Source organism: Pituophis catenifer, unplaced genomic scaffold (genome assembly GCF_029215685.1).
Source record: "Pituophis catenifer annectens isolate HBS135680 unplaced genomic scaffold, rPitCat1.0.hap2 SCAF_4, whole genome shotgun sequence".
NCBI lineage: Eukaryota > Metazoa > Chordata > Lepidosauria > Squamata > Colubridae > Pituophis > Pituophis catenifer.
Genome location: NW_027256884.1, coordinates 108,518,238 through 108,590,326, shown reverse-complemented (window position 1 = coordinate 108,590,326; position 72,089 = coordinate 108,518,238). Strand labels below are relative to the sequence as shown.

Sequence of the window (72,089 nt, the reverse complement as noted above, 5' to 3'; positions counted from 1 at the left end):
TTTGTTTGTGGATGCTTTTATCTACATTGTATCAAGCACTTGCTGTAATGGGGCTGGGGAGGAACACATTTAGGACCCAATGGGTGGGAAGCAGGCCCAAGGCGGGGGTGGGAGGATGGGGGGGGCGAAGATAACCTGGAGTACCATAATGGAGTACCATTATGACTGTTGGTCATAAGGGTGGGCGGATTGCCAAGTACCTGAATTTTGTTCACGTGACTGTGAGGGAACTGTAATTGCCGTAACTTCGGGAAGGGGTTGTAAGTCTCTTCATTCAGCATCATTATAATTTCAAATAGTTATTGAATGAATGGTCATAAGTTGAGAATTACTTGTACTAAGAGCCATGGTGGCACAGTGGTTAGAATGCAGTATGCACTTCTGCTGACTGCCGGCTGCCTGCAATTTGGCAGTTTGAATCTCACCAGGCTTAAGGTTGACTCATCCTTCCATCCTTCCGAGGTGGGTAAAATGAGGACCCAGATTGTTGGGGAAAATATGCTGACTCTGTAAACCACTTAGAGACGGCTGTAAAGCACTGTAAAGCGGTATATATATCTAAGTGCTATTGCTATTGCTATTTCTATTACTTTGAAATGAACCATTAGCTAAAATGTCCACCCTTTACTTGAATGTCGCAGATTGTATACCACAAAAAGACAAATTCTCCTTATTCCCATTCTATGCGGAATGAAAAGAAGGAAAAGGCAACAGAAAACCAGTTCAGTCCTATAAAATTGCTTTCTTCATGATCCCAGAAGTCTCAACTGCACTAATAATGAAGATGCAGAAACCTCATGTGGAAGTGCCCAGTGCCCAGATAACAAGAGAACAGGACAGTTATGACATGAGGAAGACATAAGAGGATGAATCCTCAAGTTTTACTCAAATTCATCTTTTCCCAACAAGGGAGACCTATCCAAAGAGGCTGCCTTCCCATGTTTGTAGCTGATGACAAATTGCACATCTACAAAATTATCTGGCTGCAAATAGGGCTGCCTGCTCCTACCAAACAGAGAGAATGGAAAGAGATGGCTTATGACGGCTCCTTCCAATTCCATGCTTCTATTATTAGAATGGGGGGGAAATTGTATTGAAAACATCTCTTCAAATCTGTTTATGTATTTGCATGGAGGTAGCGTTTCCTTTTTCCTCTTGGGAAAAAAAAAATCCTTACAAAGTGCCACAACACAGAGAAATCTTTGAGAAAGAAGTGTTTACCACATCTTCACTGTTTATCAAAGCTTTTACAGATGCATCATTTACGCAAAGCCATGAGTCACCAGCAGTACAGTGTATAAAATCGCTGGCACAGTAAATGATTTTTTTTTTCTGCATGACAAGAAGGTCAGTAGTCTGCCCGTACTACATTAGATCACTGAATGCACTGCTTTTACAAATATAACTATAAAAATATCTACAATTAACTAGGAACAAAAAAGGGAAGGAGAGGAGAGGAGAGCCAAGGAGGATGAGATCAGCAGACAGTAACCTGAATCTATTTATTACAATTTCTATCACTACAATCACTACATTTTCCCCCCCCCTCCCCTTATATGGTTACACATCATCTCTCAGTTCAAAATGGGAAATACTATTCAGCTAACCGATAACCTCCATGCCAATCTGAAGTCAGGTTGCTCTGACCTAGAAGGAATGTCTATGAAATGTGCACACTAAGCCTGAGATGTGCATGTAAAAAAACAAAATAAATCATTATTTCCCAACACTGATGAATCATGAAGCTTGAATTGAAGGAGACATCAGCACCAGTGTGCTGTTACTCTCTTCCAACCCAACCCACCAGTCAGGTTTATAAGTGGGAAAAATAGAAGGAGGAAGGAGGATTACATAAATTTGCTGCCTCAAATTATTTATAAAGCAATAGAGGTGGGATAAAAATCTAATAAGTAATAAATAATAACCAGCTCTTCAAGGGCGGCGGCAGAAATTACTCTTAGTTTCATGTTACCCAGGAGGAGAGCCTTCTCTGTCGGAGCTCCTGCCCTTTGGAATGAATTGCCCCCGGATATTCGTAACATCTCTGACCTCCGGGTCTTTCGCTGTGCTCTCAAGACCCTACTGTTCCGACAGGTGGGGCTGTCTAACTGAATGATTTTAAATTGGGTTTTAATTTTGGGTTTTAAAATTCGGCCAAAACCATTTAATGATTTTAATTAATTTTAATTATGATATTGTATATTTATATTTTAATTCTGGCTGTACACCGCCCCGAGTCCTTCGGGAGAAGGGCGGTATATAAATAAAATGATGATGATGATGATGATGATGATGATGATGATGATGATGATGATGATGTTAGAGACCAAACCTGGCCAGTTTTTAAATAATACAACATCCACATTGGCTATATAATGTAACACAGACTATGGTACGTTGCATTGATTTCAATTTAATCTAGTTGGGCGGTTTCCATGGCCCAGTGCGAAGACACCTGAAAGGGGGCTTTTAGAATTATAGGGAATGGAAGGGAACTTGGAGGTCTTCTAGTCCAACTCCCTGTTCAAGCAGGAGACCCTATATCCATGATGGCGAACCTATGGCACCAGGGGTGGGTTCTAAATTTTTTTACTACCGGTTCTGTGGGCGTGGCTTATTTTGTGGGTGTGGCTTGATGGTCATGTGACAATTATTTAGGATTTAGCAGAGGTACTGGTCTACCAGGTTTTTAACTGCTTGCAGAGCTGTCCCGATCTACCCATTTATTTTTGCAGGCACCGGTCTACTCATGTATTTTTGCAGGCACTGACCTACTCATGTATTTTTGCAGGCAGTGGTCTACTCATTTGTTTTCTTTTAACACTGATCAGCTGTAGGGTGGCCTTTTGAAGCCCCGTGGCAAGAGTTTAAACAGTTTTTTTCCCTCTAGCCATCAGCTGGGACTCAGAAGGCAGCAATAGATTGGGAGTGGGGCCAAATAAAAGGTAAGAATAATGCGGGGGGTGGGAGGGGCAGGGGGTGGGAGGCACGGGGGGTGGGGGCGGGGGGCAGGGGGGCAGAACCAGTTTGGTGACATCATATCGTCACCGCTACTGGCTCGGGAGAACCGGGCCGAACCGGGAGGAACCCACCACTGTATGGCACACGTGCCACAGGTGGCATGCAGAGCCCTCTCTGCGGGCATGCGAGCCATCGCCCCAGCTCATCTCCACCATGCATGTGTGCCCCCTCCTGCTGGCCAGCTGATTTTTGGGTGTCTGCCATGCATGTGCAGGGAACGGGGCACATGCAGGACACATGTGTGCATGTGCGGGGGGCGGGAGGGGTCGCAAGTGCATGTATGGGACAGGGGATCATGAAGGAGTCACATGCGCATGCATTGGGTGGGGGAGTGTGGGAGTGTCCCGCGTGCATGTGCAGGGGTGGGGCGTGTCGGGGGTGTCCCATGTGCATTGCATTATGGGTGAAGGCGCGTGCATGGGCTGTCGTGCACACGCAAGAGCGCTTTCGACACGCGACAACAAAAAGGTTAACCATCACTGCCCTCTATCATTCTAGACAAAGGGCTGTCCAGTCTCTTCTTGAAAACCTACAGTGATGGAGCACCTACAACCTCTTGAGGTAAGCCGTTCCATTGATTAATTGTTCTCACTGTCAAGAAATTTCTCCTTAGTTATAGATTGGATCTCTGTTTATTTCTGTAGAGATTCTCAGTCATCCAGGTCATGGTTGTCCCAAAAGTGCTGTTCTGTCCCCTCCCACGAGTGGCCTTGCAGAGGCTCAAATACTGCCTGCAGAGGCAGTAACAAACGCAGGCTAGAGAGACTAAAGCTGGCCCTTTAATAAATAGTTCTCTTCCAAAGCGTATATCAGTCCAATAGTTACCAGGCAATGTTCCAAAGATCTTGGCAAATGGCCAGCAAGCTAATGCAGGAATGCAGACTCTTGTCAAAAAAACTCCAAACTAACAGTTGTAAATCCACTGCATCCAAAACGCCAACAAATTGTTCACCATGCCTTTCCAGCCCAGTCACATCCCTTTTATACTTTGTAGGGTGTGGCCCTACATCTCCTGACGACACTGTCAGATGTAAATGCCTTATTCTCTAATGTGTAAATAGTATATGAACGGGGTATCAGGGGTTAACTTATTCTTCACTTCTTAATGTATTCATAATTCACCACTCCCATATCTAGCTCCACCCATTGTATATATAAGGAGCTGTATGCACCCACTTCCTTGCTTCTATCTGTGAATATTCAGTGAATATAGAATGCCTAATGTAAATAAAAGAAGATATATTTAAATCTTTAACTCTTGCTAAATTTATTGAGTCTGATCCTGAAAATATTGCAACAAGCTGGTAGCAGAGGATGGTTAATTGACTCAATAAATACTTAAAAATGTCTAAGAAAGATAGGCCCAACACCAGGGCATACAGCAAAGAAATGGAAACAGAACAAGAAATAATCAACGAATCCACAAACGCGATTTCGAGAGAATCCGAAGAATACACCACTGAAGACGAAGAAATAATAGATGAAAATGATGATCAGGAGGAAATCGAAATAGAAAATAACGAACTCAGGTCAGAGATATTAAAACTATTGAAGAGTCAGAAGAATGATGAAAGCCTCATCGCGAAACTCCAAGACATGCTGAAGAACAGCGGAGCAGCGAGAGAGAAGCACATCACTAATGAAAAATCAAAAGACCCAAAAATAGTGAGTGATATGACTGCAGAAAAAATTATTGTGAAGAAGAAAAACGGTGATCCCGCGTGAAATTTTGAATGGCAGCCATCTTGGTTTCAACAGACCTCCAGGGTGAGCGAAGCAGAGCCAATCAGAAGACTCAATTCAAAATTTCTGGCGCGAAAAACATTATCAGACAACGAAAACGAAAAAGAAGATTCAAACACCTCAGAAGAATCAGAATCAGAAAATGAAGGTGATTCTACAAACGATCAAATAAAATCAGCAATGAAAACGCTTTTTGCTGCATTTGGGCCAAAACTAAGAATTACTAAAAAACTAACGAAGAAGCGAACGAGCAAGCCAATGACTCAAGACCTGCCCGCTCCCATTCTGATTACGAGAGCGCCGACGCCCGAACCCAGAGAGCCCTGCCGATACCTTCCCACGCCACAGACCGAAGCAAGCACCAACGCACTCAAAAGAAGAGGAAGAGCAGCCGCCATCGCCAGGACTCCCAAGATCGAGCCAGAGACCGATTCGTCTGAGGAGGAGCAGAGCGAGCGAGCCGCAACGAGGAGAACCTCTCACGACGATTCCAGGGAAGAAATGGACAACGCGCATGCGCAAGACTACGCAGACGCTCCGGGAAGACATGAACTGACGAGAAGACCATGCAGGCTCGTTGCGAGCATCCCCACGCCGTTTTGTGACTTTCTACATTTACGAGACCACGGACTGCCTCAGGTCGTAAGTAATGGACCTAATAATGTCGGAAATTTACCCAGTGACTTCCCAAAGCTAAGGATAGATGGCATTAATTTACAAGAATGGTATCAGCAGCTCCAGGTTGTCTTTATGAAGGAAAACTTACTATTTTTTATCACTAGTCCCCCAAAAAGACCTTGGACTCTAAAAATAGACTGTTTACATCATAGAGCATTTTTCTTATTAATATCTAGTGTATCTCCTGCAATGTATCACAGCATTAAGCAAAATTTGACTGTTTCAGAAATTATTCAATGCATGTTCAATTTGTTTCACAGTGACAGTGTAGCTACCACCACAAGGATGTCTAAAGATTTCTTTTCATCTAGGATAAAACCAGGGGTTTCCATAAGTGAGCACTTAATATCTTTAAACAAAATAAGAGCTGAACTGCATTTAAGAGGGGAGGTGATCTCAGACCAAACAATGAAAAGTGTTATTATCAACTCACTTGATCCATCATGGGACAATTATATGTCACATTTAGACACAATCAATCTAGGATACTTATCCATAGAAAGTCTATCCAATAAATTAATAGCAGAAGACAATTCAAGAAGGGATCGTTCTAACAAACATATAGAACACAAACCATATAGGAAAGTAGCTTTCCAAGAAAAATATAATGAAGCATTTAAATGTCATAACTGTGGATCCAGGGAACACAATAGAAGAGATTGCCCCAAAACTTCAAAAGAAAGACATAGGTCTGAATATAGAAACAAATACAATTATAGACAGTCTTCCATGGATAGACATAGATATAGAAGCCCACCAAATTACAAAGAGAATAGAGGGGGCAGAGATAATTCAAAGGATAGAAAATTTGGTTCACTCAATGGACTAAATAAACAAGACAACATTAACATACAGCAGAACGAGAACAATAATTGGCTTATTGATTCTGGAGCAACTAATCACACCACTAATAACATTGACTCAAATATGGAAGATTGTATTGAAGTAGATGATGGAAACATTAGCAACAGTGACAATGATGAATGTAAAATATCTCATGATCACAAAGATGCACACAATGAAAAAAAACCAAAAATAGGTAAGCCAATTCATGATGAGTGTGCTCACATCTTACATAGGAAGTTAGGACATGCCAGTTTTCCTGTAGTACAAAAAATGACTGAACACGCAGAAGGTGTTAAAATAAAAAATTGTGAAAACTATTTGGAATGCTCAGTATGTAAATCCACAAAACTAAAAACTAGCCCCAGGCCAAGAAAATCTACTAGATCAACCAACAAAATTTTTGATTTGGTACACATGGACTTAGTTGGTCCACTAACTCCATCAATCACTTATAGAAAACGTTACTTCTTGACCATAGTAGATGATTATAGCCGCTATGGATTTGTTTATACATTAAAACACAAAGATGAAACCTTTCAAAAATTTAAAGAATTTTATAAACGCATAGAAACACAACACAATATCAAAATAAAACAAATCATGACAGATAGGGGATGTGAATTCATGTCCAAGGAATTCTCCCAATGGTTAAAGGACAGAGGAATGTTACATTACACGTCTAGCCCTTTTTCTGCGTTCCAGAACGGGATTGCAGAGAGAAAGAACTCAACATTACAAACCATGATTAGATGCACATTGGAAGATGCTGGCTTAAGCAAACAATTCTGGTCAGAAGCCCTACATTATTCCAATTACACACAGAATAGAACCTGGTCCAGCATTGTAAATAAGACACCATATGAAGTGATGTATAATAGGAAACCAAAATTGGCACACATGCACATATTCGGAGTAACTGCAGACGTACATATACCTAAGCAATTAAGAAGAAAGGGAGAGAACGTGTCCAGGAGACTCAGATTTATGGGATATGAGACAGGCACTAAAGGGTACAGATTCATTGATAATAATAACAAATTTATAGTCTCCAGAACAGCTGTATTCCATGAACAGGCCAACTGGTCTAAAATACATCTTAATGAAATATTCCCAAGTAAAGACAAAGATACAAAATCTCCAGAGAAAGGGACTATAGAAAAGCAAGATATCAACAAATATAAAAACAAAACCAAAACATGGATAAATAGTCAACACAAAATAAGGACAGACACACTAACAAAAAAGGAAGCAAGATATTTGCATGATAACAATAGTAAACCTGAAAAAATAATTAGAAACACCAGAAATCAGATGCCTAGCAAATACAAGGATTATATAATGCATATGGATGGTGAGCCAACGACACCTAATACATATGAGGAAGTGTTAAAGCTTCCTCATAAAGAAAAAGAAAAATGGGAATTAGCAATGAAAAAAGAGATGGAAAGCTTACAAGGATTAAATGTATTTACACCTGCAGTTGCACCAAAAGATAAAACAATTATTGGTACCAGGTGGATATATAAAATTAAGAACTTAGAGGGAGGCAATACCCTATACAAAGCTAGACTAGTTGCACAAGGTTATGCACAGAAATATCCGGAGGACTATACTGACACGTATTCCCCCACAGTAAGAACTGAAAGTGTCAAAACAGCTCTAGTGGTAGCATCAGCACTTAATCTAGATGTATTCCAATATGACATACAGACTGCGTATTTACACGCAAAACTAGATAAGGAAATATATGTAAGAGCACCTCACAGTCAATACACAAACAAGAATGAGACTTGGTTGTTAAACAAGAGTTTATACGGGTTAAAACAATCTGGTAAACGATGGTATGATTGTTTAGTAAAAGTACTCAAAACCATGGACTTTAATGCCACCACTGCTGATAACTGTTTCTTTGTTAAAAAGGATGATAATTGCATAGAATTTGTATTGATCTATGTGGATGACATTTTATACATAGGAAAACATAAAGAGAGAAGAGAAGCTTTTGTAACTAAGCTAAGTGAACATTTCTCATTGAAATCTTTAGGCAAAGTAAACAAATATCTTGGTGTTCAAATTAATAAGACTAAAAGAGGATTCAAACTTACTCAGAGAGATAAGATCATAGACCTCTTGAACAAATGCAATCTAAGTGATGCCAAACCTTGTGATACTCCTATGCAAACTGATTTTCTAAGAAATGCTGATGAATCATCCCCTGAATTCAAAGATAATACATTTTATAGATCAGTCATAGGTTCACTTCTTTATATATCTAACTGGACAAGACCAGATATCGCTTTACCTCTCAATTTATTATCCAGACATGTCAGCAAGCCAACAATGTACCACTGGGAAGCTGTTAAAAGAATATTAAGATATCTGAAAAATACATTAGACTTTTGTTTAATGTTGGAACCCAAAGACAGTAAAGAACCAAAGCTCACATATTACGCAGATGCGGACTGGGCTGGAGACACCTCATGTAGAAAGAGTACATCTGGTTATATATTTCTCTTAAATGACTGTCCAGTTTACTGGTACACTGGTAAACAAGAATTAGTGGCCACTTCAACGACTGAAGCGGAATATGTTTGTTTATCTAAAGCTGCAAATAACCTGGTATGGTTTAATGATTTGATTTCAGATGTCTGGAAAAAACCTGCTTTGCCTTTTGTTATGCATGAAGACAATAAGGCAGCTATTGAAATATCTAGATCTGACGCCATTGGACAAAGGTCCAGACACATAGATATAAAATTTAAACATGTGAGACAATTATCTCAGGATGGATTTATAAAAGCAGTACATTGTGAAACTTCAGAACAATTAGCTGACATATTGACAAAACCTTTACCTTCTAAACAGCATAAATATTTAACTTCCAAGTTATATGTTTTGTACTGTCCTGAATCTGAATGTAATTGGTGTTGCATAACGAATCGGCATTTAGAGGGGGATTTGTCAGATGTAAATGCCTTATTCTCTAATGTGTAAATAGTATATGAACGGGGTATCAGGGGTTAACTTATTCTTCACTTCTTAATGTATTCATAATTCACCACTCCCATATCTAGCTCCACCCATTGTATATATAAGGAGCTGTATGCACCCACTTCCTTGCTTCTATCTGTGAATATTCAGTGAATATAGAATGCCTAATGTAAATAAAAGAAGATATATTTAAATCTTTAACTCTTGCTAAATTTATTGAGTCTGATCCTGAAAATATTGCAACAGACACATCTTGGGACGTGGCAACAGCTGTTCTCTACGTCTCCTACGTCTCTCTCTTGCATCCAATAGGGGCTCCGCCTCGTCATTACCGGCCTCTGTTTCCTCCTCAATTTGGCTGGGGTCCAGAGGCACGTCAGCAATTGTCAGTTCTTGCTGACTCACCAGTGAAGATGGCACACAGCTCATGACAGCTTCCTCCTCCTCCATATCATCCTCCGACTCAGCATGCAAAGATAAATCAGCCTCCGGGGCCGGGGTCACAACAGGTGCTTTTTCAGGAGGCAACTGGACTTCCTTGTTTTTTCTTTGAAGATGTTTTGCTTCTCATCCAAAAAGCTTCTTCAGCTCTGACAGATAGTGGGGAATGGAAGGATTTATATTTCTTGCAGACAGCTGGTCATTTGCATCCTTTTAGAGAGTCGTTGAAATGCTTCAATGTTCAGTTGCCAAGTCCAATTGAAAGTCCAGTTGCTTCCAGAAAAAGCACCTTTGGGACAATGTCTCTTTAATGATCTTCCACCCATTATTTTTGTCTTGCTCTCAGGTGATTTGGAGAATAGGTTGACCCTCTCTTCTCCATGACAGCCACTCAAACTGGAAGACTGCTATTATATCACTCCTAGTCCTTCTCTTTGTTAGACTAGACATACCTAGTTCTCTCAATTGTTCATTGTATGGTTTAACCTACAGCCCCCTTATCATCTTCGTTGGTCTTCTCTGCACATACAGTGTGAGATATAATATGACTAAAAATTTGGGCTATGCAAAATTCTTAAACCAGTGCTTCACAATAATGAACAAATCACCTCTTCAAAGGATTACATCATCTGCATTCTTTGCAAAAATGGCTTGAAAGTTATCCATCCATGGCCACTTCTGCATACAAATACCAGCACAGACACTTTGCTTCATCCGTGGTCCCAGTGAAAGTATTGTCTATGTAGGCATACACATACTTAAATGCCCAGCAACAGCTTTCAAAGCTGACTGACTTGGTGGAGCATTTCTTATAGACATTTTGCATAGTTCTAATAAGTGTAGCATTCTGTAATACAGCACTTGAAAAGAGGCATTACAGAAGAAGATTTTTGTGGCCTCATGCAAGAGCTTGTGGTATTTCAGCAGACTCGCAAAATTTTAATGAAGGAGACAGATGCCCAGACAATGAATGACATAACATTGCAAAATCATGTTCAGGGGCAGGAAGAAGTTGCTGACTATTGTCTTAATTCATGTTTTCCTTCACTTATTTCCTAAAAAATGTCTTTTCCTTTAAAAGGGGATTTTATTCAGGGGTGAAATCCAGCAGGTTCAAACAGGTTCTGGAGAACCGGTAGTTGAAATTTTGAGCAGTTCGGAGAAGCGATAATGGAAATTTTGAGTAGTTTGGAGAACCCGGCAAATACCACCTCTGGCTGGCCCCAGAGTGGGGTGGGAATGGAGATTTTGCAGTATCCTTCCCCTGGATTGGGTGGGAATGGAGATTTTGCAGTATCCTTCTCCTGCCATGCCCACCAAACCACACCACGCCTACCAAGCCACGCCGACAGAACCAGCAGTAAAAAAATTTGGATTTCACCACTGATTTTATTGTTGTTGTTTTGTCATTTACTCAGCATAGTTAAAATTTCAGTTTATGAATGCAAGATGGCAGAAAGTAGCGATTTTTGTCTTGCCTCTTATCTTTCTTTCCATCCTTCTAGAGCCTTCCGGATGGAACACATACACACACTCACACATTCATCAGAGACACATGCACACACTCATCTATCACTTCAGATCACATTTTCCTACTGCTTTAAAAATAACAAGGGAAATGGACAGGGAATGTTAAAATTTCTTCCTCTTTGGGAAAAAGAGAAAAGTAAGAATTTCCTATTCAGGGAGGCGAAGTGCCCAGTTCTAAAAGTTGCCAAGGTTGGACATTGCTGATTAGGGCCATATATATATTAAAGCAATAAAAGTATTTGTCAAACTTCTCTTTTTGCTGGTCGAAGTCAACCAGCTGCTTGATAAGACTTGGTGAAGAAATGTTTATTGCATACTGGAGTAAAAGCTATTGATTGTCCTCTGACAAAATGTAGGTGTAGCTCTCTCTCATATCCCCACAGTGCTTTTTTTACCATCTTTTCTATGCTTTAAAGTACAAAATATGCAGAACCCAGAATAATAGAGTTGAAAGGGACTTTGGAGGTCTTCTAGTCCAACCCCTGCTTGAGCAGGAGACCCTATATCAGTGATGGCTAACCTTTTTGCCATTGCGTGCCAAACGCAGGGGGAGCACGGGGGGGGGGTCGCACGTGCGCCTGCCCACACCCATAATTCAATGTGTTCCCGTGCATGCGTGCATGACCCCCCCCTGTGCTCCACCTTCTTTTGGCACGTGATGGCATGGTGGGCCCAGTAGGCCTGTTTTTCAGCCTCCCCAGGCTCCAGAGGCTTTCTAGGAGTCTGGGGAGGACGAAAACGGCCTTCCCCCACCTCCCACACACACACCCCGGAGGCCCTCCAGAGGTCAGAAACAGCCCATTTTCTGACTTCCGATGAAGGCCCGTTTTTCGCCTTCCCCAGGCTCCAGATGCTTTCTAGGAGCCTGGGGAGGGAGAAAACACCCCCTGGAGGCCCTGCAGAGGCTGGAAACAGCCAGTTTCCTGACTATTGGTGGCCTGGAAGGCCCGAAAATCAGATGAGCGCCCCGTGAATGTGCGCTGGGGCTGAGCTAGGGCAACGCTTGTGTGCCCATAGATATGGCTCCGTGTGCCACCTGTGGCACACATGCCATAGATTCACCATCACGGCCTTATACCATTTCAGGTAAATGGTTGTCCAGTCTCTTTTTGACAGTTTCCAGTGATGGAACACCCACAACGTATGAAGGCAAACTGTTCCACTGGTTAATTGTTCTCACTGTTAGGAAAGTTCTCCTTAGTTCTAGGTTGCTTCTCTCCTTGGTTAGTTTCCGTCCATTGTTTCCTGTCTTGCCTTTTGGTGCTTTGGAAAATAGTCTGACCTTCTTGTCTTTGTAGGAGCCCATCAAATATTGGAACACTGCTATCATGTCTCTCCTAGTCCTTCTTTTCATTAGACTAGACATACCCACTTCCTGTAACCATTCTTTCTCCTCCAGCCCCATAATCATTCTTGCTGCACTTCTCTGCACTCTTTCCAGAGTCTCAACATCTTTTTTTATATTGTGGTGACCAGAACTGGATGTGGTATTCCAAGTATGGTCAAACATCTTGTTTGGTCTCTCTGATGGTGTGGAGAGGCTATTGGTATTAACACGTTTGGCATTTCTGCCTTGAGAAACTTTAGCTCCCAACATAACTCCATCAATCCTGTTTCATGATAATGCCATAAGAATGACTGAAAAACTTCAAACCCTAAAATGGATTACAGGAATGCAATGTGTTATTTATAGACATATAGAAAGAAAAACTGATCATTCACTGTTTGTGCACAATAATTATAACATAAACATTCTCTAGCAACTTCCTTTTCTAAAGCACAATATATCACTACATATACATGTTCCCTGAGATCAACTTGAGGACAAGAATGAAAAAGCAGAGCAGAAATTTGTGAATTTATGAACAACTGTAGGAATAGAAGCCAGAAATGGATTTCAGCACAAAATCCCTTTGTGACAATCCCAAACCCCAGCAGGATTTTTTTTTCCTTGTGACAAATGAAGCAATAATATTTTTTTTTTAAAAAAAACATACAATGTGCCCATATTTCTTAAGAAATGTTCTCTTTTGCTTTTTTCACTTGCATAAATAAATAAAAATAGAGGCAATGAGAACAAAAGACACATGAGAACACAAGAGCACATGAGAACACAAGAGCACATTCCAATTTCACACAGAATAGGAACAAGCCTACTTCTGGGAAAACTCCTGGGTTTTATAAAAAAATATTTGATCTATTTGTTAAATTCAAACTGTGGCTAGAGACCAAAAATAATACTTTTCATATCATGTTCATCAGTGGTGGGTTTCAAAAATTTTCACTACCGGTTCTGTGGGTATGGCTTGGTGGGCGTAGCATGGCATGACTTGGTGGGCGTGGCAGGGGAAGGATACTGTAAAATCTCCATTCCCACCCCACTCCAGGGGAAGGATACTGCAAAATCCACATTTCCTCCTGATCAATTGGGACTCGAGAGGCAGAGAATAGATGGGGGCAGAGCCAGTCAGAATTTTTACTACCGGTTCTCCGAACTACTCAAAATTTCCGCTACCGGTTCTCCAGAACTGGTCAGAACCTGCTGAAACCCACCTCTGATGTTCATGCTTGGCATAGATTATTTTTAAAAAAAATAAATATGAGGAAATGGGAGCTCTAGTACGGAAGCAATGGACCATCTCAAGGATGTCCACAGGTATGGTTTAAAAGAAAAATCGGAATAAAGCCATGACACTTTGATTGACATTTTGTTTGTTTTTGTTTATACTGCACATAAAGATGAACAGAGCTTCAGTTCTACAGTCATGGTTACCATCTTGATTTTTTTTGATCATATCCTGCAGATATTTCTGGAGCCCTTTTTGTCTTTTTTTTTCTGGTTATGTTGCTTTCAGATTCTCCTTCTGCTTGCCTGTTTTTCTACTATGGAAGAAAGCTCCCACTTGGTTTCAGTATCAGTATTCCTCCCATTAAAAGTAGCAGGTACAGGATGGCTAATGATTTGTACTGTCAGGCAAAGTCTTCTCATTGCCAGCCAGCATAACCAATGACTTTACTGCTCATGGGCGATGCCAATTATATGATATCCTACCATACTCTGAAGGCGCTTGTGTTAAGGAAGATTGCTACAAAAAATGATTGCAGGAATGCTATTATCTAACAGTAATATCTGTACTCTATAAGGCAGGGCTGTCGAACTCCTGGCCCATGGGGCGGATGCATCACATGCTGGCCACGCTCATGCTCGATTTAGCAAAGGGGGGGAAAGTCCCAATAGTCACATGATGACGTGAGTTTGACACCTCTGCTATAAGGGCTCTGAAACTTCAGTAGGCATCTAAGAAATGATGAGAGATTGCTTTTGGCCTTGCTGTTTTGGCATAGGCCGTAGGCTTTTTAAAGCGGCTGTCTGTGTTCCAAAATCAAATGAAGATATATCGCCTTGAATTTGGTCCCAGTCTACAGGAGTTCTAAGTCCCTGCTATGGTATTTCCGTAGCATTTACTGTGAGAAAAAAAGTCGCTAATAGCCAAATTGAATTACTGGAACTGAAAAACAGAGGCCGATCTTTCAGAAAAAGATACCTAAGTAGAGCTGGCAAGTATCTTGTATTTTGCTTATGTCTCTTTTGGGTAATAAATCTTTTTAATTTTTTTTTATAAAGGTCACGTAAACAAAGAATGTGAGTCTGCACTGTCTCATTTTCCAGAAGGACTTATTCACACAGGTCAACTGAAAGCCATGCAAGTAAACTGAGTTCACTTTTCTTTTATCTCAGAAGAATGACGGTGTATACCTTTTACTGTAAGCATAATAATATTTCTGAGGTTTTGGCTGGGATGCCATTGCTTAATAATTAAAAAAAAAAAACAGACAAAAGGGAAATAGCAAGCATCTTTATGAATCTGAGTTCAATAAGAACATTGAAATGAGGAATGTGCCTAAAAATGACCACAGAAAGTGAACGGATTAATTCAAAATAAAGTGCGAAAAGAAATTGGAAATAATGTGACTGGAACAAATCTGAATTAAAATTTGGCTTCAATGTTATTCTCAAAGTGCTTAAGAATTTGGCTTTGGGGTTTTATTTTTTGAGCTTTCTTATTTATCAAAGATGATAGAGACTGCTGTTTTCTGTTACACATTACTTTGTGCTCTTCCAATTGCAAAAGCCCAACGGGAGAAGATGTCTCGGTGGTGCCTCTCCTTGGGATTTAATTGACGTGTGTGAGAAGCTGGGGAGGCGGCAGGATTATGCAAGGAAAGACATTCACACCCACAGACAGACGCATTTCTCTTGGTCATCTTGCTGTTAAATTAGTGTATGAATCCTACATTTCACCCATAAGTTTCCCTCCCCAAATCATCTTCTTTGAAGAAAATCCTGAAAGCAAATTTGCTTTCATCCCATAGAAACAGAACTGGCAGGAAAATGCAGATGTTCTCCTTTCTAACCTATCTAAAAGCTGAACAAGATGGGAGCAAATCAGGGGTGAAATCCAGCAGGTTCTGACAGGTTCTGGAGAAGCGGTAATGGAAATTTTGAGCAGTTCGGAGAACTGGCAAATACCACCTCTGGCTGGCCCCAGGGTGGGGTGGGAATGGAGATTTTGCAATATCCTTCCCCCAGGAGTGGGGAGGGAATGGGGATTTCCCCATATCCTTCCCCTGCCATGCCCACCAAGCCATGCCCACCAAGCCACACCACGCCCACCAAGCCACGCCCACAGAACTGGTAGTAAAAAAAATTGGATTTCACCACTGGAGCAAATGTTCTTTTTGGGGCAGGGGGCATGAACAGAATGATTTAGTTGGCACCTAGGCCAAATGGGGACTTAAGAGAAAAAAAATATCCCCAATTTCGCTCAGTGGATCCCTATGTACAGACAAATGGATAATGGCTTGGAATGTTGGAGATTCCTCCATTCTAAGCCCATCCCCATTCTTGTCATGTGATCTAATGCAGACCATATGCAGATGGCTTCTTCTTCTTCTACCCAGGGTAGAAGTATTCTCTGTGGTAATTCCCAATCTTTGGAATGTCTCTCCTGGAAGTGCATCTGCCCTAATCCTCTTTGTATTTCACAAGTAAATTAGCCCTACTTCATGGTGCCTTGGGTCAGAGTTTCACAGGAAACTGAGTGTACTACATGCTATCGTACTCTTCTCGGAAGTTTTGTTTCTATGGTTTTTATTTTTCTGTTGTTCACGATCCAGAGCAGGTTATACATGCTGATAATAAACAAGTTATGAAATAAACAAAGAAATTGGGAAGAATTCCAGAAGCCATGCAATCCTTGACTGCACTGCATTAGCTATAACCTGTCGTGACATGTTATTGCATGTTAGAATTCAAGTAGTGTTTCTCAAACTTGGCGACTTTAAGATGAACTTCAACTCCCAGAATTCCCTAGCCAGCATGGCTGGTTGGAGAGACACTGTTGAGGAACATTGTTTTAAAAGATGTTTGAAAATTGTGATTTAAAATATTTCAATGTGTATTTCAGAGAGAGAGAGAAAGAGAGAGAAATGGGAGGAGAGAGTGGGATGGGGATAGAGAGAAGGAAGGAGAGAGAGATGTTTATACTAAACCTGTTGTGGTCCGCCAGCAGCCTGCGGAGCTGGCAGCAGAGTCGGACAGTGAGGAGGCTGGAGAGGACCATGGGGTCTGGGGAAGACAATCCTGGGGTCTGGGGAAGGCTCGGACGAGGGCTCTGTGTCAGAGGCAGAGAAAGGGCCATCTGGGAGGTATGTGCTGCCTCCGGAGCCTCCAGAGTTGGATCTCAGCGAGGCAGAGGAACAGGGGGAGCCTGTTCCCAGTGCGCGCATGCGCAGAGCTGCCACAAGGCAAGAACAGCTAAAACAAAAGGGATGACTCGGGAATAGGGCTGGGAGATGATTGGCCCCTCCCATAAGACTTAAAAGAGGAGCAAAGGCACGTGGGCCTTTGCAGGAAGCAACGTTTGTTCATTCGGTTCAGCTTAAAGCCTGAAGCTCTGTTTGATTCTGGACTCCGTGTGGCTTTGCCAATTAGGTCTTTGACAGCGTGTCAAGGGAGATAAAGGTGGGTGATTATCCCAAAGGGCTTCTCACGAAGGACTCTTCCAATTAGTTATAAATTGGAACTCATCTGTGCATGAATAGAATTCACAGCTGTTTGAATAAAAGAGGTTTCTGGGATTACTCGTGTGTTTTAATGACTCAGGAAGCCTAGGTCAGAACACTGTCAGCCTGGAAAGAGAAAATATATTTTTATAGTTATTTCCCTCTGGCCTGATAGGAATCACTTTCATCCAAGGAATGCTTACTTGCAGAGCATCATGACTAATAATTCTATGGATTTATACTGTTCTCCTTTGATTTAGTCCTTTAAAAATGCTTGTAGTGAATACTGAATAACTGAGAAATGGGTGGTTAGAACTATTTTATATTAGCTCTGGTTCTTCCTGATTATGTAGTACTTGATATAATACTTAATTTACAGAGCTTCATTGGCTTCCACTGAGTTTGTAAGTGCAATGCAAAGTGTTACTTTTAACTCAGGATATCTACTCTGGTGTTTCTCCAGTCTGCTCGAGATGTTCTAGATTAGGGGGTGAATGGGCCAAATCCAATGCTTTTCCCTTGCTGTCCCACCCTCTGGCATAGCTGTTATTTCCCAGATTTGATAGAATATATTCCTTTGAGATCTCACTAGCTCTCCCTTGCCATCTTTGAAAAAGCAATGAAAACATCAAAAAGACTTTGGAGACTAAGCTTAGCGTTATTATAAAATTTATGGTTTTGATTGTTTTGGTTTGTAAACCGAGCAGAGATGTGTCATTATGAAATTGGAAATAAATATATATGTAATAAAACAGCCTACGAGTATTTTGCATGTTGTGTTTCAGAATGTTGGCTGACTACCACTGTGGGCCTTGTAGGGTATGAGATATGTAAACACTTCACAGCAGCTTCTTTGGGACAAAGATTAAAGCAATTTGTTTAAGAAAAATAGCATGTGCTATATTAAGAGAAGATGAGAATGAATTGCACTGAAATTAATTTCACTAAATTAGCCAGCATGTTTGAAGAAGCAAAGATAATTGCCTTTACTGCAATTGGATTGAAAGCAAAAAAACCCGACACTTCTTCCTCCCTCCCTCCCTCTTTCTCTCTCTCTCTCTCATGTTTGGCCAAATATTATGGTCAATTGCTAGTCTCTCAAGCTACATATGAACTGAAAGAACCAAATTTTTGGATGTGTTTTGTTTCAAAATGGAAACTTCTGATCAAAGGATAAATAGGTCAATATTCAAGATGGCTTGTTTACAAAATATTTGATTGTACTGTATTCTCTAAACAGTCCAGACTATTTGGTCATTTTTTATTCATTTCAAAAACTCTGTTAATTCAGTAATCTATAATGAGCCATTCCTTACTCACTGAATGACTTTGGAGTGTCTTTTTGCCTTCCTAAATAATTACTGTAATTCTATTACTTATGCACAGGAACCGAAATTTGTGAGACATGAATATATCATGAATATACAAATATACCCTTTTATATCCAGCTGCTCCAAACATTATTATAGAAGTTAGCCACTGAATTATAAGGCACAAATATCTGATGAGCCTACTCCCATTAGCCTGTGAAGTGTGCTATCTGTTGGGACCGAGATCAGGTCTGCGGCCAAATAAAATCCACTGACAATTATTCCTTTTATGCAGTGGTGGGATTCAAGTAATTTAACAACCGGTTCTCTGCCCTAATGATTTCTTTCAACAACCAATTTGCCAAGCTGCTCAGAAGTTAACAACCGGTTCTCCCGAAGTAGTGCGAACTGGCTGAATCCCACCACTGCTTTTATGGCTTAATTTAAGGTAAAGGTAAAGGTTCCCCTCGCATGTGCTAGTCGTTCCCGACTGTAGGGGGTGGTGCTCATCTATGTTTCAAAGCCGAAGAGCCAGCGCTGTCCAAAGACATCTCCATGGTCATGTGGCTGGCATGACTAAATGCCAAAGGCGCAAGGAACGCTGTTACCTTCCACCAAAGGTGGTCCCTATTTTTCTACTTGCATGTTTTAGGTGCTTTCGAACTGCTAGGTTGGCAGAAGCTGCAACAAGTAACGGGAGCTCACCCCATTACGCGACACTAGAGATTCGAACCCCTGAACTGCCAACCTTTCGATCGACAAGCTCAGCGTCTTAGCCACTGAGCCACTGCATCTCTATGTATGGCTTAATTTACACAGAGACAAATGTTACTGCTTAAAGTATTTATTTAAATATTTAATAAAGTAATATTAAAGTAAAGTTTAAGGACTTAAAGTAACTATAACTGTATCATCATGGCTGAAGATCTAGAAGTGAACTTAAAGACATAGGTAGTATTTTCTTCCATTCTTCTAGTCCACAGGTATCAAACTCATGGCATCACATTGCCGTTGCGTGACATTTTGCGATTTTTTTTCCCCCTTCACAGAGCTGGGGTGAGCATGGCCTGCGTGTGACACATCCGGCCCCTGGGCCACCAGTTTGACACCCCTGTGAATCTAGTCCATAAATGAGGACAAAAACATGAAAGGATTGCACTAGCACTTAAACTTATATATCACTTCATAGTGCTTTGCAGCCCTCTCTTAAGCTGTTTACAGAGTCAGCATATTGCCCCCAACGCTTTGGGTCCTCATTTTACCCACCACGGAAGGATGGAAGGTTGAATTAACTTTGAGCCAGTCAGGATCAAACTCCTGGCAGTGGAAAAGTAGGGTTAAGCTGCAATTCTGCATTCTAACCATTGTGTCACCACAGCTCATAGTGCAAGTGAAAGGCATATTTCAGAAATTATGCTGGGAAAGAGATTTGACCTTTGAAACCATCTGGGTGATGAACTGCTGGGATGAGCTGAGATTCACATCATAAGGACCGGTAAATATATATTTGGCAGAAGCATGATGAGCTCGATCAAGCTTTCATTTGAATACCATGAGAGTTGAAGAAGAAAACTTTGAATTAAGGACTATACTGTACTGTACACTGCAGGTCTGTGCAAACTAACTCTAATCTGATTCAAATGGCAGAATTGTGAAAAATGTTTGGGCATTTATTAAAATAATGCCTATTTTCTTGAGACTTTAGGCACACAAATTTTATACAAAGATTTTGGAGCAATAGTTGCTTCCGGTCACTGAAATCTACCATTCTGTTGACCCTCTGTTTCAGGGATATTACAACAACACATGTCCTCAAATATGCTCAATGTTGATATTGGGTTTCCTATTCCAAATATCCTGCCCCTTTTTCTTTCTGCCTGTCATGTAAATGCAGTAATATATGGGCCTGTGAACAGCCATTTGTGAGGCTTAATAAAATAGTACTAAATACAACTTGATTTCATTGTATAGTAATAGAACACCTTCATCATCATTGTCATCTTCATCATTATTGTTTTATTACAGAGTTGGAAGAGACCTTATAGGTCAGCGATGGCTAACCTTTTTGCCGTCGCGTGCCAAAAGTGGGAGGACCATGGGGGGTTTGTGCGCGTGTGTGCCCACACCCATAATTCAATGCGCTTTGTCCCCCCGCACATGTGTGACCCCCCCCACGCTCCCTATGCTTTTGGCACAGTGGGCCCGGTAGGCCCATTTTTCGCCCTCCCCAGGCTCCAGAGGCTTTGGAGGGTGAAAACTGCCTTCCCCATCCCCCCGAAGGCCCTCTGGAGGCTGGAAACAACCTGTTTCCTGATTTCCAGTGGGCCCGGAAGGGCCGAAAATCAGGTGGCCGGCGTGCGCATGAGTGCTGGAGCTGAGCTAGGGCAACACTTGCGTGCCCACAGATACAGCTCCGCGTGCCACCTGTGGCACCCGTGCCATAGGTTTACCATCACGGTTATAGGTCATCTAGTCCAACCCCCACCCCCACCCCCCACTCAAGCAGGAGACCCTACACTATTTCTGACAAATGGCAGTCCAATCTTTTCTTGAAAGTCTTGTGATGAAGCTCTCACAACTCCCAAACGCAACTTCTGTTCCATTGGTTGATTGTTCTCATTGTTTTAATTTTTATTTAAATCAAATATAAAGTTTTGCCAAGTTTGATCATTTTAAAATGGAGAGAAAATTGGCTGAGGGAGGGAGGGAGGGAGGGAGAGAGGAGGGAAGTTAAAAATTCAGCCCCATCCTCCTGCAATTAATTCTATTCATTTTGTCAACAATTGAAGATATATAGCATAGTCCCTTTGCGCCCTCTTGTGGCTTTTAAATAATTTCATTTACCAAATTTGATCCTGAACAAATGGAATACATTATATGACGCAAAAGTAGATTAGTGATTCTGTTAGCAAACCATATAAATTTGTCCTTGTAGAATCGCCATTTCAGACCATTTTTTCAGCCAGCACTAATTTCCAGTGCTCACATTCTAACTTGGATTATCTTGGATTCTATGTTGTTCTTCATTTTGTGCATTATACTGTGTTTCCCCGAAAATAAGAACCTGTCTTATATTTTTTTGAACCTTGAAATAAGCGCTTGGCCTTATTGCCATGCGCTCAAAAGCCTGATTAGGCTTAGTATCCGGGGCTGTCTTATTTTGGGGGAAACAGGGTAATCCTGTACAGGTAGTCACTGATTTACAACCACAATTGAGCTCAAAATTTATGTTGCTAAGTGAGACATTTTGTTAAGTGAGTTTTGCCCCATTTTACAACCTTTCTTGCCACCGTTGTTCAGTGAATCATTGCAGTTATTAAGTTAGTAAGTCAGCTGTTAAGGGACTCTGGCTTCCCCATTGAGTTTGCTTGTCAGAAGTTTGCAAAAGTTGATCACAAGATTCTGGGACACCACAAATGTCATAAATATGAACCGGTTGACAATCATGTGATTTTTGATCACATGACTATGGAGATGATGCAATGATCGTTAAGTGTGAAAAAGTCACTTTTTTCAGTGCAGTTGTAACTTTGAACAGTCACTATACAAATTGTTATAAATCAAGGACTAGTTGTGCTATATTGCTACTATCACCCTAATCTTAGGAACGGGTTTTCAAGAATGCAGAGAGTTTGCCAAGAGAAGATGGGGACCATCACTTGATAAACACAATCTCTTTCCCATTCACAGAAGAGAGGTTAAGATGCAAGTCATTATCTTTGGGGCCCTATAAACCAGGGTAGAAGTAACCATGGTAACACAATTAGGATCCTGCAGAAAATTCCTTCTATGTATATATATATTTTAAACAGATTTCATTCAATTTGATGTAATACAATTCCTTTTGAAAATGTATTTTGAAAAGGAGGACAATTTTGTGTAATTCTGATGAGTAGAATGGAGTACATTTGCAGTGAGTTGGTTATGAGATAGTCAAGGTGAATGTCCTCTTTTTATTAAATGGTTATTTTTCCAGAAGTCTGCAACTTCCTTCTTTTCTACATTTCAATTATATCGCAAGGGAGTTAATGAGGGAATTTCTTCCTGGTTTTTTTCCCCCCAGATTGAGATTATCATGTTAGCTAGAATTGATGGTAACTGAACCCACAATTGCAGAGACATAATAACGTTAACCAGTAGGTGTCGCTGTTATGCAATATATAAAACAAAATTGTTAACCGGCTACCTTAAATCTAAAACACACTTATTTCAAACATAGATAATTAATTACATCGAGAGTAAAGCCACAGTAGTGTGACTTTTTTTATGAATAACATTGTTTTGATGTCAATGAGCCAACTCTTCTTTTTTTGCCCATCACTGGGGTTCAGATGTGACGTCCAAAAATTTATTATCCACTGCAGACATAATGAATGAATTCTTGTTGCAATTACAGTGTTGGTACATAAATTCTCAGAAGTAACTTTCCACCATTGGTTGATAACTCTAATTTTAACCCATTTTGCAGGGAAAAGATGTAAGACAGCCAAAAATCAGCAGATATAAACTACTGGTGTGTGAAAATCTTTGGCAGCAAAAACTTTTTGGCAGGCAAAAAAGAGATAAGAACCAGGGGTGGGTTGCTGAGGGTTCGCAGGGGTTTGGGAGAACCTCTAACTAAGATTCTGTGCAGTTCGGAGAACCCCCAAAACCCACTCCTGGCTGGCCCCTCCCACCCCACCCCTCCCAGGAGTCCCCACGTAGCCCGTTTTGGATGCAGGTAAGTGCAGGATGCTCGCTTGGAGAGGGCAAAAGACGGCACTACTGGAAGTTCAGGAAGGCCAGAAACAGGCCCATTTCTGGCCTCCAGAGGGCCTCCAGAGCCTGGGAAGGCCGCTTTCACCTTCCCGAAGGCTCAAGGAAAGCCTCTGATGCTTGGGGATGGCAAAAACGCCCCCCCCATGGTGCAGGTGGCCGACTAGGGCACGCCCACTATGGCCATGCCCACCCAGCAACCGGGCAGAGAACTCCTTGCTAAAATTTTTGAAGCCCACCCCTAATAAGAGCCTTCTCTGTGGGGGCACTTGCCCTCTGGAATGAATTGCCCCTGGAGATACGGAGGGTCCCTGACCTACGCGCCTTTTGCCATGCCCTCAAGACGTTATTGTTCCAACAAGCTGGGCTGGCCTAAACATGAATTTTAATGGTTGTTTTAGTTTTTTTTTAATAATACTGGGGGCAAATTATTTAATATATTTTAAATTGTTTTTAAATTTTATGTATATGTGTGTTTTATTGTTGGCTGTGCATTGCCCTGAGTCCCTCGGGAGAAGGGCGGTATAAAAATTTAAATAATAAATAAATAAATAAGAACCAATTAGTTATTCACTATGACTTTCAGCACAGACCCAAAATGTTGCATTTTTATCTCTTTAATTAAAATGTGGCTTAAATCTTTGTGAAGTAAATTTAGGTAAATATTTTCAAAATGATATCAGCTATACGTGGCCAAAAAGGGAGGAAGGGTTATACCCATTCTGGTTTTAAAGGGAATTGCTTTTCCTTTTAGCACTTCAATGATACCAGCCTAAAAGACAAATCCCACGGTCAATGAATATTTCACCTTACATTTCACATATTTCTCTAAGTCTATGTTATAGTAATTATCATCAAAATTATTTTATTTTCTTTGGAAATGCATGAAATTTATGAATGCCCAAAGGTGCTGGATGGCTTTCATTGTTGCTCCATTGAGCCTCACAAAAATGTGTACATATAATAAACTAAATAATGTTTTACTTAATGAATTATAAATGCTTTACTTAATAAATACTAATAAATAGCCTGTAAGAGTTTGTGTATCATTGTGGTAGGAGATAAATATAATAGATAGGTGACATGATAGATAGAGCAATAGAGAGATAGATAAAGATGTGAGAAAAGAGAGAGAGAGAAGATAGATAGATAGATAGATAGATGGATGGATGGATGGATGGATGGATGGATGATAGACAATTGCTGGATTTGGACAGCATACTGAACTACATTACATTACATTGTTATATTTCCTGGGTTTGCACTACCTAGCCAACTTCATTTTAGTTTGTTTTAGATTGTTTAATCTCATTTGTTCTGCAGACGATATTGCCATTTAGAATAACAGAGTTGAAAGGTACCTTAGAGGTCTTCTAGTCCAACTCCCTGCATAGGCAGGAAATCCTATACCATTTCAGACAAATGGTTGTTCAATCTCTTCTTAAAAACTTCCAGTGTTGGAGCATTCACAACTTCTGGAGGCAAGTTGTTCCACTGATTAATTGCTCTAACTGTCAGGAAATAATTTATACAACTATGGATCAGGGGTGAAATCCAGCAGGTTCTGACAGGTTGTGGAGAACCGGTAGAGGAAATTTTGAGCAGTTTGGAGAACTGGGATGGGAATAGAGATTTTGCAATATCCTTCCCCCAGGAGTGGAGAGGGAATGGGGATTTTGCAGTATCCTTCCCCTGGAGTGGGGTGGGAATGGAGATTTTGCAGTATCCTTCCCCTGAAGTGGAGTGGGAATAGAGATTTTGCAATATCCTTCCCCCAGGAGTGGAGAGGGAATGGGGATTTTGCAGTATCCTTCCCCTGGAGTGGGGTGGGAATGGAGATTTTGCAGTATCCTTCCCCTGCCATGCCCACCAAGCCACACCATGCCCACCAAGCTATGCCCACGGAACCGGTAGTAAAAAAATTTGGATTTCACCACTGCTATGGATGCAATTAGGAAGTAGCATCATCCCATCCAAATTCAAATTAATCCATAGGATACTTATTGCAAGAAATTGTAGAAGTTGAAGCCAAATCACGTGCAGGATACTAAATTGGCAAAGGACATTGCCTACAATGGGAAAGAGAAGCATCTGTTCCAATCACTTTCTGTGGTGTGTCCAGAAGCATTTCTATGGTCTTTGCCCTAACATTTGAGTATCCCTGCATTAAAATGACAGCATAAATTCCTACTCTTAGCTATCTCAAAATACAAAAAAGAAAGAGGAAAAGAGATTGTTTGGATAGAAAGGTGGCAGCTATAGACAATAAAAGCAATGCCAACAACAACAGTAGCCACCGCCTTGGCTCAGAAGTGTTCAGTCTGATGTCTCAAGGCTGCATTTGTTCTCTGCAATTTCCAAAATGGTTAGGAAATTGTAATTTTTTGACATGGAAGGAGAAAAGATTTAATACATGCCTGGAAGGGTTAAGGTTTCAAGCTAAATTGCAAGTGAGAATGCGTGAAGAACTGGATGTTGATAGAATTATTAGAGTATAAATTGTGGGTAACATGCAACAGAAAATAAGAGAAACAGTTCTAGACTTAAGAAAGATAGCCGTAACCTAATATTCTCCCCAGGTATTAGACATTACAATTTCCAGATTTCCCCATCAACACGGTAAAAGGCTGGCTCTCATATTTTGCATTAGATGTGGTTGGCCAATATTGATGTAATTCATTCACTTTCTGGTCCTCAAGTCCAAATTCAGGCTAAATTCTGAGACTTAGATAATGGAAATACAGCCTTAGTTTCCAAAACTGCTGCTTTCAGATGTGATAGACCTCAGCTCCCATAATTCTTCAGTTGGTGTAAAGTCCACCATATCTAGCTTGTAGACTGTAAGGCGGCCAAATGTGTATTTTTTTTCTACCATGTCTGTTGCACACGAGCAAGTGCGAGTCTATATTATTCCACATACATCGGAGAGGAGACAGATAAAAGATAGCGATAGCAGATTCCTTCTTACCTCACTAGAAGTGTTACGTGTCTCAGATGTTGCCTGGCCAAAATATATACAGTATCTTGCACACATGAAATATTGCTATTTTCCTTGAAAAGAAAAGAAACTACCTTCAAAATCAATTGAAAGCTATTAAGCTTAATTATTAATGGCTGCAGGGCTGAGTAATCATGTTTGCACAGTCTTTCTGTAAACAGGTTGAACACAAAACACCGTGTAGTCCAGGCCCTGAGTGTCTAACATTGATTCTCCGTATCGACACACCTTTTGGCTCTTATCACTCAATGCAACAAGTTTAGAGAAGATAGCCAAGATTAGGCCGAGCTCCATTTATCAAGACAAAGAACCTTAATTCAGCTAAATGTAAGGACGTCACCATTTGAACACTGTTGACACTGAAAAATCACCATTAGTCAATTGCAAAAGGCAGCTTTGCTTGGAACAGCTTATATCCCGCAACAGTAACTTTATCCTAGGACTTTGGGAAGGATTTGATAGATGGATAAAAATGCCAAGTCCAATTTAAACATCTGGCTGACTATGCAACCAACCATAAAACAATTCTAGATTTCTGGTTGAAAATCCCTTTGACTTTTGCTGTTTTTGAAATGGCATTTTTGCGCTGTAAATGGATTTTTGCCATCCATAAATACAACACTGGGATCACAAAGACAGGTTATATTTCCAAGCCTAAATTACAACAGCATACAATCAATGATAATACTGCCCAAATGCTAGAAGTTAATAATAATAATTTTATTGTCATTGTACATGTATACACAGTATATCCATACAACGAAATTCACTTAACACCCAAAGACCAGGTCCAACACACATAACAATCCCCAAACACATGCCCACCCACCACAATTCCCCACCCCTGAACCACCCAAAGATCCACACAATAGACCAAATAATACTGTCCAACAGCTCACTGATGGTGGCCCTTTAGTTCATTGTTGAGTGCAATTATAGCTCTGGGATAAAAACTATTCAGAAAACGTGTGGTCCGAGTTTTAATAGTTCTGTATCTTCTGCCAGAAGGCAACAGTCCAAAAAAATTGTAAGCAGGATGGGAAGAGTCTCTGAGAATGTTATGCAACTTTCTCAAACAGCGAAATTCGAAGATGTCATCCAGGGCTGGTAGCTGGAGTTCAATGATATTCTGGACAGTTTTAATGATTCTCTGTAGAGCGTTTTTGTCCGCTACAGAGCTGCTCCCATACCATGCAGGAATGCCGTATGTCAGGACACTCTCAATGGTGCTGCGATAGTAGGACAGAAGTAGATGCTGAGATAGATTTATCTTCCTGAGCATTCTCAGGAAGTACAGCCTCTTCTGTGCCTTCTTCACAAGCATGTTAGCATTCATAGTAGATGAGATCTAGGAGCATCTTCACATCTGTAACTCTCAGAATTCAAAATCAATACAACCCAGTCTGGTTTTTGGACTAGATAAAGCATGATTAAAAATGCCCTTTTATTTTGTTGCTATTTAATTGTTTGCAATTTATGTTTTTATTTTGTCACATTTTCAGTTAATTTATAAGTGTCTGCCCATTGGAGCAGTAACTTATAAGATAGCAAATGAATAATGTGGAATTATATGTGAATCAGAAAATGGATATAAAGTACTTGAGAACTGGGATCTAAGAAAATATCTTTTCTTACGATGAGATATGAGTGTCCCTGTCTCATTTCTCATCTTCAAGTCATGCTAACGTCCCATTAATTGTGTTTTCTTTTCTCCGAACTGCAGCACTTGTAACAGTATTTGCTTGAATTAGAGACAAGTTTGCTCTGCAAATGACATTCACCTTTGCCAGATGGGAACAGCTATTCCCTCCACGTTCTCACAGGGCTTCTTGTTTGCATAGACTTTTGTCAGCAAATATCCCACCCTAAACAAGGCGGCTCAGCCCGCCTTGGTTTCCAGAGCTGATAGGAGAGTGGTGAGTGGTGTCAAAGGACACCTTCCACCTTGTCTTTTCCTTTCATTAACAGATGCCCCCTCCAAGACGGCGCCACCACATAGTTTACTTCCTTCATTAATCATTTGGGTAGGAGCCTGCTATAAACATAAGATAGAAAGCAACAGTTTTGACAGATTGCTTTGGAGAAACATCTCAATTTGCGAGCTGACACCTTTTTAGCCTGATTGGTGGCTGGCACTTTCTCACTTACCTGTTCTTAACACATCCACAAGACGAGGACAAGATCAAGATTCAAGGATAATTTCCAAAAAAACCTGACATGCCATATTACAGCTTTCCTTAATCAGATCCATTCAGATACAGTAGGCTTAGGTTTCTGGAAATTGAAGCTCAGCACATTAGGAGACACTAAGATCAGAGGTGGGTTCTAATTTTTTTACTACCGGTTCTGTGGGCGTGGCTTATTTTGTGGGCATGGCTTGATGGTCATGTGACAATTCTTTAGGATTTAGCAGAGGTACTGGTCTACCAGGCTTTTAACTGCTTGCAGAACTGTACCAGTCTACCCATTTATTTTTGCAGGCACTGGTCTACTCATGTATTTTTGCAGGCACTGGTCTACTCATTTGTTTTTGCAGGCACTGGTCTACTCATTTGTTTTTGGAGGCACCAGTCTACCATCAAACTGCCTTTTACCACTGATCAGCTGTAGGGAGACCCTTTGAAGCCCCACGGCAAGAGTTTAAACAGTTTTTTTCTTTATAGCCCATCAGCTGGGACTCAGGAGGCAACAATAGATTGGGGGTGGGACCAAATAAAAGGTAAGAATAACGTGGGGTGGGGTGGGGTGGGGGGCAGAACCGGTTCGGTGACGTCATATCATCACCACTACTGGCTTGACATAACTGGGCCGAACTGGGAGGAACCCACCACTGACTAAGATGATGAAAGCTGGTTATTGGTTACTTGAATTTGAAGCAAGAGTAAATCTGGCCTTTAATCACAATGCCAGTTTGGCCTAATGGTTAAGGCACTAGGCTAGAAAGCAGGAGTTCATCAGTTCAATTCCCCCTTTAGCCATGAAAGCTGGTTGCATGACCTTGGGCCAGTTGATTTCTTTTAGTCCAACCTACCTCACAGGGTTTTGTTGTGGTGGGAAAAAATAGGAGGAGGAAGGTGTGTTACATATGTTCACTGCATTAAGTTATTTGTAAAAAAATAATGATGGGAAATAAATAAATAAAATGTCAAAGTTATTAATTAAAATTTAGTCTGATTGTTCTTATAGGTTGTCCCAAGGTACATCAGAATAGAGTAGTATAACTGTTTCAAAAACACAACAGCGAGGATCAACTATATAAAGTAAAGCAAAAGTGGAGTAATGGGCTTGCAAAAAATAAAATTTATTATGAACACTGAAGGGGAAAACCAGCATAAAATGGGTTGAATTAGATCACTAAAGCTATAGAAAATATAGTTTAGCATCCTTCCTTACTACATATCCTGTGATTCAATTATTTTTTTTTTAATTTGATTTATATGCCGCCCTTCTCCGGAGACTCAGGGCGGCTTACAATGTGTTAAGCAATAGCCTTCATACTTTTGTATATTTTTATACAAAGTCAGCTTATTGCCCCCACAAACTGGGTCCTCATTTCACCTACCTTAGAAAGGATGGAAGGCTGAGTCAACCTTGAGCCTTGGAGAGATTCGAACCAGCAGTAATTGCAGGCAGCTGTGTTAATAACAGGGTGCTTAGACCACTGTACCATCAAGGCTCAATTAATCAACCACTATGTTGTGCTTAAGTATTGGGACTAATTCCAGGTAATCCTGGTCTTTTATGAAATATATGGTACACTCTCAAGCCAATCTTCTTTATTCACTGATTGTTTATCTTTTGTGCTATTGTAGTTTCTATGCACAGCAAAGGGTGCAAGATTTCAAATCTGCGCTGCTATGAAAACTGTGGCACGCACATAAGAAGAGAGTATCAAGTTGGGAATTAAACAGTGTCTGCACCATGAAATTGAGTTATTGGAGAAGACCCTGCTAGAAAAACAACAGACTGGAGAACAGCATTAGTGCATTGGATCTGTGGGAAGGAAAGGTGTATCTGATCTCTGCTTCAGCTAATGAACTGATACAGAAGAAAGAAGGAATGATTATTTAAACCTATGCAAATTCTTGAAGAAAACTGAACCAATGAAGCAAGAATCATATTGACAGCTGAAACAATGACATTTCTAGCAATTTCTGGTACCTCCTGATTCTTCCACAGTTATAAGTTATGGGCTTTATGCTCATGTTTGAAATGCAGATAATATCACATTGCCTAATTTATGACACACCTCTGAACAATTGCTGCATTTCAACAAACCGAAGTATGGGACAAAAAGTGTCTTTTGTTTGATTCTACTTTGGCGTGTTGGGCATGCAAGGGAGAAAAGGAGCTGTCCACTAAAGCAGAAAGCTGGAATAGAGACAAGCCAGGAAATCACTGTAAAATAGCAGCACTGGCCACATGGGAGCTGAACTTTACTTTAAATAGTATCCCTTACTTACTAGAGAATATGCACGAAACCATCAACTTCTTCAAAGGAGTAAAATTCACTAGGGAAGAAGAAAACAACAACAGCATGCTAACTTTCCTAGATATCCTCATCAGCAGAGGCGCCGATTGCAAATTAGAAACACAAGTCTATTGTAAAATTACCCACACAAGCCAAGTGTTCTACTATCCAACTTTCCGCCAGAGAATCTTGATAAGAATACTGTTTAGAGGAGCACAAACAGACTGCAGCAGCCCTAAACATCAGAAAAAGGAAACAAATCATCTATATAACATCTTCCAACAAAATAGGTATCCATGCAACTTCATCAAACAGTGCCTGACCACTGAACCCAATATAGCACAACCAACACAAGCTGTAAAAAGGATAATATTGCAATAGATCAAAAACTTCTTAGAAACCACCCATAGACTATTGCAACCACATGGCATCAGCATAGCACACAAACCAATTAAAGCCCTCCAAAACATCCTAAGTGAACCAAAAGACCGAGCAGTCCCAGAAGAAAAATAGGCAGCTGTAATGTTTGTAATAGCCACAATTTAGGACAAACAGAAGACTAGCAGAGCGCAACACAAACTAGCAGTCAGAAGACATGATGAAAACTTCTTAATATCACAATACATGGACAGATTTAACCATATTTTCAACTGGAAAACTGTGACATCCTAGACCAGGGGTCAGCAACCTGCGGCTCTGGAGCCGCATGTGGCTCTTTCACCCCTCTGCTGTGGCTCCCTATCACTCAAAATATGTGTCACAACCGCCAATGTGGGACACCCGCCGGCATGAGATTTATTTATTTATTTATTGGTTCAATTTATATGCTGCCCTTCTCTGGAGACTCAGGGCGGCTTACAATGTGTTAAGCAATAGCTTCATACTTTTGTATATACCTGCTTAGTAGGGCTTTCGGCCTCCCCTAAGCGGTGTTCTTTTTTATACAAAGTCAGTTTATTGCCCCCACAATCCGGGTCCTCAATTTACCTACCTTAGAAAGGATGGAAGGCTGAGTCAACCTTGAGCCTGATGAGATTTGAACTTGCCGTAATTGCAGGCAGCTGGTGCTACTTTAACAGCACTTAGTCAACTGTGCCACCAAGGCTCTTAATTTATTTATTTATTGAGCTTTTCAACCCCTGGTAGGCCAACCATGGATAAATCCAAGAAAAGAAAGTTTCAGAAGAAAAGAGAACATTTAATTCAACTACATATGCTAGTTTTGTGGCCGCTCAAGAAATAGTCAGGCATGGGAAGGGTTTTGTGGCTCCCGGTGTTTTCTTTTCTGTGGGAAATGGGTCCAAATGGCTCTTTGAGTGTTTAAGGTTGCAGACCCCTGTCCTAGACCAAGGGAAGTCCAAACATGCTAGAAGCCTGGCACTCTGACAAATCGGCACATAAGGTTAAGCAACATCTTCATACCATTCAAAAGAGACAATCAAAAATATCCAAACAGGCAGGGATTAACACCTAGATTAACATTAGACCAACAAACAAGAAGCAATTATTCCAATTAAGGAATAATTTAGACAAATAAGGTAAATAATAAACAACAGCCTAACCAAGGAACCACCAAGACCATGTCACCAACAGTGACAGGGAAAGCCATTAGTACAGTGTTGGTGAACCTTTTCAGCTTCCCGGCGTGGGCATGCATACCAGGGAACTGCTCTTCCAGTTTCCGGCGCTCCTGTGTGTGCATGCGGGGGAATGCTGGAAACTGGAAGAGCAGTTCCCTGGTGCTCATGCCCACACTGGGAAGCTGAGCTTCCGGTTTCTGGAGTGCGCATGTGCGCTGGTCACCTGGTCTTCTGGTTTCTGACATGCATGCATATGCAAAGATCAACTGGCCGGCATGCATGTGTGCACTGGAACCTGGAAGAGCAACGGGTGACGGCTGGTGGGCCCGGAGAGATGGCTCTGTGTGCCACATCCGGCACGCGTGCCATAGGTTCGCCATCACAGCACTAGTATATTAAATGAGATGAATCACCACTCCCTTCTATTACTAATGAAGTGACTTGTTTGATAATGAAAAATTTGTAAGGAAACAACTAAGCTGAGAGAGCCCCAAGCACCCTGTAAAAGATTTTATATATTTAAGTATTATCTGCTTTTGCTTTTAATTTATAATATGCATTTATCATTTTCAATCTATCATAAAATAGTTAAATACTATGGATGCATGTTACCCTAGGACTTGAGAATGTGTTCAAAGGTTTGACCAGCAAATCAAATTTATGGCCTATAGTCGTGATTCCCAGTTACTGATAATCCAATGATAAAATGCAGAATGTATTACTTACTCATCTACAAGGAAGTCCTCAAATGGCTCTCTTTCTGTGCATATTTATAAATGCGAATGTGTGCATGTGTTCCATATATGCTACCCACAGACACACTTATGGAAGCTGTTGTCCCAATAATTTAGAAAACATGGAAAACATGGTTTGCTTTAAAGTTAAACCTTCTTTAAAAAACACAGATTTTCTTTCCATTTTTGCAAGTTTGGGAGAATGGTACAGGTGATGCCAACCCTGGGAAAATTGGACCATTATAAACCACTATGTAATAGTAGCGTCTATCTTTGCTTCCCTTTTAACAAGATTAGTTTTGCTTTTCTCCTTTTCTTTATTGGGCTGTCTAGTGGCCACCTCTTTTTTCTTGTGCTAATGTGATTAGCTGGGCATGGGGACCATATTGGGAGATACTGTCACAAAGATCTCCTCTTACTTGAGTGCACCTCTTTCCTGAATGCAACATCTTGTGTTGGTCATCACAGGGGGCATTGTTAACCTGGGGATTCAAACCGAAAGGAGCATTTACAACTCCCTCCCTCCAATAAAATCTAATTGAGGGAGACATATAAGAAAGGAACTAGACAGAAGACAGATGCGCTTCCTATCCCAAAGGCTGATGGAGTGCTTGCTTGTGCTGTATATGGAAGGGCTCTTTAAGATGCTGGCCAAATGCTGTTATTGACGTTGTTATAAAAAGTGGCAAAGTCAAATACAGATCAATCAATGCTTATCATTAAAACCATCTTCTTTACTATGTTTTTAAGCATAGCTTCATATGAACAAAGCCTACTGATTTAGAGAACCTTACTTACTAGTAAAAGTGTCACAGAAAACATCTTACTTGGTTGTGGCCAATTTACCTGCGTAAACATGGAAACATTTAAGCTCATTTAAAAAAAGAAAAATGCTGGAATTATTTGTGCAAATTAATAGGAAGGATCCTCATTCCAAACTTCCTTAAAATGATTTAAAATCCACCATTTCCTTCCAACATAAAATGATTTGTTTAAAAAAAAAGAGGTCACCTTTAGACATGATAAATTATTAGATGAACTGAGGGGAAAGCTGCAAATAAAATCAAGGCAATATAAAAATAAACATGTTTTCTTTTTTTAAAAAAGGTGAAGTTTTTTCTTTCTCTTGATAGAAGTCCTATTGGCTTTCTTTTCTTAATCTTGAAAAGTTTCATTACAGTTCTATGTCTATGTAATTTAGAGCAAAAAATACCCAATAAAATGAAATCTCACTTCCAGTTACTACTGGATTTCAGAAGAAAAAATATTTTATGCTAGTTTGTTTTCTTATTTTGTCATATACAATCAGTTATGACTAGTTAGGGACTACAGATAATGTAACTTCTATTACATAATGAACTTCAGAAACAGAGCTTTAAAACAGTGGCTCAGAATTGATGACTGACTTTGGTATTTTCTCTGGCTCTACTGCTAATTATTTTGTATTTAATTTAAATAGGGCTGTTGACGGTTTATTAGAGACTCAACAATCATTATTGCTTTGATCACGGGAATTAAACATTTCCCAGTGCATTATTCTAATTGCTAGAATGATGTGTCATTGTTCTTTTTTACAGTGCACTGTGATAGCTATGGGAAAGTTGCCTTGATAAGCCTATTGGTACTAAACAGATATTAAAAACTAAGCATACATCCTACCAAACTGCCTTTAATGTTTTAGACTATAGTACTAGTCAGCTTCCTCAGAGTGCTGACACAGAACCATTTGATCAGGAATTTTATAGTTCTGTCTACTCAGATAGGCTTTTTTAGTTCCCATGAGATGTTGCCAGCCTTGCTCTTAGGTAAAGAATGCGTCATTCATTTTATGTGTAAAGCAGACAAAGCACCTGCTTATTTCATATATTGATTATTTCCTTGGGGAAAGAAAACATCAAGATTGAAGGATGGTGTTTTCTGTTTAGACAGGAAGAGATAGAACTAAAGAACAGGCAGTCCCTTGTGACATGGGAACAAAGCAGTAGCTTTTGCTTCTTCCACTATGTTAAGACAATGCAGAAAGCCTGCAGTTTGCATTATATTTCTATTAAATCTTCCAGAAAGCACTAGCTAACAGTATTTTAAGGCCCTGAAAACCTCATCATACAGCCTGGTATGGTTGAGCCTGTATCATGATTGTGCTAATTAGTTGATTTTTCTTAACTGCTGCCAGGTTTCCCTGAAAATAAGCCCTGTCCAAAAAAATAAGCACTAGCATGTTTTTACGTTTGTGTCTAATAGAAGCCCTACTCCCAAAATAAGCCCTACTTAAGAGCCTGAACAGCTGGGTGGCCACCTATTCCGTCTGGTTGTTTGCGGTGCCGCAGCCACAAGGCGAGGCGGGGTGGTGGTGGAGCTGCCTCATGTGCCCCGCACCGGCTTACTTCAGGGCCCCTGCAGCCAGGCCATCCATGCCCCAACAGCTGCCTCATGGTGGCAGCACCAGCACTCATGTACAGTAGGAGCCCACATGATCGCTGGCTCACTTCTGTTTGCTTGAGGCCTCAACGGAACAGGAGGCCAAGTGGTGTGTTGGTGCCGTGGCCGCAAGATGAGGCAGATGTCGGGGAATGGACGGCCTGGTTGCAAGGCTCTGAGGTAAGCTAGTAAGGGGTGTGTGGGGCAGCTCCACCCACCCCCGCCTCATGGTTGCAAAACTGGCACGTAACTCTGCCTCCTGCTCCATTGTGGCTGTGAGCAAGCAGAAGTGGACCAGTGGCCATGCGGGGTCCCGCCGTACGGGGCTGGTGGAGTTGTTGCTGTGAGGCAAGGCACATGTTGGAGCATGGGTGGCCTGGCTGTGGGGCCCTGAGGTAAGCTGGTGCTCTACCTCCCTGCATCGCGGTGGTGGCACTGGCGTGCCACGTGTCCTCCTGCCCTGCCGTGAGCAAGCAGAAGAGGGCCTCCCTTACATGGGGAAAAAAATAAGATGCCTCCTGAAAATAAGCCCTGGTGCTTATTTTGGGCCCAAAAGAAATATTTTCTTATTTTCGGGGAAACACGGTATGTCATTTGTAATGTTGTGTGGTATTTTTAAATATTGTTAGCAGTGCTGAATAAAGAATTAGCAGCCATACATATTGAACAAATAGAAATACATAAGCATGATAGTTCAAATCCCTATCTAATTAGAGATGGGTCACCAATGTTTCCAGCAAAGATCTGAGATGCTGACTTCTGTTTTCCAGAATATCTGGTACAATGCTATATCAGTGGCATTCTTAGAAATATAAATGACATTCAGGTGTAACTGCTTATGCAAAACAACTTTGTGTTTCAGGGTCCACTATTTATTGGTTAATAAGAGCATGGTTATTAAGTGGCATAACCAGAAATTTAAGACACCATTTTTGTTCTTTATTTTTCCCAAAATAAAATATAAAGCACCTCCCATCACTGTCTGTTGAGAGTTAATAGCCTCTTTGAATACCCTACAAGCAATCCAACTATCCACTCTGGGGTGAAAATAGCTTTCTGTCATCAGATATATATATATATATATATCTATATCTCTCTCTATATATATATATATCTATATATATAATGTTTTCTAAATATTTTGAGAACAAATACAGGTTCTCACTGCTACTACTCCAAAATAATATTAGAGATCTTAAACTGAAGTTATCTCATCAGCTCTCTTCAGTTCCTTAATTTAAACCATTTTAAGATGTGTGGACTTCAACTCCCATAATTGGGCAAAGCAGTTAAGAATGTTGCTTCTTCTATTTTCTGAAAAATCTGGCTCTACAATGCCTATATAGAAATGTTTAAAATGCAGACAGGTTCCCAATCTGATATTAACATTGGAACCTGTCCTTTAGTTAATAAACGAATTTCAAGGGAATTTTTTTTGCATGGAATGGTAGAATTTTAATCTTCAGGAAATTAGACTTTATTATAGTTATTAAGAGGTGAAGTTTCCTAATGTATCAGAATTTTGCTGGAGTCCAAAAATGCAATAAGCCTCAATAAATAAATAATAAATTTTGCATAGTCCTTGAAGGCCAAGATGGGCAAGTTTTATTCCAAGACCCACTGACTAATTCCTACCTTGGCTGCACATTATTTCAATCTGCTTAGTACTATTGCAGGAACAATTTGCCCTCTTTGTTCCTGCGGGTGGACTTGAAACAGAATGGAAGAAATATCCACGTTATATTAACGTATCTCTTAAAACCGTAAATATTTTGTATCGGGGACAACTCCTCTTTCAAAAGCATTTCAAGCGCAGTCTAAGCAGGTTAGAATCCGAGCGGCACTTAAATATTTGAAAGCAAAAAAAGCTTCGTAAGGCTGGTGGTAATTCTTTTACAAGGAACAAGAGTTCCTCAATTGACCGTTAAATTAGAGCAAGGGGTCTCCAATCTTGGCAACTTTAAGACTTGTGGACTCCAATTCCCAGAAGTCCTCAGCCAGCTTTGCTAGCTGAGGAATTCTGGGAGTTGAAGTCCACAAGTCAGTTGCCAAGTTTGGAGACCCCTGAAATAGTTTTAAAAACCCACAGGGAAAAAAAAAAAGAAGCGAAAGCGAACGTTCCACGTAACGGTCCAAAACTTGAGCAAAGCCCCCTTAGAAGGAAAAAACCGCAGCAGCGCGCATGCGCCAGAACTAGTTTCCTTCTCACGCAGCCTCTGTAAGCATTCTGCGCCTGGGGTGGCGGGGGAGGGGGCGCGTTTTCTGAGGGCGGAGGTTCGTAACGGTTAAACTTCACAAAGCCGGGAGGGCGAATAAAGGAGAGGCGGAGTTACGACACTATCACATGATTTATGGTCCAAACATGGCCGGAGAGGACTTTGTTGTCGGGGAGGCGGCCGCCGCCGATGCTACGACCACCACCACGATTCAGTCTCCGAAGCACAAACATTCTCATCCTGGGGAGGGCCGTTACCGTTCTCCGGCTCAGGAGCAGATATTCATCTGCTCGTTCCCATTTTGCGATGCCACCTTCAACCGGGGCTGGAAACTGGACGCGCACCTGTGTCGGCACACGGGAGAGGTATGGGAGGATTGAAGTGGCGGGTCTATAGAGGGTACCTGGCGGACCAGAGCTAGAGCGGTGATTGGGTTAGTGGTCGGAAAACATTTTCCGGCACGACCAACCGTTGTTCTCCAGGGCGGAAATAGAGCTTTGCGGAAGGGAGCGCGGCAATTTCCATTGGAACGTGGGCAGTGGGCGGATGACCAATCAGTAAGAAGTAGGTTGTGATAGGACGGTGTTGAGGAAGGAGCGCATGCGCGGAGGTTACTATGGCAATTGAGGCGCTTGATTGTCCCTTCGGCGTCTGTTTCTCTGGGTTACGTACTGCAAATAGGAATCCGTGGAAAGGAATGAAACTGGGATTTAAACATATATACCATGAATTAAATTGCTCCTGTTTCTTTTATTAAATTCCTTGGGCTCCCTTACAGAAGTGGGGAGCTCCAAATTTCCAAGTACTTAACCTAATGTATTAGTTTTCATGTCACGTATTAGTATTAATTGCGGTCTTAGCTAATAGATAATAAATGTGGGATAAAAATATAATGAAAACTTGTATACAAATTTTACTGTAGAATGGTGACGGAGTACATGCAACTCATTTAGTTTTTTTCACTGACATGACAGTTCTAACTGCTGCTTCTTGGTCCCCAGAATCATTTGAAGAAGCAAATTATCCTACTGTTTACTCCTCTGGTAAACAAAGGTTAGCAGAGAAGATAAAATACTAATACTAGTTGTTCTCTACTGGAGCATTCTGGGTTTAACCTGGACACCAAGGAAAAGTAGTCCCCTCATCAGCATCCAGTACGAAACAAAATAGCCCAACTCAGGATTTTAATCACTGTCAAGTATCCTTAATATATGTTACCTTGTTATACTACTGTTTTAAAAACAGATCGTTTTTTCCACCTAAATTTTGATGGTCAAAAATGAATGATGGGGGTGTTTGAGTAACTGGAAGGTTTTGCTGCTTGTTCATTGTGGATCAGGTCTCTGAATTGTCAGCCTTTAACTTGGTGGCTATAGACAGTAATAGGTTGTTAAGACGGTAGAAGAGTGGATTGGCAAAATGAAAAATATCTAATGTAACTCTGAGAAAATAATAGTTGCTCATCACCAACAAAAAGGAAGTAGAGAAAAATGGGATATGACTGGGAGCTGAGAGATCAAGAAGTAGACATTTAAAAAGAGGATTAAAACAACATTTTAAAAAATATTTTTTTTTAAATTTACCAGCGACCCTTTGTTTGCATTTTTGAAGGCTGTGGAAAAGGCTTCACTAGAGGTTTCCATCTTAAGCGTCATTTTCTTACACACACTGGAGAAAAACAATTTGTGTAAGTATATTATCATTTGGGCAACAAAGTCCTAATTAATTATGACACCAGTTTGTGTAGCTTACAACATAACTAGATTGCAGTGTTTCGTTGCTTGGTTATATTGTAAGTTTTCATTGACTGAAAGTATATCAATATGTTTAGAAGAAAGGAAATTAATCTAGTACTGCTGACAACATAAATTATTTTTTATTTAGGTAGATGTTACTAAATGTAGTTTATGTATTTAGATGTTAAACCTGTATTGTCTGAAACCATTGCATTTGTATTGTATTGTATTGATACTTAAAATCAGGCATTTGTTCTAGTTATATTACAATGTATTCATTTTTATTATACTTTAATATTTCTATAGATGCACAGTAGATGATTGCAATAAAACATTTACAACAAAATCAAACTTGAACAAGCATGTTATACGGAGACATCATCAGAGGAAATATGTAGTAAGTGCCTCTATTTTTTTGCTACTTCATTTCAAACATTAGGAAGTAGTTCTTGAAATTTGTATAATTTAGTGAACTCTTCTCAATTCTGGCATCCTTAACGTGAACATGTTAGACTTTTTGCCATAATCCTCAATCAGATTGGTTAAGGGCCAAGTTGATGGTGTATTGAAGTCTCCAACATCTGTTGGAAGTCTCCAGTATCTGGAAAGCATAATGCTTTAATACTGTAGGCTATTCCATGCATACTAACCATGGTTGAAGTTACACATCATAAGCCTTAATCTTTTGGTTTAGAACATGGGTGTCAAACTTGATCACATCACGGGCTGGGTCTTGATGTATTGCGACGTTTTTTGCCTTTGTGGAGCCAGGGTGGGCGTGGCCTGCATGTGACATATCTGGCCTGCGGGCCGCCAGTTTGACAGGCCTGGTTTAGAATATTTTATGAACTTAGTTTATCTTGCATACCTAGGTTGTAGATCAACAAACCTATCCATGGCTTCCTCTTTTCCTTGCAGTAACAGGAGATGGTGTACATCCCTGTAGGTCACAATTTGTTAGATATGATAAGAGGCAAGGGATATTTTTCTTGTCATAGTGGACAGGTTACATTCTGAAAAAGGTTTGTTTGTGCAGATTAATTGCATTGATGCATTCTCTAAACTACATTGGATTCATTACTGATGATTTGGGGTCTTTTTTGCTAATTTGTACAATTACATACCTTAGTAAGCCTTTTGATAAAAGATAAAAGTATATCATAAATTGTGAGTTTATTGTGGATTTTCTCTGACTCTAACCAAATTGATTTTCCAAATAGTGTGACTTTGAAAATTGTGGGCAATCTTTTAAAAAGCACCAGCAATTAAAAATACATCAGTCTCAACACACTGGTGAACCATTTTTCAAGTAAGCGAAACATTTTGATACTTTACCTATTTAGTTAAAGCCTGAGAATGAATTTTATTAATAACTTTAAGAATACTTGCAAGTAGGAATTAGAAGTTGGAGGAAGATGTTATTAGAGGTCTCCAAATAGGGCTGGCCTAGCTTAAATTCACATGTGACAGGAAATATTAAAAAGTTCAATGCTCATTCCTTTCCCTGATCTGGAGAACATTATTCTTCTAATATTTTAGTGTGAAAATTGGTACCTCATGTAAAAACAATACACATTCATATTCCAAAGTACTAAAATACATGTTCAGTTACAAGGTACCAATTTTCACACTTGTTATTTTCTATCCCCTCTTCTTCAATTGTTTAAATTGACCTGAGTTTTGTACTTTCCAACCATAGTATCTGACTACTGGTATGCACCTCAGAAATTTTCAGTTTTAATGTTGGTTTGTGTTTATTATTTAATAGACAATGACTGCTAAATTTATTTAATGTAGTTATACATCAGAATACATAAAACTAAACATAATCTGTGAATGTAAGGGGATATGTATGTAGCATTCTCTCACTGTCACATTTTTGCCTTCCTGATCTGAATGCAGAGATTTTTCTCTCAATGTTTTCATTGAAAGGTGATTTTACAGAATGAAGAACTGAAGGAAAAAAGTTTATTTTCAGTTGCAAGAGAGTTTATACCTCACATTTCATAAGCAGTGATCTTTATTTTCATTTTGAGTGACTGTGTTTGTTGTCCCACAGATGTGGTCATGAAGAATGTGGAAAGCGCTTTTCTTCACCCAGCCATTTAAAACGTCATGAGAAAATTCACCAAGGTAATTAATTATTCCTTTTGTTTTGATAATGCTAAAAGAGTACAAATTGGGGTCATGTAGTTATTTTAACCATGATTACTTGAATAAACTACACTAAAGGAATTCACACAAGAGTCAGAAACAAATGGAACGTATAGCCATAAAGGCCAGCTGCATCACTTTGGGCTACTCATCCTCTCAGCCCAAACCAGCTCCAGGGTGGTGGTTGTGAGGAAAGTAGGAAGACTTGTTTGATATGTTCACCGCCTTGAATTATTTGTAAAAATAATAAAGGTGGGGTACAAATAAAAATATGCATTTATTTTTTTGAAGCCAGTTAACATCAGTTTTTCTTATAGGTTATGCATGCAAAAAAGAGAGCTGTTTGTTTGTTGGAAAAACCTGGTCAGAGTACCTGAAACACATGAGACTCAGTCATGTGGGTAAGTATTAAAGTTGCTGTAGAGTTACTTTGATAATTGAGGCAGCATACATTAATTGATAAACACATCTTAAAAGTTATGCAGTTATTCTGTTACTTAAAAAGAAGCTAATTCATGTTAGAGCTCCATTGACTAGTTCTTCAGCTACAGGTAAAGCTGGACTTATGACCAAAATTTATGTTGCTAAGCAAGATAGTTAAGTGAGTTTTGCCTCATTTTGCAACCGTTCTTGCCAAAGTTGTGAAATGAATCACTGAAGATGTTTTTTAAAAAATCCTGAAGATGTTAAATTAGTAATATGGTTTTTAAGTGAATCTGGCTTCCCCATTGACTTTACTTGTCAGAAGGTCGCAAAAGGTGATCACATGACCTGGAACACTGCAACCATGATAAATACATGCCAGTTGCCAAGTATCAAAATTTTGATCACACGTGCTGCATGGGTTGTAAGTGTGAAAAATGGTCATAAGTCACCTTTTTCAATGTTGTTGTAATTTCAAATGGTCACTAAATGAATGGCTGTAAGTCAACAACTACCTGTACTCTATTTCCACCTTCATGAATAAAAAAAACATTTTCATAAATAGAATACATCAACTTTTGATTCACAGATAGATTCTTCTCATGCATATTAAATGGGATGAATATGTAGATATAATATAGTACATGTGCAAGTATAAAAAATGTTCATAGGATCACACAGAAAGTTCACTGAGTCCACTATCCTGTTTTCCAGCTGTGACTGACTAGATATGTTTGAAAAGTCCACAAGAAGCATGTAATGTAATCAGACTCATCTGTTTCTATGGATTGGTTTTCAGAAGTGTGCCTGATCCTCAAGTAATATATAAATATCGTAGCTATAGTCTGATTCAGATGCTCTATAAATGTTTTGATTTGCTCTTAAATTTGAAGTGTTGTCTTGTCATTTGTACATGTAATATTTGTTCTTTAGAATTGGGCAACTAATAAATTCAAATAAAATAACCACTTAAACCAGGTATGTCCAACCTTTTGGCTTGGCACTTGGACCGCACATAAAATATATAGTTAATGTAGATAAATGCACATAATATTAAAAGTTTACGATCTTGTGGGGCTGCATTACCAGCTCTCCAGGGCCAATGTAACCTGTTTGGCTGTTGGTTGGACATGCCTGACTTAAATAGAACTGTCTTCTCCTGAAATTGCACTGCAGCTATGCAATCCAGATTTTTTAAAAAATAGTTGCTTAAAGAGCATCTACCATACTTCAAAATATCTTTCCTTTCTGAACCTGAAATGCTGCACAACAATTTTTTAATATGGTGGTCAAGGTAATATAATGATAGTAATATTGTTCTTTGGGAAGATATTTGAAGAATTATGCTTAGGAATTGTTAACAGAAGCTTTGCTCCTGCCTCTTGCTTTTCTTTTTCCACTAGAACCAGTTACCTGTGAAGTGTGTTCCAAAACATTGACTCGCAAAGATTATCTGAAATGCCATATGAAAACTCATGCTGTTGACAGAGAAGTTTTTAAATGTCCAAAGGAGGGCTGCAAAAGAACATACACAACAGTGTTCAACCTTCAAAGTCATATTCACTCATTTCATGAAGCAAAAAAACCTTTTACGTGTGACCACCCTGGCTGTGGGAAGATTTTTGCAATGAAAGTAGGCATTTTAAATACTATTATTTGATAAATATTGTTCATCTTCTATTTCAGGTCGTAAAAAAATAATTTTTGTTCTTTACAGCAAAGCCTCATAAGGCACATGGTACTACATGATCCTGATAAGAAAAAGTCAGTCACAAAAGTAAGTCACATTCTTGAATTTTCCCCTAGTAGGAGCTTAAAAAAATGGAACAAATGTATAATTTTGAACATGAAACACACTGCATTCCAGAAGTTCTCCTGAATTTCTCTGAATAATGGTTTTGGTCAACGCAAAAATCCAGAACATTTTTGTGCTTCTGGGTTCGGCTAAAACAAAATACAGATTTTCTTGTTCTCAGTCAGAACAAAGCTGAAGTTATTTTATGTAGTAAGTAGGGCAAGACTTCAGCCATTGGTCCTCTCTCCCTTTTTCCCAATATGATATGTTCTAATAGCCTAAATACTTCCATGACCTTCCTCTCTTCCTTCGCCAATGTCTTTGGCTTCTTCCCATCATTATTTCACCAAAATATTTCTGCATGGAACAGCTCTGTTTCAATCCATATCTGGAATTATTCAACTTTGGTCCAGACCCAAAGTATTAGTTCTGATTGGACCAATCTATCTGAAATTATCTGCTCTGATGCAAATCTTTTGCAATATGTATAATAACTAATGAGATTCTCTAGGGAATGGATATACAGGCAATCATTATTCATGGTAGTCATGTTCTCTAAAATTGCCCTGACTACTGAATTTAGTGAATGCTAAAACCTCCGCTAGGAGGTGCGTGTTGGGTGATTCCAATGTTTTGACACTCTGCATGTCCAAAAATAAGTGGAAGGGCGCCATGCGTTGGTTTTGTGTTACAAAAGCATTTTTCCAAACAGGTGAATTTATATATGCAGAATTTGCAAATAAAGAGAATTGCCTGTGTGTAAAACTTCAGTAGAGTTCATCCAAAGTGGTTTGGTTTAATCGTGACGATTCAAATCATCCAAAAAAAACAAAAAAAAAAGTCTGGTCTCATTTAAGCTTTTGTGAAGATTTTCTTAAAGCTTATGCAGTCTTGCCCTTTCAATTGTAGATAAGTAGTAGGTTATTATCTGCTATGGACAAGGGGGTTTGTGTAGCGGGGGAGGTTAAGGGGCAAAATGGGAGTTTTAAGCATTGCAGAGGCTTAAAGTATTTGACCTGTTTTCCAGTGGGGAAAATAGGGTTGTGTTTGCAAGGTTTTCAGTGTTTTTAGGAATACATTAAATACCTAAATCCTCTGTAAGATTTAAAGGTCCCATCTTGTTTTCACCTACACCAAGAAAAACACTGAAACCCTCTCCAGGTAGTCAGGAAGCAGTTAATAGTGTCTTGGATGGATGAGATTGGGGGAAGGGGGCGGAGGCTAATTTGATATAGCAATAGCATTTAGACTTATATACTGCTCCACAGTGCTTTATAGCATTCTCTGAGCCGTTTATAGAACCAGCATATTGCCCCAACAGTCTGGGTCCTCATTTTACTGACTTCGGAAGGATAGAAGGCCAAGTTTGTTGTTAAAATACTTACAGGCATCAGCCTTCCCAGATTTTGAGAACAGTGCCATTCTGCTATCAATATAGCCACACTGGGAGTTTTCACCATTGTTATTCCAGGATAGCCTAAGGGCATTAAATGTAGGGTCTTTTGTACCCCACCCTCTCAATCTCTACCTGAGATTAAGTAGAGAAAGATAGAGTCTTATACGCTGCTCAGCTTTGGTGCTTTTCCTGGGCTGCTGCTTCTTGCTTTAGCTAGCCTTTCCTTCTCCCTCCTTCCAAATTGATCTAAGATTCCTTTAACTCTGCTGTGATATTCCAAAACCCAGTTGACCAGACTGCTAATAACAGTTTTATTGTTAACTGTTCTCAGTTTTTAATGACAAAAAAGGGATATTCCATTACAGTTCTTTCTTTTGGATCTTGCTTCCTAAGAAACCCCAGCAAAAGCGGAGCCTGGCGTCTCACCTCAGTGGATATATCCCTCCAAAAGTACAGCGAAGAAAATTATCTTCAATGGAAGAATCTCTGCCTGAATCTGCAGCAAGCAGCATAGAGCAGGTTGCTGATGGCTGAAATGTCAATCCTTGAACAACAGTTTTAGATGTGCCTAACAGTCATCATGAGATATGCTCACAAGAAGTGGCTTTGAGAGGGTGGTCATTGCCAAGTTTATACAATTGGTACAGAAGGCTGAAGGTCGGTGCGCCAAAATCACTTGTATTCTTTTTCCATTCCATTTTTAGGAGAAAAAGCTGTCACTGCTTGGTTACATCCGAGTCCGTAATGTTGCTTCCATTCTCCTTCTGAATATCTTTATTTTTCCCCTCAGGATTTAATTTCTGGATCTCTCTCTTTGATAAATGTCTTAATATACAGGTACTCCTTCTTTCTGCAGCAATAGAGGGCATGGAGTGATACGTGGCTTTCTCACGCATTGTATCCAAAATCTTATCAAAAAATGTTAACTGAAAATAAAATGAATTGGCTTAATGAACAGTTTGAATATTTTTTGCATCAGTTAAGGAATGTTGTTAAATACAACCAGTCATTTTATTTTATAAAAATAAAATAACCTAACAGACACTGAAACTGGCAAACTAAAATTCAACCAGTTTAAAGTTGGCTTGCAGATCTTCATGAGCATGAGTCAAAGTTATATTCCTATCTTTCTGCAAATTTACAGCTGTTACTGTACTCTCTGTGAAGCTCACTGCATCTTCCAATTCCTAAGTCAAGAACCCAGGAGTATTGATTTCAAGCTAATATATACTCTCTCTGGTTTTAATGATGCTTCCTTCAAGTAACAGTATTTCCAATTGCGTAGCAATAAGTGGGACAAGATATTATTTCACTGACGTGTAACAGTAGGCAGTACAAACACAAGAAGTCAGCTTTTACTGTCTTGACCCAGATGAAACCACTTCCTGGCAATCTTTCCCTTCAGATTGAGAACCTAAAGCTCCCTTTGGTGATGCTGAATTACAAGCAGCCCAGCCCCCATTGCAATAGTGAAATATGCTGGGAAGTGGAACACTAAATTGCCCTTTTCCATTCGACATGAAAAAGTGATTTTAGAAACCAACTTACAATACTATGATCTCTGCCAAAAGATCATACCTCAAAATGTTTCAATAAGCTTACCATCTCTTCTGGTCCATCTGAAATAGTTTTTTGATGCAGCATAATTTTCACATGGTATTTCTTGTCAATCCATTCCTGAATTTGTTTTACTTTTGTACTGAAATCGTGTTGCTCTGTAACTGTGGACATTTTAATAATCTTTTGTTGAACAGGCCCTGTTAAAATAAGTTCATGAGTCAAACCAATTCCTTTCAGTTTGTTTAGAGGATATAGTTCCCATCAGTTAAAAAGTAAAAACAAACACACACATCAATCTTGTCCCATTTGATGAGGACATGCCCATGTCCTATGTGGAAATCAAATAAAATGAAATATGGCCCTACTGACAAAACTCTGCCCACCCCTGGCTTAATGTATTATGTGAGCCAGGCTACCATGGCTTAATTAGCCATAGCCTATAACAAACTGGGACTTAGCATAATTGTCAGTATCTTTCACAGAAGCCATGCATACCTGCTTTGGGGCTGGCTTTCTCATCTCTAATTTTGAGACGCTCTTCATAAATTTGTTTTCCTGTCATTAGTCCATACTTGGGTGGATCTGTTTTTTCAGACAGCAGGACAAGAGTCATCCCTCTTTCATCCATGATACGAAGTACGTTTGCCCTATGCATTTCTCCCATGTCTTCACCATTCTCATCAATTAGTTGTATCCTGTTGTATGGGATTCTCCTCCCAACACTTTCAAGTGTTTCTTTGGCATTTTTCTTTTTTCTTTTCTCTTCAGTGACTTTTGTACAGAATGCTCGATTGCTAGAGTCTTTCTTATCATGTACTGTTTTTAGACAAATCTGAGCTATTGCTGTGTTTTTCTCTGGCTGCATCCTGAAGCTGGCAACATACCGAGTTATGGAATTCACTTCTTTCCTTCCAGCCAGATCCAGTAATTTCTTCAGGTATAATGACGTCATTCTAGGATGGGGACAAAAATAAACATACGACCATGCAATCAAAATTTATTATTTTTAGGTTCATTGTCAAGCTATCTGTTTAATTTAAAAATACCATAATGCAAATTCATATTGTTTGAAATTTAATTTAAAAAGTTTCAAACTTTTAAAAACATGTTTTTAAGACACCTTGATAAAGAAAATATTAAACTGTTAAATACTAAAAAACAAACTGTGATTAGTTCATTTTTATTGAATAGACAAAACTGCAGAGATTTTTTTTAAAGTTGTGTGAATGTGTTATTTGTTCAATAAAATGAATCCATACCCAAAATATTATCAATGCAACACAGAGATATAAGAAATAATGTGTATAAAATACTTACAACTCATATGACAATAAGGCTATGTATATATACTGACATTTTAAATCTAAACAGCATGTTAAACTTAATACTGGATTATTGAATAATCTGTTAATCTAAATCTTAAATTTAGAAGCCATGGTTTAATAAATGAGATCAAAAAATGAGGAAATGAAATTTAAGGTTAGTGTGATCTAACTCAGGGTCTCCAAACCCTGGGCTGTAAATGGGCCAATAGTGGCTGTATCCAAAAAATACAGCCTTGTAAGAAATGTACATTATGTAAGTTTTTTTGCATGTATCATCTGTGAGGTCAAAGCAGTCTATTTTTTAATCAGATGTCCTCCAATACGTCAAATTACAACTCCTATAATTTCTTTAAGATACGTTTAAAGGAATACTACTGTAGGAAATTTCTGTTCAACACTTCAGGAACACCTCAGTGAGGTTATTTTCTTTTCAAAATCCATTTTCAGTAATGGTTAGAGCAGGCCATAGAACATGTTAAAAGCAATTCACAGACCTCTGAGGAAGAGGCAAAACTCTAGTGATAGAAAATTGCCTGGATTAGAATAAACATTTAAAAAGCTTTATTTGTTTTATTGTGTCATAGAACTCCTTGCAGAATCCTTGGGATGCTGGATGCATGACCTAGAGTCATTTTTATTCTTAAATTTAAACTAAAAGAGCAGGAATCCCTGTGTTTTATCACCTCATTAGTATTGGGGCAGTGGCTTTCAAATGTACCTTCTCCACAAGTGAAGCAGTGAGAGAAGAATCCCTGAGGATAAAGGTATTCGCACCACCACCTTTATGCAAAAAAAAAAAAAAAAAAAAAAATTCCACTACAGGATTGGAAAGCTTTCAGGTTTTGAAACAGGCAGCCAAACAAAAAGGGACAGGCAACAGAGTTGGTGCAGCAGAAAATGTGGATTTAGTAGACACAAGCTGCCAGCCTGCAAGTGGATAGTTGTTTTTGAGGAACCTGGGATGAGATGCCTCCTCCAACCTCATACTACGGTTTTTAGGTGCGGTCATAGCTCCTGCACCTTGCGCTTCGATCATGAACAATCCTGGTGGCAAAATCCATTCTCTCTCTGCAGAAGATCCCCGGGTTCAAGCCTTAGCTTGCCTGGGAAGGGCTAAAGCAAGCCATTTGTCAAGTCAAGAGGACTGTGAGCTGCTCAGGGAGAGGTTTAGCACACTGTTTTTCCTCAACCATGCCAACTTTACAAGATAGGTGGACTTCAGCTCTTAGACATACGCCCTCTTTAAAAGACTTGAGAAACGGGGTTAGGGTGCAGTGGGCAAAGGCAGGCACGAAGGTCAGCTGCTGAACCATTAAGCCAGACGCCTTCAAACTTGGCCGCTTTAAGACTTGTGGACTTCAACTCCCAGAATTCTCCAGCCAGCTATGCTGGCTGGAGAATTCTGGGAGTTGAAGTCCACAAGTCCACAAGTCTTAAAGCGGCCAAGTTTGAAGACCTCTGCGTAAAGCTAAGACGACCAGGGTGTTTATCCCAAAGCCAGGACGGCCGTTTCCTAACCGTTTTCATAGAAATAACTCCATTTGGGGCTTCTTTAAAAAGGAAAAAAACAAAACAAAACCACATTGCAAATGCAGCTGCCAATCACAGGAACGTCCTTTCAGGGGGGGTCCCTGCCTCGCCCGGGGAACCAGCGCAAGGTAGAGATACTCACTCGCCCTTTCACCTGATCCGGAAGCTCCACTGCAGGAACGTCGGTGGGGGCGGGGGGAGGGAGGAAGGGGCGGAGATACCAGAGAGGAAGAGGAGGAGCTCGCGAGCTAAGGGGGCGGGGTTAAAACCTCCCTAGGCGCTGTCCGAGGAGAGTCTCCATTATTCAAGGTCGCGGTTGTCCCGAAGGTGTTATGTTTTTTTTTTCTTCTTCAAAAGGCAACTGGATCTTCTTTTGTTTGGTTGTTTTTTTGTTTTTTTTTTTTGCTTGAAAACGTTTCGCTTCTCACCCGAGAAGTTTTCCTCAGTTCTGGATGAGAAGCGAAACGTTTTCAAGCAAAAAAAGAAAAACAAAAAAAAGGTCCAGCTGCCTTTTGAAAAAGCACCTGAGGGACTCCGGAGATCCCACACCAATCCAAGGAACCGGCTTCCTTGCGCATGCGCGCCTCTCTTTCGCCGATGCCTTAGGGCTGGGCTGCTTGTTTTCCCTCCAAACGGCCGGTGCGAGCGAGTTTGCGTGTGGCTCCGACTCCTTATCATTGGGGGGGGGGGGAGATGTGGGGGTTTTGGGTGTCCTCGTTTCTTAATCCGGCAGCCAGTAGAGGTGGAAGGTCGTGTTCCACATTTGAGGAGGAAAGGCAGAGTGTTGTGGGAGTAAGCAGCCGCCCTGCTCTGTCGCCAGCCCCCTTGCTTTGGCATGGCGGATGGGTGGGACCCGCACGGAGGAAGGGCAATACCTTTGCTTTGGCAGAGGGGTCCGTTCTCCGAGCTTGCTGAATAGGGTAGGGTAGGGTAGGGTAGGAAAGGAAAGGAAAGGAAAGGAAAGGAAAGGAAAGGAAAGGAAAGGAAAGGAAAGGAAAGGAAAGGAAAGGAAAGGAAAGGAAAGGAAAGGAAAGGAAAGGAAAGGAAAGGAAAGAAGGAAAGGAAAGGATGGAATTAGGATAGGATAGAATAAGGATAGGATAAGATAGAATAAGGAAAGGATAGGATAGGATAGGATAGAATAAGGATAGGATAAGCTAGAATAAAGATAGGGTAGGATAAGATAGAATAAGGATAGGATAGGAAAATATAGAATTAGGATAGGATAGAATAAGGATAGGATAAGGAAAGGATAGGATAGATAGGATAGAATTAGAATACAATAGGATAGGATAGAATAAGGATAGGATAAACTAGAATAAGGATAGGGTAGGATAGAATAAGGATAGGATAAGATAGAATAAGGAAAGGATAGGATAGGATAGGATAGAATAAGGATAGGATAAGCTAGAATAAAGATAGGGTAGGATAAGATAGAATAAGGATAGGATAGGAAAATATAGAATTAGGATAGGATAGAATAAGGATAGGATAAGGAAAGGATAGGATAGATAGGATAGAATTAGAATACAATAGGATAGGATAGAATAAGGATAGGATAAACTAGAATAAGGATAGGGTAGGATAGAATAAGGATAGGATAAGATAGAATAAGGAAAGGATAGGATAGAATAAGGATAGGATAAGCTAGAATAAAGATAGGGTAGGATAAGATAGAATAAGGATAGGATAGGAAAATATAGAATTAGGATAGTATAGAATAAGGATAGGATAAGGAAAGGATAGGATAGATAGGATAGAATTAGAATACAATAGGATAGGATAGAATAAGGATAGGATAAACTAGAATAAGGATAGGGTAGGGTAGGATAGAATTGGGATAGGATAGAATAAGGATAGGATAAGCTAGAATAAAGATAGGGTAGGATAAGATAGAATAAGGATAGGATAAGGAAAGGATAGGATAGATAGGATAGAATTAATACAATAGGATAGGATAGAATAAGGATAGGATAAACTAGAATAAGGATAGGGTAGGATAGACTAAGGATAGGATAAGATAGAATAAGGAAAGGATAGGATAGGATAGAATAAGGATAGGATAAACTAGAATAAGGATAGGGTAGGATAGAATAAGGATAGGATAAGCTAGAATAAAGATAGGGTAGGATAAGATAGAATAAGGATAGGATAGGAAAATATAGAATTAGGATAGTATAGAATAAGGATAGGATAAGGAAAGGATAGGATAGATAGGATAGAATTAGAATACAATAGGATAGGATAGAATAAGGATAGGATAAACTAGAATAAGGATAGGGTAGGGTAGGATAGAATTGGGATAGGATAGAATAAGGATAGGATAAGATAGAATAAGGAAAGGATAGGATAGGATAGAATAAGGGTAGGATAAGCTAGAATAAAGATAGGGTAGGATAAGATAGAATAAGGATAGGATAGGAAAATATAGAATTAGGATAGGATAGAATAAGGATAGGATAAGGAAAGGATAGGATAGATAGGATAGAATTAGAATACAATAGGATAGGATAGAATAGAATAGAATAGAATAGAATAGAATAGAATAGAATAGAATAGAATAGAATAGAATAGAATAGAATAGAATAGAATAGAATAGAATAGAATAGAATAGATCCTTGCCCAAAAATTACAATCCAAATTGTCTCGGAACTACAAATAGTCTAAACACTCTCTTAATACCTTTGTTTTCTCCTGCTGGCAGTTTCATCAGAGCAAGGAAGTAAGAAAAGTAGATGAGGTTGGCTAGATGACCTCCAAGATCCCTTCCAACTCTTACTGCTTGCTACCTTAGCTAGCGAGCAGTTAGGACTGGCGCTTGTTCCTCACAACCATTGCTTGCCTTGCCCCACAAACGAGCCAGTGATCGCTGCCTAGACTTCCTTCAGCTTCGTGGCTTTGTTGCCTACCTGTCTTCTTTGAGAGAAGTTCACCCGATCCCTCTTAGTATTCCAGTGTTTGAGAGGCTACCACAAAGAAGAGGAAGACAAATTATTTTACAAAGCACCGGAGGGCAGGACAAGAAACAAGAGATGGAAACTATTCAAGGAGATAAGCAACCTGGAATTAAGGAGAAACTTCCTAACAGGACAGTTAACCAGTGGAACAGCTTGCCTTCAGATATTGTGGGTGCTCCATCAATGGAAGTTTTTAAGGAGAGTCTGATAGTCACTTGTCTGAAATGGTAAAGGTTCTCCTGCTTGAGCAGAGGGCTGGACTAGAAGACCTCCAAGGTCCCTTCCAGATTATTCTATTCCTATTCTATATTCCTATTCTATTCCTATTCTATTCCTATTCTATTCTACTCTACTCAACTCTATTCTATTTATCCTATCCTATCCTATCCTATCCCATCCCATCCCATCCTTTTCTACTTCAGGAAGCAGGCAATGGCAAAAATCACTTCCAAAGTCTTGCCAAGAAAACCACAGGGACTTTTCCAGGCAATCGCCAAGAATCAGGACTGACTTGACTCTCCTCCCCACCCCAAATAATAAACCATGGATTAAAAGCCACTGGCTCATGAAACCCACTAAAGTAAATTACATTATAGGCTAGAATGATATGCAGGAAATGTGGCTTGCTTGTTTGAGGCTTAGCACATTCTGTGATTCCAGCCTTTCTCCTTTTAAGACCTGTGGACATCAACTTTGCTAAGAATGACATACTAAAAAATACAACCCAAAAAGTGGACAATTAAATTTAATGTTAACTAAAAATACTGTTAATGTGTTACATGTATTTAACATTTCGCTTGTCTATCACATTACAAATTATATGGTGGCAGTTTCATTTAGAAAAAGAATTGAGCCTGCCTGCTGGAGATAAACCTTTTCCAAGTCAGATATGCTAGAATATAACTTCTGTCATCCCCAGCCAACATACAAATATGAAGCTTCATATGGCATTTCTCACGATCTTGAAGACCATCCTACACAACTAGTACAAAACACCTCTTTGTTTTGTGAGTGCTGCAGAGGGCACTGCTACCTTTGTCTTGAGAGGAAACTGCTGTTAGAAGCTTCAGCTAGGACTTTCAGACTGTGTTTATGGGAATATGCCATGTGAATGGAGATGTTGTGAGAGCTGTACTATTTCATAGGATTCTCTCATGGTTCATTTTATCTTCTTAATTATTTGCTGCCTTATATATTGTGCAGAAAGCAGGATGTAGATTGCAAAATCCAGCCCTTTGAATTGGATTGGAAAAGTTATAGTGATAGTGTGTCAGAATTGTATGTTTCAAAGAACTGGCTATACCATATCTGGCTGCAGAAAAATGAACTACCAGTACATGCAATCTTTGCTGGCATTTACTGGTCATTAGGAATGTTGTAGCTTAGTTATTGTTTGCCTATCTTTTAAAATGTTAATGATAGAATCATAGATTTGATTCTTAGAGGTCATCTAGTCCAAGTTCCTATACGCTCCAGGATCTGCTAAAGCGCTTTGGACAGATGGCTGTCCATCTTCTGAAGACGATCTGTGAAAGGGATTGCATCATTTCAAGAAGCAACCTTTGCTGTTGGTTAGCAGGTTTTTACTGTTAGAAAATTCATCCTAATACTGTAGCCAAATTTATTTCCCTGTAGTTTCAACCTATTGGTTCTGACTTCTAGTACAACAGAGAACAAGTTCCCTCTCCCTCTTATTTGACAACCTTTTAAATATCTGAAGACTGCTCTGTCTTCTAAATCTTGTCTTTTTCAGGCTAAACATATTCAGTTCCTTTAGCCATTCCTCATAGCACTTCTAGAACTATTGCTATATTCTGGATCAGTTGTAGCTTCTGAGTGGCTTTCAAGGGCAATCCTATGTAGAATTCATTGCCATCGTCTAAAACAAAAGGTGACTAAGACATAGGTGACTGTGAGATTGGTCTCTCCATCCAGGGAAGGGCACAGTGGGCACACAAATCTGTTTAAAAAACTTGCCATTTTACAGCTCCCATTGTTTTTATTTTTTTGTTTACTTAAAGTTGCAAGTCTAGGATGATACCCAAACTATGTACCTGTCCTGTTTATGCCAGTTCAGGACAGGTACACCTAGAACTACTGATAATGCTAGAAAATTACCCAAAGGGGATACTTGAATAATAGCTGATAGGAGCCAGTGATGCTGGAAAAAATTACTGGCCCCAGATAAATGTTGAAGGTGCCAAGTTTATACATGGCTGCTATATTTGGTCATAATTGTCCAAACAAAAGATGACTGAGGCATAGGTTAAAACTCAGGCACCCCACAATGTAAAAAGGTTGTAGTCAGGAAACTTTTTTTAAAAAAACCTAGAAAATTGATAGGGTCTTTCTGCAGTTCTGGCTCAAGATGGTTTTTATATCTTCCATAATCACAAAATTAACTACAGTAGTTCTAAAGAAGTCTTTTACAGATTAGATGAGGTACTGAAAAAGTGAGCAAGTTTTGGAATGTGGCAGAAAATCGATAGTTTAATACTTTCAGTAATATAGGAAATGTATTTTCAGCATCAAAGTTGAAAGATTTATTTAATGATTCATAATCATAACTGTTTATAGGGAATGGATTGTGACAAACGTGTTGGGAAGTTTGTATTGCAGCTCCAAACTGTCCTCTGATTTGCATATTGGTGATAGAGGAGAGTCCTTCTGTGTTTGTGTGTGTCTGTGTGTCTCTGTATATTCCCTGGCCTTTTCCCAGGTAAATATGTCCATCAAGAGAAGTGAAAGGATATTTTCATTTTTATGTGAAAATATATTGCTCAAAAAAATAAAGGGAACACAAGCAGAAGACATCCGAGATCTGAATGAATGAAATAGCCTTATTAAATACTTTGTTCTTTACATACAGTAGTTTATACACTGCTCAAACAACTAAAGGGAACACAAAACTACTGTATGTAACGAACAAAGTATTTAATAAGGCTATTTCATTCATTCAGATCTCGGATGTCTTCTGCTTGTGTTCCCTTTATTTTTTTGAGCAGTGTATAAATAGTTTATAATTGGCATCATCATGATCAATCAGAATAGAGCTGGAAGGGATCGTGGCGGTCTTATGGTCCAACCCACTGCTCAAGTAATTTGAGACAAGTGGCTGTCCAGTCTCCTCTTAAAAACCTTCAGTGATGAAATACCCACAACTTCTGAAGGCAAGCTGTTCCATTGGTTAATTGTTCTCACTGTTAGGAAGTTTCTCCTTAATTCCACATTGCTTTTCTCCTTGATTAGTTTCCATCCATTATTTTTTGTTTTGCCTTCTGGGTGCTTTGGAAAATAAGTGGACCTTCTCTTCTTTGTGGCAGCCCCTCAAATACTGGAATACTGCTATCATGTCACCCCTAGTTCTTCTTTTCTCTAAATTAGCCATACCCAGTTCCTGCAACCGTTCTTCATATGTTTTAGTCTCCAGACCTTTAATCATCTTAGTTGCTCTTCTCTGCACTTTTTCCAAAGGTGAAGAAGATCATCATCATCTATTTTTCAAAGATGATAAGAAATAAGACCAGAGCCATTATTTATTTCCAGTTGAACCGGAGGCTTATGGCAACATTCAAATGCTGACAAAAACGAAGTTTACAAAAATCCCAGCCACCTTTTATAGACTGGGTTTTGAGGCGGGGAGGCGTACGGGGAATTTAAACCACACTACCATTGTAGAAAAACATGCGGTTCTAACACTGCCCAGATTTTAAAAAGAAGCTAAAACAAGCCCCATGGTTTTCTTTGGCTGGCAAAGCTATAAAGTGACACAAATTACAGATCTTGTAACAAGTGTCCTAAATGTCTATTTAAACATGGCAGCTCGGCGCAGGCTGTTCTGTTGTCCTTTGGATGCATTGTTCAGTAGCTTTTCCAAGTTGGCTGAGTTCAGCTGCAAAAGATTTTTGAAAGCTGCTTTGTTGGCAGGCTAGGGGGACACATCCACAACCTTATTAAAGTAGAAGTGAATGCTCTCCTTATTTTTTTTTCTCTCTCCCCCCCCTCCATTCTTTTGGGGGTTTCCCCCTTGTTTTTCTTCTCTTTCTTTTTTTGCAACAGTAAATCTACTAATTTTACAGTCAGTTGAACAGCAATAGATTAATTTGTTTAAAGTCTGTATTCACAAAGCCAATGTGAAATTCACTGCCTTGAATGCCCTAAGCTACAGTGTGGGTTTTTCTTCTTCTTTTTCTTCTTGGAAGAGTAGATACCATTGCAGATTGCCCAAGAATGATCCAGGCAGTTTGCTGTCACCTGCTTCTCAGCACCCAGGTGCTGACCTCTCTGTTTATTCTCTACCTTCTGACAGTCGAGCAACTCTGTGGAGCTTTTGTGTGCCACAGAGACTTTTTTCCGAGTGACAGGATCAGTTTTCTTGAGCAATCACAGGAAGCTGAATAAAGAGAAGGTTAAGGGCCACTGTGAGGGTCAGAATGGGTTAAATTTAGTTAACATCAGAGGTTATAGCTTTTAACAAGGAGCCTGAGTTTGAAGATGCAATTTGTTTCTTCTTTGTCAATCATTTTTTTTTATCTCTATTGATAGTGACAGCTTAACAAAGTTTTTATACTCTGGCTTTTTTTCTCCTCTCCTTTATCCCAGAGAAAAGCACTGCAATGGTCCAAAAGAGATGCAGGTGGAAAACAACTTTATAAAGCTTCCATGATTTTCAAATTGAGGGCTGAAAATAGGTTCCCTGCTTGGCCAAGTCAAAATTAATTTGTAGATGTTAAAAAGACAGACGTGTTATTGGCAGAAGCAGGAATTGGTGGTGGCAGTCTGTTTTCTTGGCTACATTATAATAGCAAAGTCTTTGTATGCGGAGGTTTTTTCCTAGACCCTTTTTATTTTTTTCTCTCTGCCTACCACCAGGAGGGATCTAAGTGAAATCTTCTGAAAAAGATTTCTGATAGGCTCTTTTCTTTAAAACATACAGAAATGGTGCATTCTATTTGCTGCTGGCTAGTATATAAATTAAACACTGTACTAATTACATTAGGACAGACCGAATATTTCTGTAGAGGTTTCTGAAAATTTTATTTCTCAAAGTTGAAATATAAAATTCTGAATCAAGTGATCTTGAAAATACCTTGCAGCATTAGTTACTTTAAATTAGTTATAAAAAGTTAAGATAAAATGGTTTTATAAAGCGTACATATGCATACACACATACATATGTATATATAATATATATACACATATGCATATATATCTTGATTTTATTAGCATGTAATTTATCTTGCCATTTCCCAAATTTGACTCATAATGGTACAATATTCTTTATATCTTCAAAGATACTGATGGAGATTGTGAGGTTGACTACATGATCAAAATGTAAATCAGAACTATTTTGGAAGCAATCAATAAAATCAATTTTGCAGTTTCAAACAATTGACCATGTCATATTATTTGCTGCCTGACATTCAAAATTTCCAGCTGGTGTGAACATAATAGCCAATCCATAAATCAGGCAATTTCTGACGCTTTCCCTCTGCCATAAAGTCAGCTAGCAACCTTGGCTCAAAGAAGATGATCTTCCTCATCAACAATAGCTTAACATGTAGGCTTATGGTATGAGATTTACAGCCTGTGAAATGAAGGGTTGAACGACCTATACAAATTAATATAACCATCATCCTCAACAGCAACAACAACTGCCACAGGATTAAATAGAGAAGGTAGGTTGAGAGGTAAAGGGCCCCTGCCTTTTTTCCAAGACATTTTAACTTGCTTTTGAAATTATACAATAATCCTTTTATTTCCAAATCAGTTTTCATATTTCTTAAAAATTGTTTTTTATTTTCTAGCCACCACTCTTTCGCTGCTAGCACTGGAAATGGGGAGGTAGCCAAACATCTGCTTCCTCCCCCTTTTGCCGTTCTTCAGCTATAACTTTTTTTTTAAATCAGGGAATATAGTAAAAATAGGAGTCTTGTTTCCAAGACAATAGATTCAATCTCACCCAGATGATCTACCATGCTTTTTTCTTTCTTCTCTTTTTGTGCACAGCCGCCCCAGCTTTGAGACAACTCCCAATGACTGTCTTTTCAGTCGCTGAATCAAAGGCTCTTCCCTGTTCATACCAGCCCATGCCCCCGTTCTTCACCATCCCAACGAGATGGTTATGGTCCTCTGTGGACCCCCAAATTGGCTGGAATGTCAACGCTTCTCTGGAGCTCCGAAGTTCGTCGTATTATTGCAATGCTGGCCACACACCCTCTCCCGAATTATACAATAATCCTAACTAATATCCTGGAGGAGATGATGGTTAGAAATACTAGGAAGCAAAACTTTCCATGAAAGGTGAATATATCTAGAAAAATAGTTGTGGGGAACAAGAACCAAGAAAAGAAGAGCAACTTAAGAGAACATTTAAAATGGGCCTTGGTGGAGTAGTGGTGAAAATGCAGTATTGCAGGCTAACTCTGCCCACAGCCTGGCATTCGATCCTGACAAGCTCAAGGTTGACTCAGTCAACCTTCCGAGGTCAGTAAAATGAGGACCCAGATTGCTGGGGGCAATATGCTGACACTGTAAAACCACCTGAGAGCACTATAAAGCATTATGGAGCAGTATATAAATCTATGTGCTATTGCTAAAAAAATAAATAAATGTAAAACTGTGTTAATCCATGGTTAACCTAAACATGGTTTCTCCATTTTCTTTTAGTATGTATGACACTGAAACCATAAAGGATACAAACTGCACAAAAAGTTAAAGTTAGGATTATCAGATACCTAAACAAAAATTGTAGACACGAACAATTGTGAAAGAAGACAAAGGGGATGGAAAGGACAACACACTGTTGAACACTGACACCTGTAACAAAGAGTACAGTAAAAAAACCTGCAATTTTTTTTAAGCCTACATGTATATGAAATTACTTTTTTCAGCACTAAAAAGACAATTTTTTCAATTGCAATATTTATCTAACATTTTTATTTTCAAGAGCACATGCCAGGGATAATATAGAATAATATAGAATGTGCTTTTCAAATTTCACCCCAGAAACATGAGTCATGCGATCTACCAACTATGAGGGGGATGGATTTGAAGGAGCTGCTCTGAAATTGCTTCCTACAATCAGGAAATATATAACACAAATCCAGGCTGTTGAGACTGTTGACGAATGAGGGATAGAAAGAAGCAGACAATTTACAAGGGCATAATAGAAAACTTGAATGACTAATGTGCTCCAAAATAAGAAAGAAAAAAAAAAACAAGATATTCCAAAAGCCAGACAATGTGAGGTCCTTGGTGCTCTCTGAGCTTGGTAGACAAATCAGCCATCAACAGGCACATAGAGATAAACAACATCTACATACCATTCAAAAGGGAACAAAAAAGCCCAAAAGGAAACCAAACCAAACCAAAACACCTCCTCACCAACAATCAAAATTTATATGAGAGATTAATGCCAAGATTAACATTAGACCAGCAATGAAATAAACAATACCCCAATCAAAGAACTTCCAGTGCAGACAAACAAGCTTAACAGTAAACAGCCTAATCAAGGAACCACCAAGAACACTCTTGCCAACATTGACAGGGCAAGCCACTAGTATATAAAAATAAGTGCAAATCCTACTCCTTTCTAGCACTGATGATGTTACCTAGTTTGGTAATGAAATATCTCCAAGAATACTACCAACTCAGAGAGCACCAAGGACTCCACAGTTCAACACTGACCTACAAATATTCTCTTTTATCAGAGCCAGACAATATTTTTATACTATGTTTGCCAAAAGGGAAGACAAGAGGAACAAAAGGATGATACACCATCCTTTTGCTGGGCATCTGGTAACCAGATAAAAATGTACAGTAGTTGGTTTGTGCCTCAATGTATCATGCAAACTCAGCTTACGGTAAGCATTGTGCCTTTTTAAGATGAAACACCTTTGCTCCATTCTTCTGCAGACATCATTTACAAAGTTTGTAGTGTCTTTTATTTAAAGGTTAGGGGCAGAAAGCTGATCTTCCACATAAGATGTTGTGAGAAAGACCTGCTTCTTCAGCACAAATTTCAGAGAGAGGACATATGGGGCTTGACTGGGAATATGCTGGACTCTACTATGGTTACATTATATAGCATTTCATTTGCATGGCTGCTCTCAGACTTATAATTACTTGATGCCTTCAGAGCAGAATGGCTGTACCACTAGATGTAGGACAGAAATTAGACATTTTGCTTTTGTCTTTCCGACAAACTCTTTGCTGAATTATATAGCTGGTGTGAAAAAGGTCTGTTATTTTGGGGCAGACATGTCGGGATGTGCACTCCAGAGAAAGCTATGGCCATGATCATATTATGTAAATTTTTTTACAGCGTTTATCCCAGTCTTCATTAACATAATATCATACACTGTTTCAGGCAGCTATTAACTGATCCTGGACATTTTTCAGAGCAAGAATAAGTCTAAAGGTGAGATGGAGACTAGAAATGTAGCTGTCATGCCCCCTTTCTTTCTAAATACACAAGTGAATAAAAGTTAGGAGTTTGATACATTCCAGATGAAAACTCACCGAGGCTGTCATCAGAGGTGACAAAGTGAGTGATAAAGATGGCAGCCACATGGTGCAATTTTTCCCATCCATACTGAATGAATAGAATGCTTCCAATAGTTATTTGAATTCACTGGCAATTGGACATTACAGTAACCAAACCAGAGGTGGAAACTGGTTACCTGGAATTTCTTTGATCCTACTGAGTTCAAGGACAATGATGGGATGCTTTACAGTCTGTGGTTGCTTCTGGCACACTTAGTCCCAGCTGGAATGTTTCTTTTTTACTACTACCTAATCCTCTGGAATTAGTTCTACCTTGCAAGTTCTGATTAGTTTTCCTCCATTGTAGTCATCTTCCAAAAAGCTTTAATATATGGCTATTACGACAATGCCCTGGAGCTTAATATCTGTCCTTTGCTGCCCAACTGAATGGCAGTATGCTATTTTAATTCTGTACTGTCTTTTCAATGAATGTTCTGATAAGGTTTTATTATTTTTATTGTCATTTTTTTTAACCTAAGCTGGTGAATCTTCTAAAGAGATGTAATTGGGATGGTATACAAACAATGGAAATAAGAAACAAGTATCTGCATCAGACAATTCATCTGACAGAATAAATATCATTTTTAATTCATAACCAAAATCCCTTTAAATAATAAATTTAATTAAAATGTTATATACCACTTTCATAGAAATACTTCAAATGTTCCTGATACGTCATACTATTCTAATTCTTCCACAATCTTATAATAGGATATACTATATTGTTAGATCAATATTTCATGTTGTGGATCTGTGATTGATATTTATTGCAATTAGCTAGTGAGAGAGAGTGAGTTTCTGGAATCTCAAACATCCAGGCACAAGGAAATTAGATATTTATTATTTATTTAATTTATTTATTTTTTAAAATTTATATACCGCCCTTCTCCCGAAGGACTCAGGGCGGTGAACAGCCAAAGGTAAAAACACAAAATACAAAATTTAAAAGCAATTTAAAATAAATTAAATAATTTGGCCCAACAGTTTAAATACCCCATTAAAATTCAGATTAAAATTAAACAATTTAAAAATTAGGCCAACCCGGCTTGATGAAATAAGAAAATCTTTAGGGCCCAGCAAAAAGTTCGTAAGTCCGGGATCGTCCGTATCTCCGGGGGGAGCTCGTTCCAGAGGACAGGTGCTCCCACAGAGAAAGCTCTCCCCCTGGGGGCTGCCAGTCGACATTGTTTGACTGACGGCACCCCGAGGAGCCCCTCTCTGTGGGAGCATACTGGCCGGTGGGAGGCTCTCGGTGGCAGAAGGCGGTCTTGTAGATATCCAGGTCCTAAGCCACGGAGCGCTCTAAAGGTGGTAACCAACACCTTGAATCGCACCCGAAAGACCACCAGAAGCCAGTGCAGCTCGCGCAGGAGAGGTGTTACATGGGAGCGCCATGACGCTCCCATAATCACCCACGTGGCCGCATTCTGGACCAGCTGGAGCCTCCAGGTGCTCTTCAAGGGGAGCCCCATGTAGAGAGCATACTGAATATTCAACTGAATATTAGAAAATTCCTAAAAAATAATATCAAAACAATTTAACAGTGGAACCTTGTTACTCAGTGTGTCCAGGCAGAAGTTTGATTGCCAGCTGTTGGGTATGCTTTAATTATATGATTGATTTAAAGCTTCCTCTTTGCTTAGGATTTTAGGAAATTAACATTTGTACTCATTTTGATATAATTTCTAAATGCTCACAGATAACTACCAGAGGAATGCATCATCTTAACTGCTTTAACGACTGCAACCAACTCTCTCTTGTCTTCTTTTTTAATTGACATCCAACCTTTATTATTGTGTCAGATATGAATCTACAAAAAAAGAGGTTACACTGAAGATATCGTATTGTTGGACTACCAGATTGAGATGGCAAAATTTGGGCCAACCATCAAAAAGCAATAAGACTTTAGAATTTTCTGTGTGTGTTTGCTAATGAAAACAGGTGGTTAATGCAGAAGTTTGAACTACCGTACTAGTCTATATGGTTGCATTATTTAAAGAACTGTAAACTGTCATTCTTCCCATTTTGATCTCAGATCATCTATATCAGGGGTGTCAAAATGGCAGGCGGTGGGCCAGATGCATCATGCTCAGGCCATGCCCACCTCAGCTCCCCAAAGGCAAAAAATGCCACGTTATGTCTTGATACGTCACATGACACGATGTAGTTATACTATTCAAGCTGTCATGTATGTAACAGGGGTGGGTTCTACTTACCTTTACTACCGGTTTTCATCGCGCACATGGGCGCACAAGTGAAAATATCTACATAACTAAAACTACTTTAACTGAACATCAAAAAATTGCAATGTTGGTTATACATGTTGGAAATGATTTGTAGGTGGAAAGTCATCTTGTTTTAATAAAATTGTGATAGGAGAAACAGAATTGGCAATAAAGGTAGGCTTCAAATTACAATATGTCACTTAATAACTATTCAAAATTACAATGTGTCAGAATGAGTCTTGACCATGCATTGGGCAGGCTGTTCCATTGTTAGCTCTTCACTGGTATTTTCTTAAAACTGCTTAAACATTATTTCCCAATGGGATGTTACTTCTCCATTGACTGCTATTTTCCCCTTCATCGCCAATTTCCCAATGACCTATTCCAATCAAACTCCTCTCTTTGCTGTGTGTGTGAAGGCCATTTTTAAGTTCATATTTGCATTTTGAAATACTTTTAGTTAAAAAGATCTTGCTTGCATAGGGCTTGGCCAATATTTAAAGTTCTGGCTAAGCTTAGCATAATTTTCTACATTCATATGACTCACTAAACAGTAAATTAGTAATACCGTGTTTCCTCAAAAATAAGACTCTGTCTTATATTTTTTTGAACCCTGAAATAAGCGCTTGGCCTTATTGCCATGCGCTCAAAAGCCCGATTGGGCTTATTATCAGGAGATGTCTTATTTTGGGGGAAACAGGGTAGAGACTGTATTTGCAGAACTCCTAGTTAAGTCAAACACGACTGGTAGTTATGGTGTCAGGTATTGAATGAATGCAGCCTAAACCTAAGCCACAACTATTCTGATTTTGTACTTTTAAGTAATTTGAACTGCAAACTTTTCAAAAATGAATTTCATATAGATTTTATCAAGATAAAATAGAGATGTTGGATATGAATGTTTATTCAGTTTTGTCATGATGCTTGGGTTTTTGCTATTCTTGTGTTGAAGATGGGGAAGAAGGAAAAAAGCCTCCTTCTCCTTCTTCTCCTCCTTCTCCTCTTCCTCCTCCCTTGCCCCAGTCTTTTCCAATTCCACACCCTTTTGCTTCTGCTGGTAGTAATTAGATCAATGTGCTAATGAGAACCCTTGGAGGAAAGACTGACAGGACTAATTAATGGGTGAATTTCACTTTAATAAATGTGTAGGCAATTTTCTAAATGCAGATGGCCCAGTCCAGCCTGGTGGGAGTTCTGCCTACAGCCACTTCATATGGTAAGTGTCTGAGAGAAGTGGTTAATTGGTAAAATGCTACATGATACTGATTAGACAAGAGCTAATGGCTGCCTTTGCTTCCAATGTATTATTCATTGTCAAACAATGTGAGATACCTCACTGCCTTTTAGAGGTCCACCACAGCAAGATATTTTCAGAAAATTGGATGGGTTCAAAGAAGCATTACCTATCTGCAAAATAAGCGGCCTACATTATAGATTTCCCACACTGAAAGGTTATTTTGTTTTTCATGGTAGCATGGAAATGAACATATTTATATTGCTGCATCAATGTGGAATATACATATAGTCTATGGACTTGTGCTGGGAAAAAGGGCCATAATTTAATTTTGATTTCCAAAGGCTGCAGGTGTGGTGATGACATCGTCAGAAGGGGTGGAAATAAAAGATGCAACCATCCTTGAGAAATTATGGAAGTCTGTTATGTGTTTTTTTTAAAAAAACAGTCTTTATTCAACCTTTTTTTAATTTTAAAAGCACACTTCCATTTTTATAGCTTTCAACTATCGGTAACACAAGTTTCATAATTCCAATTTATGGCCTATTATTTTATACATTATGTACACCTTTAAATATATAATATTCCTTACTATAATCTATTTTTGTTCTTCATTAACATCAATTTAATATATTCTTCATATATATAGTATATTTAATTATACTTTAACAAGTTGTATCATATTTATATATACACACACACAATTTTAAATTTAGCGTACTTTCTATATCATCTTTATGCATCAATTTTAATTCTTGTTTCAAGCCATTGAGACCTCATATTCCAACTTTTGTAATACTCTGATTCTTCTCTATCTTTAAGCTCCATGGTTAATTTATCAATTTCTGCGCAATCGAGGACTTTTTTTATTGTCATTGCATTTGATGGCATATTTTCCTGTTTCCAATTCTGGACAAATGTAATTCTTGCTGCTGTTGTAATATGAAGTATAATATATTGAGTCCTTTTATCCTTTTGTAATACCCAATAAGAACAACTCTGGCTAATCTCAATTTTTTCTTCTGTAATTTCTTCTAACCATTTTTTAATTTTCATCCAATATTTCTGGGCTTTTGGGAAGGTCCATCAAATGTGACTGAATGTCCCTTTTTGATTTTTACATCTCCAACACTTTGACGATATACTGGGATACATTTTGGCTAACCTTGCCAGTGGTAAATACCAATGATAAAACATTTTATAGATATTTTCTTTATATGATGCCGACATCGTTAATTTATAGTTTTTCTCCCTTATTTTTTCCCAATGTTCCAAATCTATATTATATCCAAAATTTTTGGCCCAGGATATCATCGTTTCTTTCACAGTTTCCTCCCCCATTTTGAATCTTAAAAGACAATTGTAAGTTTTAGAAATATTTTTTTCCTCTGTCGCTAATAATATTTTATCCAATTCTTGTTGTTCTCTTTGAAAGCTGTAATTTTCTAAATCTTTTTTATATCGTGTTTGAATTTGTAAATATGGCCACCAATCTATTTCTAGTCCTTGAGTTTTTAAGTCTTGATTAGATTTTAATACTCCTTGTCCATCCAATAACTTATTATATGTCTGTTGCAATATTTTCAGGATCAGACTCAATAATGATAATAAGAGTTAGAGGTTTAAATATATTTCTCTTTAATTATAACAGGCATTCTATATTCACTGAATATTCACAGATAGAAGCAAGGAAAATGGTGAAGGTGGCTCCTTACATACACAAGGGGTGGAGCCAAAGATGGGAGTGGTGAATTATGAATACATTAGGAACCAAAGAATAAATTAACCCCCGATGTCCCATATATACATTATTTACACAATAGGGAATAAGGCATTTACATCTCACAAATCCCCCTCTAAATGCCGGTTCGCTATACAACACCAATTACATTCAGATTCAGGACAATATAAGACATATAATTTTGATGTTAAATATTTGTGCTGTTTTGAAGGTAAAGGCTTCGTCAATATGTCAGCTAATTGTTCAGAGGTATCACAATGCACTGCTTTGATAAATCCATCTTGAGACAATTGTCTCACATGCTTAAATTTTATATCTATATGCCTGGACCTTTGTCCAATGGCATCGGATCTGGATATTTCAATGGCTGCTTTATTATCTTCATGCATAACAAAAGGCAAAGCAGGTTTTTTCCAAACATCTGAAATCAAATCATTAAACCATACAAGGTTATTTGCAGCTTTGGACAAACAAACATATTCCGCTTCTGTGGTCGAAGTGGCTACCAGTTCTTGTTTACCAGTGTACCAGTAAACTGGACAGTCATTTAATAGAAAAATATAACCAGAAGTGCTCTTTCTGCATGATATATCTCCAGCCCAATCCGCATCTGCGTAACATGTAAGTTTTGGTTCTTTATTATTACTAGGTTCTAATACTAAGCAAAAGTCTAATGTACTTTTCAGATATCTTAGAATTCTTTTGACTGCTTCCCAATGATACAATGTTGGTTTGCTAACATATCTTGACAACAAGTTGAGTGGTAATGCAATATCTGGTCTGGTCCAATTAGATATATAAAGAAGTGAACCTATGACTGATCTATAAAATGTATTATCCTTGAATTCAGGGGAAGATTCATCAGTGTTTCTAAGGAAATCAGTTTGCATAGGAGTGTCACAGGGTTTGGCATTGTTTAAATTGCATTTGTTCAGAAGTTCAATGATTTTATCTTTCTGAGTAAGTTTGAATCCCCTTCTAGTTTTGTTAATTTGTACACCAAGGTATTTGTTTACTTTACCTAGAGATTTCAACGAGAAATGTTCGTTTAGCTTGTTTACAAAGGTTTCTCTTCTCTCCTTGTGTTTTCCTATATATAAAATATCATCTACATAAATTAATACAAATTCAATGTGATCATCACTCTTTTTTACAAAGAAACAGTTATCAGCAGTGGTAGCGTTGAAATCCATGGTCTTAAGCACTTTTACCAAGCAATCGTACCATCTTTTGCCAGATTGCTTTAATCCGTATAGACTCTTGTTCAATAGCCAAATTTCATTCTTATTAGTGTATTGACTGTGTGGTGCTCTTACATATATTTCCTTATCTAGCTTTGCGTGTAAATACGCAGTCTGTATGTCATATTGAAATACATCAAGGTTGAGTGCAGATGCCACTACTAGAGCTGTTTTAACACTCTCTGTTCTTACTGTGGGGGAGTACGTGTCAGTATAGTCCTCCGGATATTTTTGTGCATAACCTTGAGCAACCAATCTAGCTTTGTATAGAGTATTGCCTCCTTCTAGATTCTTAATTTTATAAATCCACCTGGTACCTATAATTGTTTTATCTTTAGGTGCAATCGCAGGTGTAAACACATTTAATCCTTGCAAACTTTCCATCTCTTTTTTCATAGCTAGTTCCCACTTTTCCTTTTCTTCACGAGGGAGTTTTAATACTTCCTCATATGTATTAGGTGTCATTTGTTCACCATCCATATGCATTATGTAATCTCTGTATTTATTTGGTATTTGATTTCTATTGTTTCTAATAGCTCTTTCAGGTTTGCTATGGTAATCATGCAAATATCTTGCTTCTTTTTTGGTTAATGTGTCTGTCTTTATTTTGTGCTGACTATTTGTCCAAGTTTTGGTTTTGTTTTTATTTTTGTTGATATTTTGATTTTCTATTGTCCCTTCCTCACAAGATTTTGTATCTTTGCATTTATTTGGAAATATTTCATTAAGATGTAATTTAGACCAATTGGCCTGTTCATGGAACACAGCTGTTCTGGAAACTATAAATTTGTTATTATTATCAATGAATCTGTACCCTTTGGTGCCAGTTTCATATCCCATAAATCTTAATCTTCTGGATACGTTTTCTCCCTTTCTTCTCAACTGCTTAGGTATGTGTACGTCTGCAGTGACTCCAAATATGTGCATGTGTGCTAATTTGGGTTTCCTATTATACATCACCTCATATGGTGTTTTATTCACAATACTGGACCAGGTTCTGTTTTGAGTGTAATTTGAATAATGTAAGGCTTCTGACCAAAATTGTTTGCCTAAACCAGCATCCTCTAATGTGCACCTAATCATGGTTTGTAGTGTGGAATTCTTTCTCTCTGCAATCCCGTTTTGGAACGCAGAAAATGGACTAGATGTGAAATGTAGCATTCCTCTATCCTTTAACCATTGGGAGAATTCTTTAGACATGAATTCACATCCCCTATCTGTCATAATTTGTTTTATTCTGATATTATGTTGTGTTTCTATGCGTTTGTAGAATTCCTTAAATTTCTGAAAGGTTTCATCCTTGTGTTTTAATGTGTAAACAAAACCATAGCGACTGTAATCGTCTACTATTGTTAGGAAGTAACGTTTTCTATAAGTGATTGATGGAGTTAATGGACCAACTAAGTCCATATGTACTAAGTCAAAAATTTTGTTAGTTGATCTGTTGGATTTTTTTGGTCTGGGACTAGTTTTTAGTTTAGTGGATTTACATACTGAGCATTCCAAATAATTTTCACAATTTTTTATTTTGACACCTTCTGCGTGTTCAGTCATTTTTTGTACTACAGGAAAACTTGCATGTCCTAACTTCCTATGCAAGATGTGAGCACACTCATCATGAATTGGTTTACCTATTCTTGGTTTCTTCTCATTGTGTGTATTTGCGTGATCATGAGATATTTTACATTCATCATTGTCACTGTTACTGACATTTTCATCATCTGCCTCAATACAATCTTCCATATTTGAATCAATGTTATGTAACCATCTTTCTTTTGTTATTAGATAGGGTAGGCCTCCTTTAATCATCACAGTGCCTACATTTGTTTTGTCCTTCTCTAAAGTTGCTTTCCCCTTTGAGAAAACTATATTGATGTCAGAATCTCTGCTTAGTTTTATAGCACTTAGTATGTTATGAGGTATTTCTGGAATTAATAATACCCCCTCTATTTTTCCTAGGCCAGGCAAGGTCACATTTCCTCTGCCTAATACTTGAACCTTTTCTTGATTAGCTACCTTTATTACAAATTTATCTTCTGTAAATGAAGACAATATATTTTTGTTATTAGTGGTGTGGTTGGTTGCCCCAGAATCAATAAGCCAATTATTGTTCTCATTTTGTTGTGTTTTAGTGCTGTCTTGTTTATTTAGTCCATTCAGTGAACCAGTTTTTCTCTCTTTTGAATTTTCTCTACCCCCTCTACTTTCTCTGTAATTTGGTGGGCTTCTATATTTATGTCTATCTGTGGAAGACTGTCTATAATTGTATTTGCTCCTATACTCTGACCTATGTCTCTCCTTTGAGATTTTGGGACAGTCTCTTCTATTGTGTTCCCTGGACCCACAATTATGGCATTTAAAAGCTTCATTGTATTTTTCTTGGAAAGCTACTTTCCTAAAAGATTTGTGTTCTGTGTGATTGCTGGAACGATTTTTTCTTGAATTGTCTTCTGCTATCAATTTGTTAGATAGACTTTCTATGGATAAATATCCTAGATTGATGGTGTCTAAGTGTGACATAAAACTATCCCATGATGAATCAAGTGAATTGATAATAACACTTTTCATTGTTTGATCTGAAATCACTTCCCCCCTCAAATGCAGCTCAGCTCTTATTTTGTTTAGAGATATCAAATGCTCACTTATGGAAACCCCTGGTTTTACTCTGGAAGAAAAGAAATCCTTAGACATTCTTGTAGTGGTAGCTACACTATCGCTGTGAAACAGATTAAACATGCATTGAATTATTTCTGAAACAGTTAGGTTTGGTTTGATGCTATGATACATTGCAGGAGACACGCTAGATATTATTAAGAAAAATGCTCTATGATGTAAACAATCTATTTTTAAAGTCCAAGGTTTTCTTGGAGGACTAGTGATAAAGAATAGTAAATTTTCTTTCATAAAGACAACCTGGAGTTGTTGATACCATTCTTGCAAATTAATGCCATCAACTCTAAGTTTTGGGAAGTCACTGGGTAAGTTTCCCACATTATTTTGTCCATTACTTACAACCTGAGGTAGTCCGTGGTCTCGCAAGTGCAGGAAATTGCAAAACGGCATGGGGATGCTCGCAACGAGTCTGCGCGGTTCTCTGGCCAGTTCAAGTCTTTCCGGACCGTCTACGTAGTTTCGCACATGCGCGTTGCTCATTTCTTCTTTGGCGTCGTCGTGGAAGGTTCTCTCCATTGCAGCTCGCTCGCTCCGCTCCTCTCCAGACGAGTCGGTTTCTGGCTCGGTTTTAGGAGTCTTGATGGCGGCGACTGCTCCTCTCCTTCTTCTGTGTGCGTTGGTACTTGATCCGGTCTGCGGTGTAGGGCGGAATCGACATGGCTCTCTGGGCTCGGGCGTCGTCGCTCTCGAAGTCAGGATGGGAGCGTGCAGGTCTTGAGGTATCGGCTTGTTCTCTAGCTTCTTCGTTGTCGCTTTGGAAATTTTTAATTTTGGCCCAAATGCAGCAAGAAGCGTCTTCATTGCTGACTTTACTTGGGATTTCGTTAAGTCGTCTTCGCTTTCTGATTCTGGTTCTTCTGAAGAGTTTGAATCTTCCTTTTCCCTTTCGTTGTCTGATAACGTTTTTCGCGCCAGAAATTTTGAACTGAGCATTTTGATTGGCTCTGCTTCGCTCACTTTGGAGGCTTGTTGAAACCAAGATGGCTGCCATTCAAAATTTCGCGCGGGATCACATCTTTTCTTTTTCATAACGACTTTCTCTGTAGTCATATCACTCACAGTTTTTTGGTCTTTGGGTTTCTCTTTAGCGATGTTTTTCTCTCTCGCTGCTCCGCTGTTTTTCAGCATTTCTTGGAGATTCGCGATGAGGCTTTCATCATTCTTCTGGCTTTTTAATAGTTTTAATATCTCTGACCTGAGTTCGTTATTTTCTATTTCGATTTCCTCCTGGTCATTATTTTCATTTATTAGTTCTTCTTCTTCAGTGGTGTATTCTTCGGATTCTCTCGAAATCGCGTTTGTGGATTCGTTGATTATTTCTTGTTCAGTTTCTATTTCTTTGCTGTAGGCCCTGGTGTTGGGCCTATCTTTCTTAGACATTTTTAAGTATTTATTGAGTCAATTAACCATCCTCTGCTACCAGCTTGTTGCAATATTTTCAGGATCAGACTCAATAATGATAATAAGAGTTAGAGGTTTAAATATATTTCTCTTTAATTATAACAGGCATTCTATATTCACTGAATATTCACAGATAGAAGCAAGGAAAATGGTGAAGGTGGCTCCTTATATACACAAGGGGTGGAGCCAAAGATGGGAGTGGTGAATTATGAATACATTAGGAACCAAAGAATAAGTTAACCCCCGATGTCCCATATATACATTATTTACACAATAGGGAATAAGGCATTTACATCTCACAATGTCACCACCTTGTTCCAGTCTAAGGTGTTGGGATATATCATGGCTTCCAT

General features: G+C 39.1%; 2 protein-coding genes across 2 annotated transcripts; one reads left to right on the top strand and one right to left on the bottom strand.

Annotated features, from left to right (window-relative positions):
• The first annotated feature begins 37,926 nt into the window (after positions 1-37,926).
• Positions 37,927-45,836, top strand: GTF3A (general transcription factor IIIA). Its single transcript, XM_070942832.1, has 9 exons — positions 37,927-38,163; positions 39,385-39,485; positions 39,841-39,931; positions 40,755-40,843; positions 41,594-41,667; positions 42,006-42,089; positions 43,515-43,744; positions 43,829-43,888; positions 45,696-45,836. The coding sequence occupies exons 1-9, from the start codon at positions 37,927-37,929 to the stop codon at positions 45,834-45,836; spliced, it is 1,107 nt and encodes a 368-aa protein (XP_070798933.1).
• MTIF3 (mitochondrial translational initiation factor 3) lies at positions 44,753-49,903 on the bottom strand. Its single transcript, XM_070942833.1, has 4 exons — positions 49,860-49,903; positions 47,358-47,815; positions 46,905-47,059; positions 44,753-46,228 (listed from the first exon to the last, which is right to left on the bottom strand). The coding sequence occupies exons 2-4, from the start codon at positions 47,812-47,814 to the stop codon at positions 46,019-46,021; spliced, it is 822 nt and encodes a 273-aa protein (XP_070798934.1). The 5' UTR covers position 47,815; positions 49,860-49,903; the 3' UTR covers positions 44,753-46,018.
• Positions 49,904-72,089: the final 22,186 nt, after the last annotated feature.

Coding starts and splice junctions, on each gene's coding strand:
- MTIF3 (XM_070942833.1), bottom strand. CDS start 47,814: ATGACGTCATTATACCTGAAGAAATTACTGGATCTGGCTGGAAGGAAA. Junction 47,060..47,357: donor GAAAGCCAGCCCCAAAGCAG/GTATGCATGGCT, acceptor TTATTTTAACAG/GGCCTGTTCAACAAAAGATT. Junction 46,229..46,904: donor CAGATGGACCAGAAGAGATG/GTAAGCTTATTG, acceptor TTTTATTTTCAG/TTAACATTTTTTGATAAGAT.
- GTF3A (XM_070942832.1), top strand. CDS start 37,927: ATGATTTATGGTCCAAACATGGCCGGAGAGGACTTTGTTGTCGGGGAG. Junction 40,844..41,593: donor ACTGGTGAACCATTTTTCAA/GTAAGCGAAACA, acceptor GTTGTCCCACAG/ATGTGGTCATGAAGAATGTG. Junction 43,745..43,828: donor GGAAGATTTTTGCAATGAAA/GTAGGCATTTTA, acceptor TGTTCTTTACAG/CAAAGCCTCATAAGGCACAT.